This window comes from Eleginops maclovinus, chromosome 23 (genome assembly GCF_036324505.1).
Source record: "Eleginops maclovinus isolate JMC-PN-2008 ecotype Puerto Natales chromosome 23, JC_Emac_rtc_rv5, whole genome shotgun sequence".
NCBI classification, from domain to species: domain Eukaryota; kingdom Metazoa; phylum Chordata; class Actinopteri; order Perciformes; family Eleginopidae; genus Eleginops; species Eleginops maclovinus.
In genome coordinates, this window is record NC_086371.1 from 5,608,575 (window position 1) to 5,680,663 (window position 72,089).

The 72,089-nt window shown below is 39.6% G+C and overlaps 3 protein-coding genes across 3 annotated transcripts; 1 reads left to right on the plus strand and 2 right to left on the minus strand.

The window, feature by feature from the left end:
- The first annotated feature begins 247 nt into the window (after window positions 1-247).
- On the plus strand, window positions 248-6,929 carry ppid (peptidylprolyl isomerase D). The gene is made up of 10 exons (XM_063876017.1): window positions 248-386; window positions 1,338-1,478; window positions 1,850-1,956; window positions 2,297-2,485; window positions 2,948-3,070; window positions 3,392-3,498; window positions 4,307-4,448; window positions 4,876-4,962; window positions 5,231-5,273; window positions 6,271-6,929. Exons 1-10 carry the CDS (start codon window positions 302-304, stop codon window positions 6,357-6,359), a joined length of 1,113 nt encoding a protein of 370 aa, XP_063732087.1. The 5' UTR covers window positions 248-301; the 3' UTR covers window positions 6,360-6,929.
- On the minus strand, window positions 6,811-22,154 carry etfdh (electron transfer flavoprotein dehydrogenase). The gene is given in 14 exon segments (XM_063876016.1): window positions 6,811-7,540; window positions 9,472-9,603; window positions 9,606-9,692; window positions 10,430-10,612; window positions 11,950-12,118; window positions 14,793-14,936; window positions 15,934-16,074; window positions 16,787-16,933; window positions 17,512-17,589; window positions 17,982-18,100; window positions 18,511-18,592; window positions 19,577-19,806; window positions 21,050-21,208; window positions 21,934-22,154. Coding segments are annotated over 14 exon segments (1,866 nt in total). The 5' UTR covers window positions 21,965-22,154; the 3' UTR covers window positions 6,811-7,376.
- Window positions 22,155-23,464: 1,310 nt separating this feature from the next.
- Window positions 23,465-58,836, minus strand: rxfp1 (relaxin family peptide receptor 1). Its single transcript, XM_063876955.1, has 16 exons — window positions 58,791-58,836; window positions 45,470-45,575; window positions 41,956-42,027; window positions 41,090-41,161; window positions 39,201-39,272; window positions 38,870-38,941; window positions 38,641-38,709; window positions 38,423-38,494; window positions 38,135-38,206; window positions 35,099-35,170; window positions 34,197-34,268; window positions 33,293-33,364; window positions 31,035-31,264; window positions 26,383-26,793; window positions 25,940-26,158; window positions 23,465-25,226 (listed from the first exon to the last, which is right to left on the minus strand). The coding sequence occupies exons 1-16, from the start codon at window positions 58,834-58,836 to the stop codon at window positions 24,796-24,798; spliced, it is 2,160 nt and encodes a 719-aa protein (XP_063733025.1). The 3' UTR covers window positions 23,465-24,795.
- Between the last annotated feature and the right edge of the window lie 13,253 nt (window positions 58,837-72,089).

Consider the following 72,089-nt stretch of genomic DNA (forward strand, 5'->3'; position numbering starts at 1 on the left):
ATTTTCGAGAACATGTCAGTGAATAATTACGTTTTTGGAATAGATTGGGATACAATCTGTCAAAATGGCATTTAAGGAACCTATCTTTCTACTCTTTTTGTTCTAGTATGTCTGAATTTGGAAGCCAAACAAATGCAGTAAGTTATTTCGTTTCCTTCCAACACTTGAAAATCCTGCAGTGCACGTTTAACGGAACACCTTTATTTTGAAATGTGCTAACCGGAAGTTATTGAGTCAGTTGCGCCGGCCGGGTTTAGCCAAGTTAGCCGAAACAAGTGTCAGAAATCGCCCTGTCTTTAAAATGTCTCACCCAGTACCATCTGACAAGCCTGCAAACCCCGAAAACCCTCGTGTTTTCTTTGATGTAGACATTGACGGAGAAAGAGGTCAGCGCATTTTAATTGCAATGTTATTTAACAGCTTTTTCTAAGGAGCAGTTTCATAATTGTCGTTAGCATTTGTTAGCTTAGCACAACTAGCTGTGGTGACTTGTAGAAACGGTTTTATGCTAGTAGCTGCAAGAACAATAAACGCTACAGTTTACAGATGAACCACTTTGTGAAAACCGACATGACCTGCTCAGGAATATGTGATATGAACTAACATGAGCTTTGAAGTCCGCCGAATTATATGTAGAAAGCGTGATGAACCACGTGTGGTTGTGTGTTGTCTAGAATGACTGGTAAATTTAGCTTTACTCAACCTTAGCTTTCCCTTTCATACCACTTTTTGATGGCGTTAAAGTCATATCAGTAGGTTATTATTTACCATACATGTAGGTAGCTTCATACTGGCTGGTTTTTATTATTTCATGGTTGCAGCTTGCACATTATAAACACAACAAAGAGACCCTTTACTTTAGCAGGACCAGTGGCGGTTCTAGTCCAATGGGGGCCATGATTCATAGATTCTGTCTATCTGCTGGGGCTAGTTCATTTATGAGAGGGGAAGATTAAATGCGGGACAAAAGAGACATTTTTAGGTCAGTATAAAAGAGCACCAACACACATAAAACAACACGAATGGTAATTGTTAACAGAATTTGTGTAAGAATTTCGGCTCAAGTTACAGCACAATGACCACTGCAACACTACCACAAAGAGTATCAACATGACTCCTTTTCCGAGGGGGGGCCACAGGGTGGTCCAAGCTCAGTGTTACAAGGGCACTGGTCCCTGTTGACAAGGCCTTCTCTAATGCTTCCTGAATATTCTGCTCAATGTAGTCGTAAAATAAAGTTAGGTTAGTAAAGTATAAAAAAATGTGTTTAGTCAATTTGAGTTTGTGACTTGGTTTGTATCCTAACCTTACACTGATGTATTTCTTTCTGTCGACAGCTGGCCGAATTGTTCTGGAGCTTTTTGCTGATGTCGTCCCCAAAACTGCTGAAAACTTCCGGGCCCTCTGCACTGGGGAGAAAGGCATCGGCAAATCCACCGAGAAGCCTCTGCACTTCAAAGGATGCCCGTTCCACAGAAGTAAAAATCACTTTCACTTCTGCATATAATGTAACATTTCAGATTGGAAGACAGGGCCCTTTGACACTTTACAACACAAAGGCATGTGTAAAAGTAGCCTTAAGGGACTGTATTTACTTACTTGGTGAATCGAGAACAAGTAAAAGTGCAATCGTGGCTCAATTAGTGGAAAGTTGAACTGACAGGAAGCTGCTGAACACTGTAAAATGAACACTTATTCATGCATATTATGGGACAGTATAGTATTTAAAATGTCAAGTAGCATGTTAGTTAATACTGACTAACATGATACATTTTAGGAAGCTGAATGCTCTACTGACATTCATTTCTGATGTATCTGACTATTTGGCTATACATTTGCTTTTGTACAGTCATCAAGAAATTCATGATCCAGGGAGGTGACTTCTCCAATCATAATGGCACCGGGGGAGAGAGCATCTACGGGGAGAAGTTTGAGGATGAAAACTTCCACTACATGGTAAGTGACTGATGACCAGAATCCCCCTTATCTGGTTCACTGCTATAATACTTAAAGGGGTCTACACTATTACCCATCACTCTCATTGTCACTATATTTAGACGATGAATGCATTTCCTAAATTTAAAAACTATTTTAGATATTGAAGAATGGATGTATGCCTTCAGGTTGGAGAATGTGGGAATCTTTTTCCCTCTAGTATTCCTTCTCTATTGTGAAAAACGGAATACAAATGAAAACTGTTTTAACTAACATAGACATAATTAAACCTCCCTATTGTTTGAGAGTTTGTTGTGCCTACCTTTTTCTTTTCTAATATTTGTTCCCCTTGTCTTTGTAGCATGACAAGGTGGGTCTGCTCAGCATGGCCAACGCCGGGCCGAACACCAACGGCTCTCAGTTCTTCCTCACCACCGTGCCGACTCCACACTTGGATGGGAAGCATGTCGTCTTCGGACAGGTGTTAAAAGGGATGGGAGTAGTAAAACTGCTGGAGTCCATCGACACCGCGGAGGACGCCCCTGTAAAGGTAAATAGTTTCAGTTAAAATATGTAAAGTATTTCCAGAATAATAACTTATTACAAAGCTGGCATTCACAAATATGCACCATGGCCATGCATCCCTTCGAAAACACTTGTTTAAACACCGTGGTTACCTTGGTGTTCCTTCCAACTGTGCTTTTGTTTTTTATTCCATGTAAAGAATAAAAACCTTTACACAGGAAATTCAATCCTGCAGGACACCTGGAATAAATTCAGAATGTGCTTCCTGGAAAATAAGTTTCAGAAATGTCGCTATTTTCACAATTCAACAAGTGTTAATAGGCTGGCCCCTTTTTTAGTAGAAATAACCCCCATAAGCATTCTAAATCCATAAACCCCAGCTCCTAAGCATGCATTGATATTGAAACCGTGTGACCTGACATCACATGGAGCAGTAATTCATTCCCACTTTTCCGTCTAAAACTCCTGCTGATGTGTCCCTTTGCAGCTGTGCGTCATCGCAGACTGCGGCGAGCATAAGGACGGGGACAGCTGGGGCGCGGCATCAGGCGACGGATCAGGAGACTCCCACCCAGACTTCCCAGAGGACTCTGACGTTGACTTTAAAGATGTAAGTATGGTGGGGGTCTTTGATGTTCAAGGATGCGGGTACACTTGGGCAGATAGGATCAGATGGCTGAGGGCCTCCATTACAGGATCACAGGCTTTTTGAGAAAATGTGCCCCATCCAAAATCAGATGGGGAAATCAATATTGAGATCCAAGACGTGTGAGGCTTAACAAATAGATTCAAGGGCTTGTCCCCAAAACGAGGGTTAATGGATCATTGCCTCCTCTTGAGTTTGCTTTCTTTTTTCGATTTTAACTCGAGCTAAAGTGGGCGTTTTGTTTTGCTACCTGTCTCATTCTGTCTTCTTCCCCTATGCTCTCAGGTTGACAAAGTTCTGTCTCTGGCTGAGGACATAAAAAATATTGGAAACAGCCTTTTTAAGAGTCAAGACTGGAAAGCTGCAATCAACAAGTATAGCAAAGCTCTCAGGTACTGTGTGTGTGTGTGTGTGTGTGTGTGTGTGTGTGTGTGTGTGTGTGTGTGTGTGTGTGTGTGTGTGTTTTTATACAGGGGAAACTTTTGAGAAGACAACCTTCCGTCAGCCTTTTAGATGAAGTGATCCTAGAATCTCTACAAACCTTTTTAAATATTATACTGAAATTAATTGTGTCCCTCATGTGGTAGAGGCCATGGAGATACAGGGCTCGAGTCATACTTTAAAGAGCTCAAAAAGTCAAAGATTAAAACCAACATTACTTTTTTCCTTCTAATAATAAATCATATCATCCTGGTCTGTGTGTAACGAAGACTGAATCTCATGTGTTGCTACTGATAACATGACTCTTTAAAAATGGATCACAGGTGCAAACGTTTATTTTTAGAAAGCTCAGTCATTTCCTAATGTTGTTGGTCACTGTAGTTTACAGAAAACGTTTCTCAAATTGGAGTAAAAAGCATTTTTTAGGGACGATTTTGGGCCCCTGATCATCGTAGTGAACCAACCAAACATTAGAATTATAGTTTGCTTTTTCCAGGCTTATGTTTCATTGGATCAATTCATAAAAATAGAACATGACCAGCCTTATCTTGTAACAGAAATGACTAACCGCACATAGCTAGTTCTACTAAAGGAAGTGTGCCTCTTAGTAGGAAGATTAAATACACTATCCACGATAAAGAAGATTCACGAGGAAGACTGAGCAAAATGACTTTGTGACCGATTACAGACTGAAAGTTTGTGAATATGCAACCCTCTGCTGCTGGTACCTAACAATGAGTGTGATCTGTACCTGTGCAGGTACATGGAGGTGAGTGGAGACCTGCTGGAGGAGGCGGCGCAGAAGAAGCTGGAGCCCACCGCCCTCAGCTGCTTCCTGAACACCGCCGCCTGCTACCTGAAGATGCAGCAGTGGCAGGACGCCGTGGACAGCTGCAACGAGGTACGTCAGCGCGGGTTAAGTGTCCTTTGAGCAAACAGGAGAATTATTTGTATTAACTATAGAACATCTATGTTTATAACCTCCACCAAGGAGAGAGCAAGACTACAAAGAAGCGACTCTCTTTTGTTAATTTTGCCTGATAGTTCCTTTAGCCTTGATGGAGATCTGCCTTTTCAGAGTGTTATCGCACATTTATTAGCATCACATTTATTAAGTGCCATCATTTTCTTCTGGCAATGACACTCAACTTCATAGAAATAAGATGTAGTGCTCTTAAAAAAGACCTCGGCTGAACCCGAGCTGCCTAATAAGTGTTGGGAGGAATATAGCGAAGATTTAATTCATAAAATCAAACTTAAATGGCAAAATGTACTAGAACATTCAAAGAGGATCATTTCCGGTGTGTTTTTCCCGTCGTGTCTCACAGGCTATCGAGCTGGACCAGGCGAACACTAAGGCACTTTTCCGGAGGGCTCAGGCCTGGCAGGGGTTGAAGGAGAACAGCCAAGCCATGGTAACATCCACATAAGCACCTCTCTTTAAAGCAGATGTTAACAAATGAAGATATACTGGACTAAAACAGATGAAAATGTAGTTATTTGTCTTGGTTTTATACAGCATTATTAGCAAAGGTCACTCCTGTTCTGTTGTCTGAACCAATGCTTGTGTATTTCAGTATGACATGCCCTAGATAAAAGCAGGAGGCATTGGTTTTGCAGACTATAATTACATGGGGCATTTTGAGGTCAGATTGACTCACCCAATGGTTTTCCTCTTCTCAGGTTGATCTGAAGAAAGCGCACGGTGTAGCTCCAGAAGACAAAGGTGGGGAATCCGTCTTCAGCCTTTTTCTGTCTCTTCACCACATTTTGCATATTAGGTTTATTTGTTTGAACATTTCTTGCATATTCACATGTATTATTCACATTTACTATGCAAGCTCACGAAGAAACATATCAAGTCCTGATTTGATTTTATTGGGGGGGATTAAGTAGCTGTGTTCTGTCTGAGCATCACCGTCACAGGTCTCAGGGTGATTGATCCAGAATAACAAACCTATGATAAGGCCACATTAACTTCAGAGGAAACCAACCTTTTTTTTGAAAGGAACAAACACATTTATTTATCTACTTTGATCCGAGTGTGACTCACGATACAAGTATTTTTAGACGGTAGTTAAATTGAAGTACTCCACATAAGCACAATGGCTGAGTCTTTGTGATTTGCCCTGGGCAGATACACATCTCCCTCAAAAAGGGTTTCAGGTTCAAAAGGAACTGAACATATACATTTTATTTACAGTCTAGCAGCCTGAGTGATGCAACAGAGCAATACGCACTCCTGGTATTTGTTAGAGGCCCATTCTTAGCAAGTCTAAACCTTTTTACAGATGGGGTTTGGTGCTTTTTTTGTTTAGAGATAGTGTTGAAAAGGGAGATAGACGTCATCCACCATCAAGCCATCTTTTATCCTACTGTTAGATATGAGTTACGGGAACAATTTGGAAGTGTAACAACCCTGTAATATCTAAAAGCTGGGTGAAATTGACCTCTTTGCAAATCTGCATCTCTTCTGATATTCAAAGCAGCTGTTTATCGGCTGTTGGAGATCTATAAAAGAGAGCTATGAGTCTTGAGTTACGCCCCCAATGTGCCTTTAGGAGCAGGCTGTCTTACAAAGAAAAAGAGGGTGTGTAAAATGACCCAGCAAAGTTGACACACAGGCATCAAAAACCATCTTGAAATCTCAGCACTCGCGGGGAAACGTAAACGTGATTCTGACTGAGATGTTGAGCTAATCCAAAGTGTTTTTCTTTTGGCAGCTATCAGCAACGAGCTGAAGAGGGTCCAGCTGAAGATCCAGCAGGAGAAGGAGAAAGAGAAGAAAATCTATGCCAAAATGTTTGCGTGAATATTTCGCCCCAATGCAATGAATTCCCCTCAGCAACGTTTATCGATATTTGGATTCCTGTGTGCGTGGGGAGCTGCACTCGGCCTGTCAGCAGGTGAAGGGTTTTCAGTTTGCAGGTCTTTGTTTGTTTTCAAGCTGGCACATCTGTGTCCGTGTTGTTTTAAGGGAATAACTGTTGTAAGCTTCGGCCTGTCTTAATACTGACACGTGTCTTCACTGTAATGAATAGTTTGAGCGTTAGTCTGATGCATGGCCGACTCCACTGCTCTGAAAAACCGGGTTCACACTCATCACTGGCCCTTCTTCCGGGGTGTTTGAAGTAGTTCAGCAAAGCATTACCTGTATATGTTGTATCGTTCGACGCTGAGGATTTTTGATACAGTGCCCTTAGCCACACAGCGTTCATCCACCTGTCTTTATTTATGTTTTTTACAGAGAATAAAACAAGGAGAACAGTAGAGTTCTTTATTCGTTACTGTGATTATCATCTGATGATTTTATGTACAATACTGTGCAGATCGATCAAATGCTGTCCAAATATTCCTGGAATAAATGCTGAATAAACCTGAATCTGAGCTGCGTGTTGATTTACAGTGATTTAGGAGGAAATATATTATGTATTACAGCTTGTTAGGTACCTTTTATAAAACACAAAGATCCACTTTATTTTAAACCTACTTTAAATGCCCATGTTGTAGTTTTATTAGTGATGGAGATTCTGCAAATTGGGATTAAAGCTCAATTTAATGGTCCTGTAGATTGTATGGATATCACAACCCATGTGCCACATTTTAAACTGAATATGCCACCGCGTACATTAAAGATTTCTAGGACAAAAAGGTAGTGATATTACTAATATCCTTGCTTTTTTGCAGATTTTATTCTTTACACCTTTTAAAGCCAGCTATGTATTCACTCTGTTCCATAAGTAGGCACATTTGCCTGAATGCAGCCCTGAATGATACTTTACAGTCATCTATTCTCTAGACAAAAAAAAGGTAAAAAAACACAAGATGTTCACATTCCGTTGTAGGCCGGTCCTCCGCCGCCCTCGGGCACCACCCAGTTGATGTTCTGGCTCGGGTCCTTGATGTCACACGTCTTGCAGTGGACGCAGTTCTGAGCGTTGATCTGCAACCTCATCCCATCTCCAGTTTCCAGGGGAACATACTCGTACACACCTGGGGGGGGGAGTGGGGGGAAGGAGTAATGGGGTTAGATTGACACACACACAGAGGAAGAGTGTGAAGAATTTCTGTTAGTTTTCTGTGATCAGGATTTAAGGGAGTTGTCAAACACTAATGACAATTTGCCAGCTGCTTAAAGGATGTTTTGGGGGTTTTCCCTTTCCTGTAGTGTGTTGTACGTTTTAGTGCATGTACATGGTCTGCAAAGGCTAAAAACCCAAAGTTCCCCCTCTCCCCCTGCCTGAAACTCCTCCATTGGAGTCTTTTGTTTACTTCCGTATCATAATGACATCATGTCACACTCATGCTTCTATTGGCTAGCAATCCAACATATTGTGCGCGATAGGCTAAGAGGCGGGACATCTGCAAGTGGTGGATCAATCACCACAGAGCCAGCTAGCCAATCAGAGCAGGCTGGGCTCTGTTTTCAGACATAGGGTGAAAACAGGAGCTGCAGCACAGGCAGTATGAGAACAATAAAGAGCTTTTTGAACATTAAAGCACGGAAACACGTCACAGTACAGGAACAAAATACAAATATGACCCTGAAAATTAGCAGAATATGTCCTCTTTAATGATTAAAACATTGCCTCAATGCATTTTGTTTTGACAAAGGTTTACAGGAATATAACTTGCTTTGGTTATTGATTGCAGAATTTGGAAACGCAGCAGTAATTAAAACCTGAGTGCTTCATTGCTACAGAGGAGTCTGACGGTGGGTGACGCACAATCTGTGACTCTGAAGGATGTTTATTAAATCAGGGATTGAAAACATTGATCTCATCCTTTAGTCTAAAGGGAAAGTATAATATTGAAGTTTAGTTTTAAAAGGGATCAGCGGTCACAATTTGCTGCTGTGTTTTGCCAGAATGTGTGTGGAAACAACAATGCCACTATTTATAAAAGTTATTAACCTTCCTAACCTGAGTGTTTCTGCAGTAAGCTCTCCCTGCTTTATTCACTCTCCCATCGGCTCTTTGTCATAACGCATCTCTCTGCGGAGGCTTCTTGGCGTTTTGCTGCACATCATTAGGTGTTCACAGCGTTCGGAAAAGAAAGCCAGCTGAAAACGTTTCTTCATCATTATCTGGAGACCTTGAATAAACCCGGTAAAATGTTTTTTAACCTTTAACAATTTGTTTAAACAGATGATCCACCTCAGTAGTTGAGGAAGAAAAGGTGAGGTGTTGAAAGGTTTAATGCTCCTCACTGATCTAATCTGTTGGATGGAGTTTCATACTAATGGGTACACAGATGAACGAGAGGCTGTGCTTTATAGAAGAAGCTCCGTGACCCAGGAGGACTTTCTAATAAAATTCCCACCAGGATCTTTGTTGCTTCCTTGGAGAATAAAAGCTTTGACTCCTTTGATCTGTGCCTCACACTGTGCTTCACTTTGGAGTGACAAGACAATCTCAAAGCACCGGTGTTTAATGAGTGGAGACAGTGACATTTAACAGCTGTTTGTTTTCTGCCTTTCTACTCTACCTGGTTGCACACCTCTCACTTCTTTCACTGAAACATTGAGCTGTAAATTACTTTTTATATTCAATTGAGCTCACATGCCTGACAGCGAGAGATAAGATAGCACAGGCAAAGTTATTTTCTCACCTGTTTTATGAGATTAAACAGTGCTTTATTGTTTGTTTGGTTATGAATATGGCACTTAAATGACGATTACTGTGGATCTATTGTCTTTTTTTTTGCAGAAATTGAGCCGGGTGGTAACACAGTACTTAGAAGACTGCTTAATAGATTCAATTAATTACTATTATTAATTTTAACTTGACTGATTTTTCTCAAAAGATTTTGTTTACAAGCTATTTTACTACTTTTTGACTCAAACCCACAGAATTCCCTATCTTACTTCTGATTTTAGTATATGGAACTGGTCTGCACTCTTATAAACTGTGTGGAGGTGTTACCTGCGGGGCAGAAGCGCTGCTCGGGCCCGTCGTAAATGGCGAGGTTCCTCTCGACCGGGATGCTGTCGTTCTTCAGGGTCAGGTGGGCGGGCTGGTCCCCCTCGTGGTTGGTGCCACTCAGGGCCACAGAGACAGCAGGTCAAAGCTTATCTTCCCGTCGGGCTTGGGGTAGTCAATGGGTGTACACTCCTTAGCTGGTTTCAGCTGGTGGGCGTCGAGGCCTGAGAGAGATGGAGCAGATTAGATTACTGCTAAAGTCACTTCACAGAAAAACACTGGCATTGTGCTGCAGCTCACAGTGTTGGACATCTACATACACTCAAGTAAGGTCACTCCACTGATCTCTCACAAAGCTGTTTTCTTTTTATACTATGTTTACAATCACATAGCTGTTGGGGTTTATATTCTAGTGTAAACAGGTGAAAAGTTGTATAAAATAGACACATTTCAGGACCGAAAAGCTCCTCCATCTTCATTCTACTTTACTGCTGCCTCTGTCTCTTAATGACAGTAACTCTATCAGACAATGTTTGACCACTGATTGAAGACGTCCTGTTTCTAATCACTGCTTATTCATTGTTTGATGTAATTTGCTTTTTTATGCATTGATGCAACACTTGCTACTGCTGTTTCGGCCAGGATCCCCCCTGAATCTAAATAGGAATTGTCCTGAGAAAACAAATGTAAATACATCTGTTAATAATTCAATGGTATTCAACAGCACAGACGTAAACTCCTTCAGGGTTGTGTCTAAACGGGGTGACAGGGGGCGCTGCTTCCTCTTACTGTCGGCGTGCGGCCTCATACCAAAATGCTGATTTTCCCCGTAAAATGTTAAAGTGATGCCAGAAAACTATATTTCTGTTCGTCAGACAAGTATAATTACTCCAAAAATATGCGCTATATTTCTCTAGAAGACCCCCTGGAATATATGATTAAACACCATGTCTACACTCACCAACGTGTTTGAGTGTCCACGGCTCCTTTCCTCTGAAGATCCAGTAGAAAACCCCAGTGTAGACCATGCCTCCGTACAGACCAAAGTAATTGTGGAAGGACGGCCGGATGTTTCTGACTGCGTACAGCTCTTTCCACACCCACGACTTCTTCAAGTTCTCAGCGTACTCCGGGACATGGAGTCCTTGGAGGTTTAAAAAAAGTAATGATTACAAACACATTGAAAGAATGTCATTTCCTTTCTCCCTCGCTGATGCTAACCTTTCCTGCACACTAATAACGCACAGCCTTGAATAACATGGCCTTGCCAAGTAAAGACTTACAGAAGAATGACTGTATTTCAACAGGGATTTGGAGCTTAACATTTTGCATTAGAAGGAATAATTATTTTACATTTAAATAAGTGGACTTTTCCTTATCAACTACCACACCTTTTTGTGGTAAAAACACTCTGCCGTTACGTTTTCAAATGTCATATTTTGAGAATTGCATCAAACTCAGTAAAACTGGAGAGGTAGCAGCGGTTTCAGGGGTGGATAACTTCAAACTCTGGCACACAAAAGGAAAAACTATCCGGACAGGACAATACCAAGCAGGTTAAGTTATTTTGGTTAATCTTACTTTAAAGACACAATTATTCATCAGTTTTTCTCGTCCTGACTGTTGACCATTTGCATTGGAGTCCATTCTCGTTGGTCATGTGCTACAGAGAATAAAAGATACATTATGAAGACATTATTTTAACTACTAAAAATGATAGTTCAGATAGTCAGAAGTGGGGTAATATTAGTTTCTTATCCGTGGTCAGTGATCTGGCTACAGTAGGTGGCGCTCCCAGTTTGGAGAAGCAGATATAAGCAAGGGTAAAACTGTTGTGAGCACTATATAGAATACTTCTCTGCTTTATCTTGCCACACAAATAGCTCTTTCTAAAAGGGAACACGAGCTGCTTACTAAGCTATGTTCAAAGCAACCATACTCCATTGACCAAAAGAGTAATTTTCCAAGTCTTCTGAGCATTGATTGGTTTCTTTGTGTCCCTCGTCCCCTACAGAACATCCCTTTGCTTCCCTGCCAGTCCTCCTATATACCTTTTGAGCGCCCGCTGAAATCTACAGTAAATAATACACTGATTACAGATAAGAACCTCCTAGGAACTATCCCTTTGAGCAAATAAGTCACTGCAGCTCCATGGCTCTGGATGGATCTTTTTGTAATGATTCTTGAAGCTGTTCCCACTATAGCCATTGCAGTTCTTTTTATTGATGGAGCTGCAAGAGTGTGTCCCACGTTAGCCTCTGTTAAGTTCTCAAGTGGCTTGGAAAACTCATAGGAAAAAAGTGATTGCCTGAGCTTTTATGACTGACAAATGCTGTGCTATCTGCCACCCAGCAGTTATGTAACTTCAGACAGCCTGTATAGAACGGTTTCTGGTTTTTAACTCACCTCAGTACTTAGAATGAGATGCACAGGGGTACTGGCGCCTCCATTGTGATTATTAACGGGTCTTAAATTTTGTACCTGCCGTCTCAGAGTCCGGGCTCTCTGCTGTGATTTTGGGGAAGATGGCCTCAGCAGCCAGCATGCCGCTTTTCATGGCCGTGTGGGTGCCTTTGATCTTCGGGACGTTCATGAAGCCGGGGCTGCAGCCCATCAACAGCCCTCCTGGGAAAGTCAACTTTGGGATGGACTGGAGGGAGGAAGAGTAGACGAGTTCATGTCAATTATTCACTTTTTTTGCATTCCTTTTATTACACTACTTTTATTTTTATTGCATGCGTTCATTTATTTTCTTTATAGAGGCCATTTTACACTGACTGCCTCCTTAATTCTATCATTTACTGAGTACTAAAACCACCGGTAGTAACTTTCAGTCACATGAACGTAACGTCTTTAGTGAATGTCCTTTTGAACTTCTTGTACGCTCCTCCTGGTGTGAGCTACAGTGTCACCTTGAACTGGATTATTTTGAAAGCAGGCAATATTTTACAGACAAGACGAAGGACTTTTTGAGCACTGGATGAAAGCTTCTTAATACTTATCTATCCTTAGCCATCATCCAATGTCATTTCTTGCTAGTTTCATGTCTTTTTTAAAATGTTTGATAGTTTTTATGCCGTTAATTCCATTAAGTCCATAAATCTAAATGGAAATAGTCCTGTTAAATGAAAAGTAAACACATTCCCTCCTTATATATTGATTCTTTGCACCAAACATCAAGGCAAATTATTTTAATGTGAACAACTTTTTTTGACATTTTTGCCTTTTAAATGATCCGATCTAACTTCATCAGACTATAAACGTCTAAGTGATTTTCAAAAGTCCTATGGCTGCTCTATGTGAAAACTTGTATGGCAACAATACGTCCATACATGTTCTGGAATTTATTAGCCGCAAAGCAAATATGACCGGTGAACTAAAATGGCATATGATATACGTTTTTTAAATTAAAAACAAATGTGTTAAGCAAACAGATGGTCATTTCTGACACATGATTGATGAATGGTTTTTCAATCAAGTCATCCATTTTCCAGAAAAGTGATTTTAGAGCGTGATCTGAATTTTGAGAATTTTTGCACACCTTATTTTCTCAGTCAGTTTGTTCAAGTTTCATCTTTCAATCCTTTCCTAAATACAAACTTTTACAAAACAGGAGTTTGAAATCAGTCAGGGGTTCGTTCTTTTTCTGTTTCTCTTGCAAAACCTTTTTTTCATAGCTTTTTTATATATCAAAACACACCTGTATGTTAAGTTTTGCTCTGTTATAAAGTGCATTTCGGCTGGTTGGGGTGTTTAATTGCATCAATTAACCTATATCTTCATGGTTGCTGAATTTCGTTGAGTGTAAGGACTCTTTTGAAATAGAGTTTATATTATTTCCTGTGTCTGATGTGATTCCAGGTCGCATGTGGAAGCAAGGTTGTTTAAAGTAGTCCAGACATCCTTCTCCACGTCATGTAGCTCTTGATGGAGGATCCTGAGGAGTCCCAGTACAGAGGGGACAGTAATTCCCTAAAGCCTGCTCTGGGTCAGCTGCAGGGTCTCCTCCCTGTTGGACTCCACTGGAAGGAATCCAGCAGCAGCACCTCAGCTGACCTTCAATGAGCAGCTGCTGAGCTTACTTCTTATATTACTCACACAAATTATATTTCTTTAGCCATTTTTTCCATATTTAAATGATTAGTAAAAGAATGAAACTACTCAAAAACAGATGTGTCCTAAAATAGCCCCACATTCTTCCACGTCTTAATGTATTCACCGTCTATGGCTATGATGTTTTTGTATAAAGCTATTTGTAATCTAATCTATAATCTTTGCGCAGTAATGCTGCATATCTTAGTGATCAGACTGTGTCATCTGCCATTTCCTTAAAAGTTCATTATTAAAACAGAGCAATAATAAAAATGAGGCGGACTGATGAATCCCAGCGGATTAGAGATCTTGAAAATAATGAATTACAAGACCATGATGTTTACATTTATGACCCAATTTCTGCTGTAATCATGCTGTAACAACGATTGGTTTGCAGAGTAAATTAGATTGGTAACGAAGGATCAGCTCATTTGTTATTAAATATGAGAGTAGGAATACATTTAGACAATCCCTAAATAGAAGTGCTTAATCGAGTCATGCACAACAGACCTGCCATCCGTTAAATATAAACGGTATGTTTTTTGGTTTCTTAAGCTATTTGATTGTAAGTCTGAAATCCTTTTAAGTCCATATTCGAAGCCCATATGTTTTTTCCGGCAAACACTGGCCAGGCGCGGGAGATCCTTCATCTCAGTGTTCTTACATTTTTACGAGCAAACATATCGACAACATATCAAGGCTTCGTTGTTCCCTGATGTATAATGGACTAACATTGCCCCCTTAGCTTTTATGATCTTTTTCCGGGCTCCTATCCATTTGTCTGACATCCTTTTTTCCACCGACTGGAGGATACGTGCTCTCATACTTTGTCGGAATGAGACACCACTCAACCTGTCAGCTTTAGGGGGACGAGGGTAGGAAAACGGTTTTGCTATTTGAAGCAATATGTTATCAATGCACAGAGGCTAAGTTTGGACTATTAAATGAATAATTAATAGTGGAAGTACAAAAAGTTTCTCCTTTATAGTCCGCTAGATGGTGCAGAGATTTTATTTGATGAGGTCAGCAGAATTGGGAGGAAATTGTCCAGAACAACGAAAACCGAATCTCATTGGATAAAAAAGATGTTGAAAAGCTACAGATTTTGCTGGGAAAAATGAAATAAGTTGCAGTTTATTTATCCCAAAACTCAGCATATCACACAATGTTTCAACTCGCAAGAATATCTAATCGTGTCTTAAGTATGGTGATAACATTGTGGGGCCTCATACCTGTAACCCTCCCTCGTTTAGAGCCCTGGCTCCGTATGCGATCCTGGTGCCTCCCTCCAGCGTGGGAGCGACAGAGTGGTGATGCTTCCAGCGCTGGAACTCCCTGAAGGGGCTCAGGTAAGGGTTGGTGTAGTCCAGACCAACCTGGAGTAAGAAAAATAAATAAATAGTCAACCTTCTACATTTTTTCCTTTAGCTGAGGCTTTTATCCAAAGCGTCTGACAATAAGCGCAATCAACTTTGAAGATACCAGCTCAGAACCTGCAGGTATATACGCTTCAAAATAATTCATTCCATCGTAAGTGCATTAGTCTCAATAAACCTTTTTCTATATGTACGTTTTGAGGCTTAAATGAAACGAAACAAAGCGTTTTTTCACCCTACAAAGAAAATGTGTGGACTGAGTCGAAATCAATTAATCGAAAACAGGTAACCTGTTACCTATTGTGGCTTTGAAAATATTCAGAAACTCATTTTTCCACATACGCTCGTGTTGCCATTAATCTAGACAAGATTTACACTCTTGGTATTCACACTACAAATCAAGCTTCAATCCCCCTTAATGTCTCCACAGCTTAGAAAGTTACCTACAGAAAATAAAGAGCACTTAAACTGTCTTCATATGCTGTAGCTACTAACATTCACAGAGCAAAAGAAGGTCAACAACCTCTGTCACATTGTGATGTGTTATAAAAAAAGAAGATGTCTTTCAGTGGCAGGATCTGGGAGAATGGTAGGAATATTAAAACGTTGCCGAGTACAAAGGTTAGGGGAATCTGCACAAAAAACATTGGCAGCAACTGTGTGCATGAAGATGTACAGCTGTAATAACTGCCAGTGGTGCCTCTGAATTTACATAATTGAGAATTGTTTGACAACAAAATGTTTACTTTGTTATTAAGCGAACAGGCCCTTTTTCTACTGAGCTATATATAAATATGATAATCTACAGTATATTTGCATCTGGATATCAAAGTGAATGCAAATAAGCAACTCTGCAGGATAAATAATATTCAGTGATAATAGAATTCTACCCACAACTCGAAAATGTATTCAGAATCGGGTTTTCTTTTTAGTGCCTGTATGACATCCAGCTGTCACATGCGTTTGCGTCACTGTCAGGAAGTACAAAGCCTCTCACCACGAAGCCCAGCGCCACCAGCGGCTCTCCTTCGTTCAGGTGATACAGGAAGGACCCTCCGTATGTGTTTCTGTTCAGGGGCCAACCCACAGAGTGCTCCACTCTACCCGGCCTCCACTTCTTCTCATCGATCGTCCACACCTACAGGGACAGAGAGGACGGACGTCATCAACAAGCAGAGGATTCTTCCAACAGACCCAGACTGTGTTCGTCTCTACTAAAAAAAGAGCCTTTTTTACTCCTTTCATTTGTGTTTTCTTGTGCAACAAAGTATGACTTCACGCCAGATTGTGTACACATCATAGAATCTCATTATTGTGATGGAAAACATGGGATGGAAAGCACTGACTGGGAAGGAGGAGGCTGCAGATATCTGCCAGAATGAAGGTTTAGTTGACGTATTCCGCCAGAGAAATGACAACGAAAAGGCGCACACTACACAGAGAAGTGTTCATGCTTCATGCAACTATCGGTTCTGCTGAACTCGTCCCAGGTCTGCATATTTAAAAGATTCAAAACATGGCTACAGTAAAAACAGAGGAGCCTCCTGAACATGAGGATGGATGGCAGCTCTGTTTTTGTCTGCCTGGTGTCACGCCTACTTCAATTATTCCTAATATGGAAATACCTGCTTATACGGTATCTAAATATCCACAAAGTCTAATGTTTGATGTATTATTGTGTTTATATATTAATAGATAGGAAGAAATTCAGAAAGGACTCAACAACAATAAGCACTTTTATCTGGTCAGGATCTACTAATTAGGAATGATCAGTTTGACTGGATAAGGGGAAAGTAAATTCCGGGCCACAAACGGAGTAGATTTATGTGGGTGGTATTTATGTTATTTACCTCTTTCAGGCCGATAGCGTAGGTCTGAGGTTCACAGTTCTCACGCAGGTTGAATTGCTTGTAGAGCTGTTTGGCCAAGTGGCCGTGACAGCCCTCTCCAAACAACGTTACTTTAGCGTGGAGCTCCATTCCTCTCTCAAACACATCCTGAAGCAAAACAGTAGAAGTAATAGTTTGGTTAGTGGGGTGAAAATCAATTCACTGCTTTTTATGTAGAGCAAAATTACATTTTGTATGACCAGACAGAAAGAAAACACATCAGCTGAACAAAATCTCACCTTCTTAGAACCAAATGAGAAGGAAATATGTTTGTAAAGATCAATAAGAACGGAGTTCTGGACTAAAAATGAGGTTAGCAGCATTACTACCTGCATAGGATTGCCCTACATGCTGTGTAATGCACTACATCCAACAACTGACTTTTTCAAAGGAACGGCGCCTCTTTGAAGGGACAAATTATTTCCTTATTTGAAGCAACATACACACTCCGAAATCTATACTGGGGAAGTGCAAATTCTGTATGCTTGATAGATCAAAACAAGTGCTTGTGTTCTTGTTGATGTCTTAGTGTTTCAAATCCTTTCAAAGAGCAGGATGTATCCAAGCGTGATGTTTCAAATTGTAAAGAATGGCCTCCATATAAAGTTTCATTAAACAATTAAGTGGCAACAACGGGGATTAGAATCTAAAACGTTTATTCGATGGAAAGTTTTACGGCACAATACCTTTGGTGAGCCGTCTTTGGCGATGCCCACATCATTGGTGGCGATTCCTTTCACACTTCCATCCTCGTGAAACAAAACCTGGACAAAAAATGTGTACAGATGAAAGGTCAAAGGTTAATCATGTTAAGTAATATATTGACTGAAAAAAAGCACAAACAGGGGCACTGATACTGGGTTGTATACATTGGAAAACATGCCCTTCGAATAGGGAAACCAAGAATCAGCTAATTAAATGGAAACCTGCGTGGGGAAGTTAAACGTCTATAAAAGCAAGATGTCTTGAAGTTTTATTATTGCACCTAAAAATCAGGCAATATGATACAATTTTAGGAAACAGGATAAGCTCTAAAGATTCTCTCCCCAGGTTTTCTTCTATACATGTATTTTCATTTAATTTTGAATCAGTTTTTAAAATGTATAATTCATGCAAATTGCTTTACAGGTCATGAAAGGAAGTCCTGATGTCTCACCTCCGAAGCAGCGTATCCAGGGTAAATCTCCACCCCCAGCTCCTCCGCCTGCTCCCCCAGCCAGCGCACAAAGTTCCCCAGCCTCACAATGTAGTTCCCATGATTCACCATGGGCAGACCTACAGGGGGTTACATAAATCTCCGTCAACAACCCAGAAGAATTCAAAGTGGAAACATTTCCACCTTTGTTGTCGAAATACAAGTTTGAAAAGCAGGCAACCCCCTTTGATTATATTCAGCCCATCGTTGCATCATTCTCTTGTATTTATTCAGGAATACAATGTGTCTGCCCACTACACACACCACCATGCTTGTGCTGAAATGAATGAATAAATCTCCCACCTCTCGGGAGCCTCTTTTCTCCCAGAGGTAAATAATAGATATGTTTACAAATCTCTTTCTGATTTCTCATATTAATAACACACACCCTCTATGGGGCAGAACCTGCTCCCGCCTTGTCAGTGAAGGCTTACAAAGCAAAGGGGCAATGCACCATGTTTTATTCAAAAAGAATCAAATGGTCTTTTACCTGGCAAAATGGGGATAGGGATTCTGTGTTTCTCCGTTAAAATGCTGAACACATCTTCTGTCACTGGAGTGTTCAGCGGTGCCTGAGATAAGAGCACAATGTGTTTTGTTCAAATTTTCACTTCATTGGATTTATTAGCAGTCTTGACAGAGAACCTGGAATTGATGTCAGCTTGTTAGTTTGTGTGTGGGACATTATAGCAGGAGTTTATGTGCATATGGTCACAATTTGTCATTGTGATAGCGATGCAGTCACAGCAATCTACTTATGTGTAGATGAGTTAGAAGACTACAGGGCTTTTCTCCTCCATTATATGAACTATGTGCAGAGCCGCAGAGTGTTTGAGCCTTGCCTAAGTGGTATGAATGTAAAACAAAGTGGAGAGCACATGAAAAAACCAGCCTGGGGGTGAGATGCAAGGGTGGAATAATTTACTAGGAATGCTAATTATTGCAAATGACAACGACTCACTTTCATTCCCACTTTTTTTTTTGTAAATGAATATATTTGAAGAAACATATTGTATATATTATAAAACACATTGAACATTTTGGGGTATATATTAAAATAATTATTTAACTTAAGAACGTTTTGTCTATAAGCATTTCTTGAGTTTATATAAAAAAGGTAACATGTTCAATAATGTTGAAATACCTCCTGATCAGCACCAATCGTCCAAGAACACATGCAGTTGTGAATGTGATTAACGTCAAGTAACGATGGCATTGAAAAAGGGATATTTAATATAAAATGTGGTGTATTGAACTCACATTTAAGTTGTTTATTTAACTTATTATAGTACGTTTTGGGGGGATTATTCTTTACTGAATTTTATTCAATTGCTCACACACCCTGAATTCCTGCATGTACAGTGTATGTAGCTATGTTACATATGGCATTGCAGACAAAGAGTGACATTATTATATATATATATATATATATATATATATATATATGACAATACAAGCAACAAGTTGAAGCACATGATGTTAACATCTCTACAGTGTATTAAGGATGGCGATCTTTGTAGGTACCAACAAAGTAATGTTTCAAATGAGACACTCACCCCTCGTTCCTTCCAATCAGGAATGAGTTCAGTGAGGGCGGAGGGCTCCAGACAGGCTCCTGAGAGGGTGTGTGCCCCGATCTGAGAGGCTTTCTCCACAAGGCACACTCGCAGCTCCTTCTCCTGTTCATTGGCTAGCTGCTTCAGACGAATGGCTGCAGAAAGTCCGGCAGGGCCCCCGCCTACGATCACCACATCAGCCTCGTCTGCAAACCTCTCCATTTCGATCCCTGGGACCATAAGAAACAAATACTGAGAAACAAGAGAGGCACTATATTTTGATCCAGAACACAATGTTTTAAAGGGCTAATGCAGCAATTTTAAAGTTCAGAGTTGTTTTCAATAAGCAAAGATAAGAGTTTATTGAGCTTATTCACATTGATGCTTTACAATGTGAAAAAAACGTGACATATTTCACAAGAAGCATAAATTAGATTAGATTAGATTCAACTTTATTGTCATTGCACAGAGTACAAGTACTAGGACAACGAAATGCAGTTTAGTATCCAACCAGAAGTGCAAGTAAAGCAGTAAAAGTGCAGAGAATGTATATACATATGAAGGTAGTGAAATATAAATAATAAAGGATATGAACAGCTCGAATAAGGTATGTGCAGTAGAATGGTAAAAAGTAAACAGAGATGAGTTTAAGGTATGTATAAGTAAACAGCAGCAAGGTAGTGCAAATGGCATAATGTATGTAAAGTGCAGGTGAATTAAAGTGATGGTAGAGGTAAAAATTGCAGAATGAGGTAGGTAGTGAGGTGCTGAGGTAGGTACAGTGTATAAACGGAATAAATATAAAGTATGTACAGTAACAATAAAGAAATATTGCTCAGGATACACGATACCGTTTTGAATATTGTGCTAACGATATGACTATAAATAAACAGATATGCAAGTGTACTGTTATGTAGTTCGGCCCTTGTGATGCTTTCAGTGCCAAAAATGTACTGCTTAAATGTATAGGAAATTATTTCCAACAGTGCAGTTTTCTGACTAATAATGCTGTCCTTCAACTGACATGATAATACAAATCCAGATTGTAATGTTGCAGTCTTCTGCAATGTGTTTATAATGCAAATTAAAAGTAGCTTGGATCAGCCATATCACTGGAAAACCACTTTTTTTCAAAACATTACTATAGGACGCATTTCAAAGTGTTATAGGAAATTGTGGGATGCAGGTTGAACTTGTAGTTGTCATCCATGTCTAACTGCTTTAATTCAGTTTATTGCAGGAATATCACCGTAATCTTATTTCTGTACAATAAAAGATGAACAACATGATTAATACTCCTGTAGTTACATGAAGACCCGTTACATATATTTTGAGTTAAAATCATATCACAAATATCACTCCTGACACTACAGTGTGCATAGAGATGGTATACGGTGTTGTTAAAGACAGACACAACACAGCTTAAGCCACAAGAAGATCAATCCTCTTTCTTTGAATAGTGCAGTGTCTTACCTTCCCATCTTGAATCCTTGTCCCGAGAATGGATAGTGTAGTGTGTGGTGATGCGGGGTGTTGACACTGAAGAACATGTCCTTTTGTTTAGTGTTGTGTACTGCTGAGGGGCAGCATGCTCTATTTGGACTGTCTTCAATGCCCTGATACACCTGTGGGCTGCAAGAGAGAAAACACAATTCCCAGTCAAGGCCAGCTGAAACTAGTGGTGGGCTTGATGTTTGTATACTATCTAGTGGGCTAACTGGTTGAGTTCAGCCAGATCTGGTTCCCAAAGTGATAAAACACAAATAAAATATATGAGATTAATGACAAATAAGTGCAAGCTTTAGGTAGGTATAGGAGGGGTGCTTCTGAAACGATAACACCTCAACAAAAAAAACACAAGAAAAGCCATCAAGCAGCTGTCACACTAAGGTTGCAACAGGAGCACCATGCTAGCTAGCAGTTAAGTGAGTAACCGAAGCTAAGCTAATTTCTAAGTGTAAGGCTGCAAATAAACAACTTCATTATGGAGAAAAACACTTTCAATTACTTCCAAAACACTAACAGAACAATAGAAATGCCCGTTAGTTTCTGAAAAAGCGTAAATTGGGTTCATAACCCAGGACAAGGACATTGTGACCTAAATATTGATTCAACTTTCACCTATATTTTAGCTTGATGCTAACATTAGAATGCTGGTAAGTATTAACGCTAGCATGTGAGGAAAACAAATGAAAGGTGTGCACAAACGAACTAAGCATCCCATAACACAGGCAGTAGTATGTATATACATCATTTGTAGCATTTTGAAAGGGTGTCTGTTAAAAGTTTCTAGCTTTGCCAATGTCCAGTACAGCAGACTCGCAATGTGTCAGCTAACTAGTCAGTAGCTTACGTACCTTTAGCTGAATACCTGCTAGCTGGAAACATTATGTGACAGCTAGCGTGCGTTGACCAGGCACCAGCAGTTTTTCCTTCTTTATTTAAATAAGTTGAAGTGTCACCTCTGCCAGTGAACAGCTTGTGTAACCCGCCCGATTGGCAAACAAATGTTTAGCCTTACAAAACACGTCTCATAACACAGACGTTTGAGAGCGTCAAAAGCTGCGCTGGTGGAATGGTAACTGCGCAATCGTAGATCTGTATATCTCACGCTCTGTCCAGTTGACAGTAAATCTGTGTCGCAAACGTTTAGAGATCAGCTGTTGTTTTCAATCGTCCCAGGCCAATTCATACCAGGTTTAGAAAAGAGCGTAAAAGTACTACTGCACAGTATTATGTTCACTTAGTTACATTCAATCACAGCTGTTCGAAAAGGGTAAACCTCTTTTAATTTAACGTTAGTGCTTCTTCTTTTTCTATATTAATATTTCTATAAAAACATAAGCACTTTTATATTCAAAAGTATTTATGTTTTTAAGTACGTACATGTGTATATATATATATATATATATATATATATATATATATATATATATATATATATATATATATTTATTCTTCTGTACTGTAAGAGACAGCGATTTCTGTGATTGGATTTCAATGATTTGTCTTCTTTTGTATGAATGTTGTTGTGAAAATTCACCAGTTTCTTTATTAAAAACGTTCATTTTTTTAAATAGCTCACATATAATGTGGCAGACCTACAAATCACAAAAGACCATTTTTTAAAATAAATTGTGTTCAGTTCAATGATCAATTAAACATTGATGAAAATAATGTATTTATTTTTAGTTTCTTTGAATTTGACAAGCATTTGTTCTGAATATTGTATACTGAAAGCAGCAGAAAGGTAGAACTAAATGCACATTAATTTCTTTTTTCATCATATGTTTATGTACCTTAAGTTAAATATTTATTACATTTCTTTTTACACAAAAAAAACACTTCATGAAATGTAATTACATAATACATATTTTTCTGATATTGTGCAGCCCTGGTAGTGTCACTTAAACATAATGCCCTATATAAGATTACTTCTTTAACAATTGTGTAGTAGTTTTATGTCAACCTAGTTGAGTAACCAATACAATTCAAATAAATAAGTCAACAAGCAGAAGTAAGTCATGTATATTTACTGTCCACGTCAATAAAAACAAAAGAAATATATATTACATACAAGGACACAAGTCAATACAACAAATTAAATTACAACACATTTAAAAACATGTCTTCCCATCAACATGTAATGCATGCTTGCAGATATTATCAACCTATCTCAACGGTTGGCTCTGTATCTATTCAGCATTATGGGATTTTAACATAAATACAAGTGGCATTTACAACTAATATGTTCTCTAATAGTATTTTTGTTATACATTCATACATTTACAGCATCAATGAAAAGGTACATTTCCACAGGAAACAGTAATTCATTGATCAAGGTGAACAGATTTCATGAACAGTAGGAATGTCTTCACTGTAGAGATCAGTGTAAAAACTGTGCTGTGCAGTGGTTGCTTGAGTTCAAGTTGAAACCCCAGACCAGCTGGGAAATGTCCTTGGACCCCCAAAAAATACATTCTTTGTTGAACATACTTGACATTTGTCATTCAATACATTCAATATTTCCATAAATAAAATGTTTGGTCGCAAAGGCAACACAGAGTATCCATCCTTGCTGAGGGTCTGGATTAAGACAATAACAACTACAATGAACTTGCTGTAGTTTCGAAAACCAGTTGAGGTCAGTTTTATCTCTCATTTAGACTTAGGAAATATTACTGTCCACTACATGACATAAAATAGATGTTTCTTCTCAATACTGTCAACACAGTTTGAAACAGACAATAGCAATACATACAATACAGTATGGGGCAGGCAAAATACTCAAAATGTTTAAACAGTAGCAGTGCCTTTGTGATAATGCGTTTGTGTGAGGGGGAAGATGGGAGTTATTTTAATACATCTCTTTTTAGGCTGGACCGAGCAGAGGGCACAAATGACGTTGTCCCCATTTTCCTGGCCTTAAGCCCCCAGACAGATGACCGCATCTGGCATGATGAGTGAAGGGCACAAAAGCTGTAAAGTCAATCTTGAGTTGACAAGATTGACTTTTCAGATTTGAAATATCAATAATGAACTTAAACACTCAAAGTATTTTGATTTGGAGTAAATCCTCTTTTGGTTACATGTACAGAACACAGCACACACAGTACAATTTAGACGTTGCATTCACTTGGTTCTGGGACTTTAACCAACAGACTGCGCTACTATAGCATTCAACAACATATCTAAGGAGTTTCATCCACAGATGCGCTTTAAACTACTTATTAAGAGTTGTAGTTACTTGATCCTAACTAATTATGTAATTATTTATCACCATTAGAAATTATGATTGTCAGAAATGTACTTGCCAATGTAACAATAGATGTACGTTCAGCTCAGAACATGGACTGGATAACCAGCTTTAAGAAAAAGATGATGAAAGAAGCCGTCTGGGAGAAACTTAACTGAGCAATGAAAGCTAGTGGAACAAAAGCCAAACTAAGTGGGAAATAGCTTCTGTTCTGCAGAGATATATATCTTTTTGAAGCTGATTTCTTTATTACAGGATCTGTACGGCTACATAAGTGATTGCTGCCCTGACTTCATCCATTTCTGTGATGGTTGCTGCTTTGGCAATACATGCATACAGTGGGACTTACAAAGATACTAACAAATACAAATGGTTTTTAATCCCAATTACTGAGATCAATGAACATGATCACGTTTAATCTGTTGAGGTGACTCTTTGATAAATATTCACCAACAGATACATGCTATTCGACACCCACGTTGTTAGTTTTAGTTTGTGTGTGTGTTGGGGTTGATGTGAGTGGCATTTTCTCGTCCTTTGAACATACTGACAGCACTGTATGCGTTTTCTGTGTTTGCTGTGTGCATGTGGTGATGACATTGTATCCATCGTTGGTATTTTCCACAGGGGTGAGCTTGGCTATCGTTCCGGTAGTTTCATGCGGGTGACCCGTGGTGGGGCCATTGCTGTTCTCCTGCAGGGGCCACATTTCCTGCCATGTTAGAGATGGATGATGAGCTGGGTGCCCGCTGAGAAGAGGTCTCCTCTGCCTGTAGTTTGCCCATACCTGCAGAATAGTCTCTTTGAAAGGCCGTGTGGTCAGTGTGTAAAGGATGGGGTTTAGAGCGCTGTTTATGGGCAGAATAAATATGACCACCCAGGAACTGATGGTACCTTCAGAGACAGAAAAGAAAAGTACAGAGCTGTAAAAAAGTCTGTTTAAAGATGATTTGGTCGACACTGTTATGAGTACATTAACACAAGACCTTTTATCAAATCCATTTCAATATTAAATACAAATCCACTTTATCCCTACAGGGGACCTTATTAGGCAGACACAGCTCAGCAGGCTATTTATATAATGGATTATGCACACCACTAATGGGGCTTTTGGGTATAAAAACAGTTAAGCACTGTTTACGAAGTCATTAAAAAACCTTCCTAACAATCCACAACTTAGTGGGAATACCTGCTTGATCACTTTGAAGTGTAAATACAGACAAATACATTTACTTAAGAGACAAACTCAACCAAATGTCTCTCTTCTGATCTACCTGTAAACTTGAAAGGAGGCTCTTAAAAGTGTGTACTTTATTTCTGTGTCATAGCAAAACAGTTTCGGGGACTTATTTGCACAGGAGTACAGGAAGGAACAGCTGATAAGTGGATTATGCTGAAGCGGTTTGATAAATTGTTATGGCCTTTTCAAAGCTTTTTCAAATGCAATCTTTGGATTTAAATCACACTACGGCTGGTTTCCTGCACAACAGATGCAAGATACACACTTTTCAGAGCCACTTTTCTAGCCTACTGAGGGGCTGTTTTTGAAACTCAAAATGTAAACATTCATTGGAGCATTCCTATAAGAGTTTAATGTTTTACTGTACCGGGAATCTCCACCTGCAGCAGTGACAGGATCTTGAGGATGAAGATGGGGATCCAGCAAAGGGAGTCAGTGATGACGATAGAGAAGAACCTCTTGGCGATGGTCACCTCTTTCTTGATGTGGTTGCTGTATTTGGTGGTCTGAGTCCCTGTTCTCTGGATGTTATAAAACATGCTTGCATAGGATAAGACAATGATAAGGAATGCCACCAAGTTGAGACCTGTGGAGAGATTTTCAATTAGTTTCTTTGCATTTGAAAAAGCTCACATTTCCACTGTGGCTGAAAAATAACAACAAAAAAGCCATTCATCTGCATGCAAATTAATACAAATACAGCCACTGGATAATGAGACAGTTGGTACAAAAAGCTTCAGTGAGTAAAGGAGTGAAGAACTCAACAAGCAAACAAGGGGGAAAAAACTAATTGAAAGAATAAATCCTTACCCAGGAAAATGACGATGGAGTAAACATGAGCCCAAACTGTCTCCGGCTGCTCAGAGTGCAGCGGGAAGCAAACTCCATTGGTCCCATAGAAATTGCGAAACAGCCCCTTGCAGACCAGTGGCAGGAGGGCAACGATAAAGCCGAACACCCATATCCCGAGAAGGATGGTGACAGTCCGTCTCCAGCCAGGCGTCAGGTACTGGAAAGGGTAGACGATGCAGATGTATTTCTCCAGGGTGAGGTAAGTAAGGAGGAGTACGGATACCTCAGTGGACAGCATAGCCAAAGATCCGATGACCTGGCACTGATTGCTGTCCATCCAGGCCTGAGCGTGCCTGTTGTATTCGCCGCGGTACTTCAGATCATACGCGCCAATCATGAAGAGGTAGATGCCCATCAGCCCGTCTGCGCCTGTGGAAAGGAAAGCTATTTACTATTCAGAAAAACAGTAAAGCTGAATCTTATTAGAGGTTAAAAAAAAACAATGCCACTGATTACCCCTTGAGCCTTCTTAATCAGAAATGTGAGCATAATGCCAGCTGAATTTATTTGAGCATGCAACATACACACCCCGACTGATAAAGCAAGACTTCTCAAAGCAGTTCTCTTCAAAGGGAACCACACTGCCATGTCTTAGAAGTGAGAAAATGTTTAAACATGCCCTACATGAAAGGCTTCCAGACTACTTTGGTAGGGGTATCCAGCCTTTTCGAGACCCCTGACAATAAATGTGTAGGTGCGCCAATGTCCTTATGGAAAAGACCTATATACTGTAGGTCAAATTAAATTCCCTATAGCTGTCCACAGAGAGAAGGAAAAAGGCTGGGACGTGATTCAGCATGAGAAAGAGACGCCGTGATGGCTGTGAATGCTCCAAAAAATACATGACTATGTGTAGACTATGAATGCTTTTTTTGAACAGCTCTCAACAATGTGTTTTCCAATGTGCACTATGGATTTAAGATGCATTATATGATGTATTATCTCCCCATGATCTGCTAGAAGCACCACATGTACAGGCACACTTTGATTCTTATGCTATTACATCTAATCAAAGGCAAATGATATCACTAGTACAAGGACTGCTTAAAGAAATAACCATTATTACTTCCACTAACATTCAGTCATGACTTCATATGTTCTGAAATTATACAAATGAGGTAATTGTATTGCAGAGAGCATCCTGCTTTGTTATCAAGACACAAAAACAAGGAGAAAACAAACATAATGCCTGTTTTACATGCTGAATATATAGAAAATCAGTACTCCGTGTCACTCTGCACTGTTTGACAAGTGGCATTTAAATGTAATCCTGAAAAACACCAAACCACAATAATTCAAACATATAAATATAGCAGTAGTGGTATCATTATCATGGTAATGTATTCCTGATTTCACAAGGGTCCAATTTATAAGTGAAGACAGGATGATTGCATGCGAGGTTCACAAAAAAAATACACCCTGTACTTATCATAATAAACACAATGTTGTGAATAAACTTACCTCTACAAATGCTTCATTACAGGCGTAAACATCTTAAACAAATAGCAATGTGACAAAAAGACCCAGTACGTTTTTTGTCCCGAATGTATATTTTTTTACTTTCTTTTTAAATGCTATTTATTTTATTGTATAAATTGGCTTGTTTTTATGCTGCTCGAATGAAAAAATGTCCCAGATTGGGATCAATAAAGTATATCTATCTATATAAGAAGAAGGTGCTATTTATTATTTATTATCCGTCTTTTTTTAGCACAGCAAAGTCTCAAAAGTATTTGCATTTGTAGAGTTGGGCACTAAAAATGGATTGAAATGAAGGGAAATGTGTTTACATCATCATCTGTACTGGAAATATTTACGTGGCTAAAGCCAGTAACTTAGATCGAAAATGAGGGGTGAAATAGCTAACCTCGACCTGTACTAAGGTAACAAAATCTTTCTACCAGCAGCTCTGAAGTTCACTGTGGTGTTTGTTTGAGAATAAAAATGATGATTTGTAAGCTGAATAACCTTGCATTTTGAACATATTATGTCATAGCGAGTCTTCCTAGAGTCTCCACTATTAAAATTTGCCCTACGAAGGCGAATTTTAAACTCTTCCAGATGAAGCTGTTTCCAGTCTTTATGTTTATCTCCACACCACAAAGCAAATAAGCTGATTACCATAACTGATGCTGTGAGTAAATATTTGAATGTATGACCATGTATCATACGGTAACATTGGATAGTATTTGTTTACACATCTCACTATATGTTGATATTTTCAGTATGGGTAATTATTACTGTTGGTGCATGACATGTTTTAAACTGGGGTTTTTATGGTACATCTCAGTGAAAAACGTGTGTTTCATTGACTGTTAGCACAACTCAACAAAGCACACGTAAATCCTGATCTCACTTTTATCATTTTTCTCTGTCCTCCTCGGTAAATTCATCACAATAGTTTGATGACATTTTTTAAAACCGTAGTTGGACTTATGACTTAAATCCTTTAAGGAATTGGCCAAAAGTTCATCAGTCACTCTTTGATCCAATAATAATTTAATTTCTTAAACCCGCTGAGAGCTAGTCATTTGATATGGAAACACACCATCAAAGTGAGTTTTTTATTTTACACACATTGAATATATATTTTTTGACATTAAAGACTCACTGAATGTTTTTTATTTTAATATTGCTCACGTGAAGATTAAAGGGCACAGCAGGGAGGAAGCTTTGTTGTGCTTAACATGAATGTGGCAGCTGAGAAATGCCCTCCAACACGTTACGTTCAGCCCCTGTGGCTGCAATTATGATTGTTACTTAATTAAGAGATAGAAATGTAAATAAAGTTGCCTCCTTGCCGACTCAATTGGGTCCTCTATGGGATTTAGTTTCTAAGACAAATACTAAAAAAGCCATCTGAATGAAAAGAAAAGGTGACATTGGCAGGGAACAATGTGGAAAAATGTGTGAAAGGGTAAAGAAAACTCAAGATAGCATAAAGTGACAAGTTCATTTCAAGTTAATTGTAGCTCTGACTTTTAAACAACATTACCTTCTGACATTTACATTATCTGTTTGTCCTTTCTTTATAATTTCTTAGTTTGCAGACTCAATTTATTCCACTCCATTGTATTTAAAAAGATGCAAATAATTAAATTCTGAGAAATATTTAGATTGTGTTATTGACCTTAAGCTATGTTTTTGTCTGGATTTCAGCTATCAGCATCACTGAAAACAGTCCCCACTGACATTTTAACAATAAACTTTGGAAAGGTTGATGGAAGAGAGACCCACAATGACAATGAATAACAACAGTCTTCCTCTGCTTGGCTTTGGTAGAAGAAAGAAAGAGAGATCAGCTACAACATGGAACTTCTGCTTTGCATATTCGGAGCTCTTTGATCTCAGCAGCTTTGAGACTCATGGTTGTCCATTTATCCTTTATATTTGACTTGAAAATGAGAAACGGCAGCATAGGCATACAGTAAAATATTGTTACGGACATTAATTTCCCATACATCTTGGTGTTTTTTCTCTTTGATGAAGTTCTCATAGGAATAATAACCATAAAGGCATTGTACACTTGCTTTTTCTCCCCCTGCATAAAGCCATTGAGTGAATCCTCATACCAGCCCATTCCATAAAGATGGATTTGTTTGCTCTATATTCTCTTCTCCAACATGCTGTCATGATTTCAATTTCCCCCTGCTGTAAGGAAATAAAGAGCTAACCAACAGCGTGAAGGACAATGCATTAGATGATTGTTGCAGGAGTTATTGCAGCTTATATCAAACCACTACCTGTGCAGTGTCCATGCTAATTCTCATCTTCACATAATTTCCTGTCTTTATGCAAGTGCACACATCAAATGTGAGATAGGAGAAATTGTACAACTGTGCATTTTAAACCAATCATCTCCAGAATCTCCTTTTTTTAAAAGACATTTCTAACAGAACTCTGCAGGAGAAGAAGCCTCATCCCTTATCTGAATGCCATCACATTTCTAAGAAGAAGACAGGGTTTGCATACCTAAATATCACACTAACACATTTATAATAATCCAATGCGTTCATGGTTTTTGCAAGTTTGTTGGGAGTTTGTGCCATAAAAAAAGTAATCAACAAACAAGCTATATTTCAAAACTATCTACAAACTTGGTGCTTATACTACATTACTGTTTATTATCTGGTATAGAGTCAGTGAATGTGTAATTATTTATCAACCGCTGAAACTCGTTGAGCAGTTTGTGTCAATTTTGTGCATAAATCAGTTCTTGGAGTATTTAAAGATTTGTATTGAGATGGAAAATATAGTATATTTTGGACTGAGATTTTATTATTTTTGCATTTAGTCTTATTCATGAGGGTGTCTAACTGTGTGTGTAATATTTAAACTGTGCTGGGGAAACACACCGATAACCACATTTCAACTCATTTCCATTTCTAAAAGTTTTTAACTTAGCTTTTAACTTCCCAAGAAGAAATGTTGATGTGCAGGATTTGTCACTTCTACACCACGTCTACAAACATAAAGAGGTGCTTCATATTAACGTGGCTTTAATGCACAGTGCGAAGAGTTATCTATCGTATAAAATATGTATTCCTGAGCAGGGAAAACTTTATGTTCTTTCCCCTAATGTTGTCAGTTCATGATGAAGCGTGACTTACAGCAGAGAGAAATGATGCACATGGCATGGAGTTTGTTCTCAGATCGGATGTAGGAGCGCATGCAGATGACGAAGATGTTGCCGAAGCATGTGGTGGCGGAGACGACCCAAACGAAGACCCTCAGCACGATGTTGGCCAGCAGGTCCTCGAAGGACGAGATGCCGTCAGTGTTGGGTTTGCAGCTCCGCACGTGAGGAGCATAGCCGCAGTACTGGAATTTCTTAAAGTAGCTGTGAAAGCAGATCAAAGAAGTGAATCAAGTTAGGCAGAACATGAGGGAGTCTATTTATCTACAGCTTCAAGGTTTGCTTTTTGTTTTGTTTTACCACCAAGCGTGCATTCTTACAGGATTATTGTTTTTATACATTGAGACAGTAGGAAAGCGTCTGATTGTTAAAAAAATATTTAGGATTTGATTTGATTTTAAGTGAAGGGAGCATCTGTTCTTGGGGTTTTGAGGTAGTGAACTTCAAAAAACCTGTTTGGATTAAGATGCTTCTCTTTGATTTGTATGGTAGTGTATTTTGCAATTGCTTTTGGATATCTAATATTAATACCTTCACCACCACTTGAACAACAAAGCAGAATAAAATGATACCTATGGTTCTAACAGAAACCATGCTTGTTGCTCACAATGGCAATATTAACATGCTAATGCTAAGTAGGATATGATAACCATGGTCACCATTTTAGTTTGCAGTTTAGCATGCTAACATTTACTATTAGCTCTACAAAAAACATAGCAGAAGTTAATATGAATGCCTTACATGTTGCAAGGATTTGGTGAAAAATCAGACTTTCTAAATCCATGAAAATGGCGCTGGATGAAATGTCAGGTAATCACTAAAGTCATTACACTTTATCCTGAGAGAAACATGAATGTCTGTGGAAAACTTCACAGCAATCCATCCAATTGTTGATGAGACATTTTACAATAATGGACACACTTTACCTTGTGGTGGCACTAGAGGGAAATTATAAGAATAGTAAAGGTCATTGGAGTTCATCCTCTGGGGACCATGAATGCGGTGATCCATCCAAAATCTGAATAAAATACTCTGCCCGGACAAAAAAAAGGTCACAAGCCTGTGGGGGCAGTGCTACGATCTGGGGTTGCTGCAGTTGGTCTGGTCTAAGTTCAGCAACGTGCCCAAAGAATGAGGTCAGCTGACTACCTGAATATACTGAAGGACCAGGTTATTCCATCAATGAATTTTTCTTCCCTGATGGCACGGGCATGTTCCAACATGACAATGCCAGGACCCATCGGGCTCAGATTGTGAAAGAGTGGTTCAGGGAGCATGAGACATCATTTTCACACATGGATTGGCCCCCACAGAGTCCAGACCTGAACCTGAATGAGAATTCTTTGGGATGTGCTGGAGAAGACTTTGTGCAGTCATCCGAATCTCCCGTCATCAATACAAGATCTTGGCAAAAAGTGAATGCAAGACAGAAACAAATGCTGTGACATTGCAGAAGCTTGTGGAGACGATGCCAGAGTGAATGTGTGCGGTAATCAAAGCTAAAAGGCGGTCCAATGAATATTAGAGTGTGTGACCTTTTTTGTAGCCGGGCAGTGTATTTCAGTCTTAAGCAAAGTGGGGGACCAACCGGTTGAGTCATGCCTGACTAACACCACCAGAAATGTGTCTGCTTCAATAACTCTGGTAAATCAATGCACCACAGAGTGAAAAGCTTTTCCACAACTGCTTACTGCCAAATAAGTAGTCCCTTTGAAAATGATTTAATCCGTGGATTATCCTCCCTTCATGGACACTGAAACTGTAAAGAGAAAATGCTTTTGGAAAAGATAAAATGATCCTGCTTTGAGCAGCACACATTTATTTTCATTACCTTCCATTGTGGTGGTGAAAATAGATAAAAGCTAAATACCTAAATGAGTCGATTTTATTTGAACAAACTATCCTCCTGAAACATGAATGAAACTCTACGGAATAAACAGCCCTGAGGAGGTTCAGTGATTGTTTACAATGTGAAAGGGCATTGATTTTTACTCTATATCATCCCTGGCCAGAAGTCCATGGTTGCACGTTGAGCTGTTATACACACAGAGATGAGGGAATTCACTAAGCCTTTCTTAATCATCTCCCAGTTGGAAGAGAAGCCTGACCGTCTCGATAAGGCTTGTTTTTGGACTCTCCACAAGGAATATGGTGTGAAAGGCATACGGTCAACATGACACTCCAGACCAAAATGAGGTATAAACAGTACCAAAATGACATTGGACTACTTACATATGAGTCAAGTGTTTGAGGGGTTCGAACATCCTCCGTTGTATGTTTCCAATTTCGATCCCTTCTATGCTCCTGGAGAGTATATATAAATAGATATCTATTAAGTCTTAGTCCGAATCCACTCACAAAGACACATTTTGCTATATTGATTTATAACTGCTATAAAAGTCTTCAGAAACACAAAAGCAGTTTACCTCAAAGGTCTCCAGCAAATAGCTTTTCAAGAATACATGTGATCATTTTGTATAAGCCAAAATACATCTTTCATTTATTTACAAAGATTTGGACGAGTGTCAATCCTTAAAACAAACATCAAAGCAAAACACTTCAATTAAAATTAAATACTTTTCTTTAACGCCTGTTTCCATTGTACAGGTTCATCACCGATGTGTTTCTGTTTGTTGCTCTTCTGCAACTTTAAGCAGAATGCCTCTCAACTAAAATCAAGCTCAAAGTGGTCCTATTATGCTCATTTTCAGGTTCAAATTTGTGTTTTGTGCCTTTATTAATTTAATGTTCAAAAAGCTCTTCATTTTTCTCATACTGCCTGTTCTGCAGCACCTCTTTTCACCCTCTGTCTGAAACCAGAGCCCAGTCTGCTCTGATTGGTTAGCTGGCCGGCTCTGTTGTGATTGGTCAACCACTAAGAGACGTCCCGCCCCTTAGCCTATCAAGTACAATGTGTTGAAGCGCTAGCCAATAGAAGCGCGAGTGTTAAATATCGATGTCACTATGTTATAGGAAACTCCTCCTGGAGGGAACTTTGGGGTTTTAGCCTTTCGAGACCATTGACATGCACACAATTCTATATAGCACACTACAGGGAACGCAAAACCCCCAAAAGGAAAATAGGGGCTTCTTTAATTTCTCTTAAATCAGCAGGAAACATTCGGTGATTACTTACAATGACTTCAGTTTATGCAACTTGTCAAAGTGGTCAACTTGGAGCTCCATGATGGGATTATATGATATATTCCTAGAAGATAAAAGATAAAGAAAACTTTCAATTACATATTGTCGAAATAAATTGCATTCATCATTTACCTAACAAGTGTCTACGTTTTCTATGCATGTGGGTAGTTTCTTTCAACTACCATTATCAGGATCTCAGTTTTGGTTTGTCCATTTCCTGTTTCTGAAGTCTTCTCCCTAGCCCTGCAACCACCATTAATTCTGTTTGTATTTAAGTCCTGGTTTTTGTTCAGTCTTGGTTGGATGCTTGTTTGACTTACATCAGGAAGTTCTGTTCTGTCCTGGTTAGCCCTGTTTTGCCTTGCCTTGGACCAAGCCTCTAAATAAAAGTATTTTTCTGTCATTCATCCTGTCTCCTTTGTTTGGGTCCACATTGCTCCACTACCTGTGACAGCCACAACTGTGTACTATCTGCTGCATGTTCATGGAACTATGTCCTTGCATTATTTATTGTTACTTGACATCTTGTTATTCAACCACCGCATTGTTGACATTCAGTGCATTTACTGCCTAGTGCTTGTAGAATTTCATGTAATAATGCAAAGAGATTCAGGAGGAAAAGGGTAGCAGGTCATCCAATGTTTCTTAATAATAGCAGCTTTGTTATTTACTATCTTGGCGAAAAACAGGAAAATACTGTGTTGTAAAATGAGTTGTAGTTATCTATCGAAGAGTACTTTTTTGTCTAAATATCACATTAAAAAACGTCTTATCGGTAATGATGTAATGGTCATTTCTTGCCAGCATCAAAATATAAACCTTCATAAATATTCATGTTATTGCTAAGGTATACAGAACTGTACGTCCTGGTGTATTTATTTAATTAAAACTCACAGTTGGAGTAAATCCCCGAGTAAAACAAAGAGATTAGGAGGGATCGCCACCAGTCTGTTGTTGGAGAGGTCCCTGAGCGCCGAAACAAATCCACATCGGAAGAAAAGGGAAAATAAATATTGATGAGTGGTTATCTGACAGATCATAATACATCCATTTGACAATGTACAGGGAGAGGATTTCCAAAGAGACATTAAATTACTAAAATCTCAATAACTTTATGATGTAATTCACCATTTTAATGCACTGAACTTGCTTTATTCTGCTGTTGGTTATATACTGTATGTAAAAGGAGCCTGTGTTACTTTTTGTTTCTTGGTTAACACAACAAAAATGGTAAATACTAAAACCCACAATGTGTAAGTCAACCTCAATATACTTTGCAACTAATTCAGCCTGAACGTTACCCTCACTCCCAACTCATTTATTCCTACTGATGAAATAAACCTTTAAATGTGTCACAGACAATTTATAGTGCACGTAACTCACCAAGACGTTACCCTTTGGTTTGTGGACTTTGACTTTGAAACCAGGAGTTGGGCATTTTGGGTGTCACCATCTTGCAAATGTTGTTTTTTACCCAAAATGACCCAAAATAGTGGAACTAAATTCGCCCGAACACTGAACAAGCGCATTAAAGGATACCAAACTGTTACACTAAACTGAAAGGTTTAACACTGCAGAGGTCAATCATATGCTTTGTCTTACCTCTAACTAAGACCAACATTTACAACATAAGAATCATGCTTTATTAGGGAAGAATTGAAACCAGTGATTAAGACTATAAACTCATTTGGTAAATGTTGATTAGGGTAATAAATCAAGTGAGAATTAGAGTCATTTTTACATACACCTCTATACAAATGGAGTTCTCTTTGCAACCAATGGATGCAGGGCCGGCCTTTTCTATAGGCCACCAAGGCACCCGCCTAGGGCGCCAAATTGGTCCCCCCGTAAGCACTCCACCTTACAAATCCTGACTAGGGCAGCACATTGGTCAGGGCCGGGCCTGAATGGGTGAGCAGTCGAATAGAAAGAACGTATGGAATAAGGCACCTGACAAATTGGTCACACGCGTATCTATCGTACTTCTCTAAAAACTTGAGGCCATTTTAGTTCTAAGACATGGTTACTCACGCAGAGTAAATACAAATGTAATTTGACAAATATTTCCTGTTGCAAATCCTGGGGCAAATAGATACACATTTTTACACGACCAAGTGTTATCAGCAGCAGGGCAGTGTGTGCTCAGAGATGTGTTAATGGCACAGAGGAATACAGTCAAAAAATACATACTGATTTTTGGTTTTGTATGGGATTTGTTGGCAATAGCAAATGTTAATTTTGGTATTTGAGATATAGATTATTGTGAATTGCTCCCAAAGCGTGTACCAACACTCATCTGCTACTCTCTATAGGACAAACACTGACGGATGCACATCTTTTATTAGGTACATTTTAAGCATTTGTGAAACTAAAATATTGACTATTGTTTTTGGTAGCAGAAGATCAGGTTTATATTTATCCTTTAAAAATCTCATGTCAAGATCAACAGAGGCAAAGAAAAGTCAAACTCAATAAAGATTTCAGGAGAGCTGTTAAGGCTCATGAGGCTATTAATGACTAAAACAACGATTTGTAAGACTAAAGGATTCTGTCAGCCGACAGCAAATCACATAACATGAAAACAAAGATCACAGAGAGACATATTGCACAATGCCCAAGAGGGTGCAACAACATCAAAGGTAGGAAGTAAAGAGCTGCGACATTTCTAGCAACCTGTGTACCTCTGAGTTCGGGAGAAAATCAAAAAGTACATCACAAAACAACAACAAAAAAAAGTGATGCTCAAGTTTAGAAATAGACATTCCTTACTTCTACTGTAGCAATGGTGTATTTGGACAAGGCTAGCCACACATGGACAATATCCCAAACAAAACAATGAGGGGAAAGTATGTTAAAAAGTCCTTAGATTATGTTCAATTAACTGGGAAAATAATGCTTGTTCTCATTGGTCATCTTGGGCTAAATCCACAGAAATGTGCCTGGACAAAGGTAATTATAGCAACAGCAAACAAACTACGATATTTTGGCTATGAGAATTTACCATTACCTGATGGAAATAACTGTTGGGGGAAAGCTAATGAGTGTTTCACTTGGAAGTGGTTCATCCTCTCGGGAGCGTGAGTGCGCAACATTTATACATTTTCAATATGATTCTTTATGTTAGCTGTACTTCATGGTTTACATTTTGAAGAGTCACAAGTAGAAAAGTGTCAGGTTTGCTGATAAATAGCAACATTCTACTTCTTGAGACCATAGATATTCATAAACAATGAAACGAACACCCAACCTGTAGACCATGAAAAACTTGTCTTGGAGGAAAAAGTTAGGCAAGGAGACATTTTGAAGACTCAGCAAAATAATATTAGGGAACCTAGCACACAAATACATCCACCATCTGCCAAGTTGAAAGAAATGTTGCTGAAACAAAGTTTTGGACAAATCCACACACCCCGACTAAAACACAAAACAAACCCAAGACAGAAATGACCACCCCCAGCCCTCACAGTTAACAGGGCACACAAGAACAAATGGATTTCATTAACAAATCAACATGCGTTTGATCATCAAAGCCTTCGTTCTAAATGTGAGCTCGTTAGATTTGTGTTTCTGAATGGTATCAGTTCTTGCTTGCAGCTTTTTTTAAATTTGAACTGCTTGGACAACAGGGCTCCAATACCTTTTAAAAGCAGTCTATAAATGTTAAAATGGTGCCCTAAAGTACAAATATTAAGCAGAAATCAAATTATTACAAAACGTCTCTACGATGTATTTATTGCTTTTTTTTTCCCGTACTGTTTTTTCATTTCATCATCTTCTGCACCTCTTTCTAAATTCACCAAATGAAGCTCATCTCAAGAACAATCCATATTAAATTGCATAACTTTTTTTCTGGCTGAATCTTCAAAGTCATGTTATTTGTTTTCTTCAAAGTTTGTTTGCTCAATCCAAAAACTAAATAGATGAACTTACAATTCTCCAAGCCTTGGGAGGACTGAGAAAGCTTGCTCGTGTATATGGCTGATCCTGTTCTGCTGTAAAACCCTGGAGAAAGACAACAAATACAAACAAAGGAGAATATGACTACTTTTTAAACTTTTTAATTAGTACTGCCAGCATTGAGACGATACATAAGCCTATCTCTAATGACATGTTGGGAGACGGGGGCTGATTTGTAAGCGTTGCATCAGGCAAAAGTCTAAATACTAAAACTAAATCTTAGCCTGTGCCATGTGTTAAAATATGTAAATATATACTTACAGAACTGTCAACATACTGCATGAGCAGAAAGACACATTTCCAATGGTTTCAATGAGATTTCCCTCCAAATCGCTGCAGCGTGTGATGAAAAGCACACACACAGAGAGGAAATATTTCACACATACCACACACACACACACACAGAAAGGGAAAGAATCATCAAATTACACGTCACTTTTTTGACAAGGCATCTCATGATTTCTTAAGCTCATACTTACAGCCAGTTCAAAATTGGCATTTCCCGACATATGTCATCCAGTTTTGTCAAAGAGTTGTTCAACAAAACCCTGTCGATCAGTGAGACACAATGAAAGAATGTCAAGGACAGGAGGAACAATCACTCAGTCCAAACAGTTCAACAAACGCTGTTAAAACCAGAACATTTGATGGTTCGATAAGATACCACACAAAGGAAAAACTCTGGAGAAGTACAAACTAAGAACTCACAGTAAAACAAGGGAGTTCAGTCCCGAGAAGGTCATGGAGGATATTTGATGGATATTGTTATTTTCCAAGATCCTGAAACAAGGTAAACACAGGATATAGTTTCGGCCTCGTTCGCAGAGTATTGATTCGGATGAAGCGGCATTAATACAGATTTGGGTGAAGTACTACCCAATTGCAATTAAAAGTAAATATTGCAAGGGAAACAAATATGTTTATCTGAAGGAATTATTTTTCACACAACTGGACTTCTCAGCGTATGGCAAAGAAATATTTACATAGAATCCATAAAAACCCTTTTGCAGAACTTTTTTTCAGCAGAGAATAAACATACAACCACTCCAGCTTGTGAAGATCCTGGAACACCCCGGGCATCAGGACAGAGATGTTGTTGTGGCTCAGATACCTGAGAGAAGAGAGATGAGTTTGGAAAATTACCCTGAGGGGATGCTCGATAGGTCACCATACTTTCTTCTTTCATTGCTTGTATCAGAGAGGCATACAGTGTCCATACTTTTAAGAGTGCGCTGAAGACCTTCCTTTTTAATAGTTTCAGATGAATCCCTATGTCTGTCCTCCTGGGTCCTACAATTTATGGTATTTTATTTTATAGTTTTATTGTATTTCTAGACCTTTTATTTGTAGTTTACACAATCGTGTCTTTTAATAATTGTCCTGTCATTCATGTTAATATATAAAGCCCACAGACAGTTTTGTGATGTTGGGTTGTATAAATAAACTTTGATTTATACGATCAAATATTGCAATTTAATGTCATAGTTCATACCCTTTTCTAGCAGGTATACACTTTTAATAATATATGTGCATCAAATCAATCTTTATATATTAGCTTGTCTGTGTATTATCTAGAATCATACTTGATATTATGTGCACTACTACTTTATTTATATCTTTAACATGTTTCATTCTAAACATTTATGCAAAAAAAAAAGAAGATATATAAGCTCAACGAAATGTCAGTTTTGCTCTCCCAAGCACCCACTCGAAATGAAGTATTTCCTGTAGCGGAAATGAAGTGTGATGTGTTTACAATTCCATTGCTACCACCATTTATTTCAATGTAAACAGAGTAAATCACAGCAATTACAGTGCTATATATGGCAATACTAAGGCTAAACTGGCAGTAGAAAGAGAGCCACTTACGCAAAGCCATACTGTTTATATTTTATATTTAGCATTGCATTTTTGTTCCTTAATAACATTTATGCAATACAAACTGAAAAGTTATATATCGTACAGAGGGAAGATTACTGTCGGCTCACCAGAGTGCTGTTCCCATTGTGAGTGCATTTGGAAAATAAGCCTGATCTCTAAAAATGGTTCTGTTTTATCATTATGGAACATCCCGCTGATATGACATTTAACTTGAACTCATCAGCCCTCCTGCTCCCTATGTGGCATCTCATTGTCCTTTCTGTTCTCTGTAATGCTGCATATCATTTCAGCCAGAGACGCATTCACCAATGAATTGACTATTTATAGTAAGTGGTTACGCAGGAAGTAAGAAAAAAGGCTCTGCTCTCTGAAGAAGAAGCTCTCAGAGAATCAGAGAACCAATGAGGGTTGTACTTGAAGTACTAATGTGCCCTTAATAAACAAACCGTACATAGTATACGTCAGTAGCAGTATACTAAAAAAGGAGTGTAATGATGCAACAGCACACCAATTTTCTGTATAATTGTATTTATAAAGCCCTCAGATTACACTTGTGCTTCAGTGGGATTAACAGTGTGTACAGCGTATGAAGTCCTCTGTCCTCAGACCGTGGCAGCATACAAACACACAAGAAACCTGACAATTACTGGGGAAAAAATGCAAGAAACCTTGGGGAGAGCAACCGAGGACGGATCCCTCTCCCTAGACAGAAACAAGGGCAAAATATGTTGTGTGTATGGATTGAAAAGATAAATAATTGTGAAAATATATTTAAAAATATTGAACCAGGAGGATGTCAACGATACAGTGGTGGTGAGGTTATAATGGCCATGTTGCATGCATTTGATTGGATGGTACACGTCAGTTTAGACACAGCAGTGAATAGCTTTCATTACTTCTACACACATGGAATAATGTAGTGTAGTAGTATTAATGTAGTCCTATCCAAGTTTAAATGCAAGCAAGCCAATGAAGTTTAAAAAGCCACGTTACTACATCTTATACAAGGATATCATAACAGAATGTTATAAAGCAGAACAAACTCACAGTCTTGTTAGATTATGCAGCCCTCTGAAAGCATCAGGACTCACATCTTGAATTCTGTTGTATTGAAGATATCTATACACAAACAAAACAGAAATCAGGTTAAGAATTGACAAAAACAACCCTTGAGTCTGTTGGTTTAATACAAAAAAACAACATATACTACATTGGGTTGTTTGAGTGAGAAATAAAACTTTGTTTACATAAGAAATATTCTTAATTGGGAGGTAAGCCAAGGAAAGACTTATGCGTATGTTATTTCAGCTAATCCTGGTTTGTATAGCAGGCATTTTGTTTTATTGTACATACCGAGAGACACCAACAGCTGTGCTTTGTCTCCTCGTGTATTTTGCACACCTGGCGTTTCATTCTGATGTTTATTTATGCATATTTTCAGGGAACTTTTTCAATCAGGGCAAACCTTCAGAGGAATGACAGCCTGGCACCGCCAAATGGTTTCCTGGCGAGGGATCAGACCTATACTCCTGCCGCCTCTGTGTGCAAGGTTGATAAACAACTCAAGTCGGCAATGAATAAATGCGTACAAGCAGAGGAGGAAAATCGTTCCTTTTAGTGTTCACAGCAGTCCCTGTAGCTTTTACTACGCTTTGTGAACTCGTTTGTTGTATTTGTCACTCAAAGGTTATTATCTCCGCTCTTTGGTGTCACGTGAAGGCATTAAGCTGTACTGAATGCGATGTGTAGGCTCCCATGCAAGCTGCAAATGTCCTTTTAATAAAGGGGACTGAAGAAAGGGAATTAAATAAACAAAAGAAAAGGAAAAATTGACAAAATATCGCAATGTAAAAAAAATGGATGAAGCAATATATTGTTATTAATATGCAATCCATAATTCATGTTAAACTCACAGTTTCTGTAGACTTTTGTACTTAAAGAATATGTTTGTTTTCAGCTTCTGGAGCTGATTCCTTTGAAGGGACCTAAAGGAAAGAAAGAGACTCACAATCAGAAAAAAAAAAGGTTTAAACCACGAACGCTTGTCATGATTCAGTTCTGCTCGGTCGAACATCTGACCTGCTCATCCCTCAGATAGTCACGCTATTATTTCACATGTCGGTTTAAATTATGCTGTAACGTTTTTAATTAATGGGGCTTTCAAGAATCAGTAGTCTTATTCAACATTAACATAATCCTCTCAACTTTCATTATGTAAGAAATGATCAGAGCAACGCAGTCCGAAGCGGAAATGTAGAGACGACTTAACATGATCTTTAAATATATTGAAACGTATTTTTTAACACATTTAGGGAATTATTATTTGAATGGTTATGTGCTGATCGTAAGTGGGGCTGTTTTTGTGTATTATTGTTGGAAATAACATAGTATACCATTTTAAATCACCTTGTCGTAAAGAAATGGCCCCATGTTACAAAACAAAGTGTATAAGTAATTAATGTTAGGCAGTAATACACGTTTATCACATCCTAAAAAGCAGAGCGCAGCAAAGACATTCAAATAAAATGATCAATAAAAACAATCAATATCATGAGATTTCAATTCATTAACATGACACAGTACGGCCTCCTGGTCTTTGCAATTCCATTTTATCACCTCGAAGAGACCCGGAGTAACCATTGGATTCAGCTGTCGATTCCAAAGCTTTTAACAGATTAAAGGCTCATCCATAAAGGGTTATGTTTTGGGACTGCATAGATTTTCTTTCTATTAACCCCGTCTCCGAGGGATCGCATTTCTCTAACTCTGTATTTGTTTGCTGATTGATAAATGACCCTAGTCGATTTCTGTCGCAACACTTAATGTACTCTGAGGAGTTTTTGTACACAAACATGTTTTCCTCGCCTCTAGTAAAAACATTTTCAAAATCGATTCCTACATCCCTTATTTTTGTAGATTAACATCACCTGTTCATGAGTAGGTGAGATCTGATCATGGGGATATTCAACGAAACTAAAATTGCAATAAAAGGCTACCGGTAACTATTTTTGGGCAACTTTTATTCCCTAAAATGTTACCAAAGAGTAAAAGGAAAATACCTCAGTAGCTATACATTTGATCTTATTTAGACTAGGGCTGCAAATTGTCAAGAATCCGACAACATGAAACTTATCAAGATACAGGGGGTTACAATTTAAATATATTGAGATGTATAAAGAACACACAATAAATACATTTTTAATTTTGAAACATTTTGGCTAAGGGTGGGACATGTCTAAGCGGTTGACCAATCAGAACATAGCTGGTGAGCTAACCAATCAGAGCAGACTGGGCTCTGGTTTCAGAGGCGCTACAGGCAGTATGATAGAAATGGATCACTTTTTGAACCTTAAAGCATGTAAGCAAAATATGCATTTGAACCTAGAAATATGAGGAATAAGTGGTCTTTAAACCTGCATTCTAACATCAGATACACTTCTTCTTCTTCCCTTCTTTTATTGCATGCATTGCTGCTTTAAAAGGTGCATTTACACACTGATGTCCATCATTAAAGTATGGGGACATCGTACAGCTTGCTCTTTTCATTTCTGGACATTGTTGGTCTCAAACAACCTTAAACACCACTTTTTCTTTCAAACACCTCACACAAATTGATTAGAAGTACTGCAGACAGTAAATCATTAAGCAGCAACATGAAGGCGACAGGAATCTATAGTACAGCACTCTAATGGCAGAGGCTCATTGTGTATCCTTGAAGCAGACACCAGTCAATCAGGACATTGGACATTGGCTTTCACAACATATCCAGACATAATCATCGTCTCATTTTTTGGAACGTTTCAGTGAAGACATTTTCCAGCAAATAAGTTCCTTTTCACGACTGAATACAGACACAATTTAACTCAAAAGGTCAGACAGATCATCTGTAATTTAACTACAGACTGCAGGATAGAAATGGGGAAAATAACAAAAAAAACAACGTCCTTGGAAACAAATACTGAGCCAATAATGTATAAACATACGCAGTGGAGCAGATTCACAGCTGTCTGAGACCTGACTGTCATAACCAAAGTAAATGTTTATCCTTTTTAATTTATATTTACATTGTTTAAACTCATAAAGCACAGAAATCTCATTTATACATTTCACTTTGGCACTTTCTATCACCCACACTCACGAAAGAGGAAGAAATTCCCGGAATAAAAAGACTGCAGTTACAGCGCCATGAATGGAAATATTTAGCTAAAGCTTGGCTAAACTGACAAAAAGAGAGTGCCACTGGCACATAAATAATAGGAATCCAAGGAAATATGACTATGAAATATGGACATAAAGCATGAATAAATGGGGAAAAAATGGAATACGTTTGTGTTGGTTCCATTTATGTCCTTTTTCCCAGATGTAATAATAATTAATGCAATCCTTTCTTCCTTAAGATATTTCTTTATTTCAAATAATGACATCCTAGACTTCCATATAAAATGTGATACAATTTGTAGGCATTTATCTTTCCAAAAGGAAGAATGCTTTTTGATAATGCTGATTGATCTTTTCCTTTGGGACACGATAAGAGCACACTTTTTCATTTCATCTACCGGCCAATAAATCACACTGACAGTACACTCACTTCTCCCAAAAATGTGAGGGATTTCTGATTCTTAAGACCCTATCACCAATCCCACCAGACCACCATCAAGACAGGGCAATGTATCCAGCTGTTTCATTATCTACCCCGAACCATCGTTGCCTGTAAAAGTAACAAGAACTATAACTGTGTGTACCTAACTTGGTGGAAGGGTGCTAAAAGCTATTTTTCTTCTAAATCCAAAATAAAGATGGATAACAAAAGTCTTCCTGGTCAGCTGCACTCACAAATACTGACAGCAACTTTGAACATTTCAAGGCAGGGAAGTTTAAAGGGGAGAAAAAAGTGAGCTGACTACAAAGTATTATATGACTCCATGGGCCATAAATGAAATGATGCAGTGCCGACGACAGAGCTGACACTTTATAAGAGATAATGAGGATGGGCCAACCTGCGAGGTAATGGCTTTAATATTTCAGGACACATAAAATGACACACAACGACTGAAAAACTGCAATGTTCTTTCATTCAAACATTGACAAACGTTGTAATAGCTTCAGATGAAATGTCCTTGTCCGACACATGTTGGAAAATGTGTTGTAAAATCTAAATAATTACATTCCCCAGAGAAAAACGACTCCGCAGATGTAGTGTAGGTATGTGCATAACGCTTGTTCCTCCAACACTTTCAAGGATATAGGTGAGTCATTAACTGAATAAGGGGATTGCAGTAGGGTCTGAGAATAACCTGTAATCCTGGCTTCAAGTGAGTCCAGTTTTTGGCATGCTGTTACGGGACTCACCAGCCAGGGATGGAGGCTGCCTGTGGATTGATTAAGCTTCAAAATAATGAAAAAATAAGTGCCTTATTTTGTACTCACATCATTGTGACATTAACTGCCACCTCCGGGATGTCTTTAAGCTTTGTGCTGTCACAGTCCAGCTCCAGGTCTTGACACTTGCAGAGCTCAGGAACGACTCCCAGCACTGGAGAAAGGAAGGGGAGACATTAGAGGAGATGTCAATCATGCACTGCCAAACTGTCAAGAAAGATGTGTGTGGAGTTATGGCCATGTATCCTGCTGGAAGGGAAAGATTGTCCAGAGATTTTAAAATAATTAAAGCAGAATTCATTACAGTGACTTGGAGGATCAACACATGTTTGTGAATATCAAGGTTTCTCAATATTGCTCATTAAATATTCCTGGGTTAAGCCAGCTTTGATTATATTTCATTTAATCCCAGTAAAGAGATGCAAGATGTGATGAAATGGAGCAGATTGTTTAACCAGGCATCCTGGCTTCAATGAAAGCAAATTAGATTGTTGATGAAAGGCTCCACTTTGATAGGAAAACGTGTCATTTATCAGGAAAACCATACATTTAAAGTCATAATTAATTACCTTCCTAGGTGAGATTGATAGGTTTATTAATAAAATAATCGGATAAGTTGAAATCCTTTGAGCCTGTCGTCACAACAGGAAAGGATCATGTGTTGTTTGATTGTCAAGTATTTGCACAATGAGTAAACTCAGGGGACATTTCCTAACTTTATTGTAATGCAAGACAATGCAAATGTTCAGAATAAGCATTGAATACAATACCACGAAAGTTCCTGGAAACATTAACGGAAAAACGGATGTCCTTGCAAGAATACGATTGCTGTGTTTGAAATATATATAATGCTGGAGTGAATATTTTTCATAGGCTTGTGAAAGTAATCATTACAAATAGAACAAAGAAAAAATAGTACTGCCATGAAAATATGACCCTGCTATATGATGAGTAACCTTTATAGAGGTGGACAAACAGCTAAAGAAAAAAAAACCCAAGTAGTGCAGTGATTATAGGATTTCTCCTAAAAGCGTAGGTTCACAGCTTGTATTCCCACATTGACTAGCTAAGTAATCAGCATGCCTGGAGTGGCAATGTTTTTGTGATAGACTTAATGGTGATCACAGTGAATGTGCTGTGGATCCATCAAGCGTCAACCTGAGCCTTGGTTTGACTTTAAAAAGAACAAAACACTGGCTATCCTGGGGGAATTATTTGTGCTCAAAAGCTGCTATAACACCGACAGTGTGACATTAATCGCCACCACTGGGATGTCTCGAAGCTGTGCTCCGTCACAGTCCAACTCCGGGTCTAAGCACTGGGGAGATGGAGGGGAGAGGGATGGGACATCATATGGACACGTCAATCAACCGCTCAAGCACAAAGTTTCAAGAGAGGAGCTTTGAAACAATCAACACATAGTCCTGCTGGAAGAGAGTGAAACTCCTGAGGTTAAAGCTGGAGAGGAAAGGATTTAGAATTAATAGCGGTATAAACAAAGGTTGGCAATACTTAATAAAAGAAAAAAGTCTCTTAAGATGGCTTATGAGCGTACCTGGGTTAAGACAGCTTTGATTTTGTTTGATCAAAACCCCTTTTAGAGACGCAAGATGTGATAAAACCAAGTCGACAAGATCGCTTAACCAGGCATATCCTGGCTCCAATAAAAGCAAAAGACACATCAAATTAAGCAACAAAAAGCAAGTTAAGGGTCACTTCTAATTGGAAAAGATTTGAGCCGGTCCAACGACAATGAAGGTCCAGGTCTTCTTTGATTTAGGGGTATTGGCTAAAGCACAGTTCCGTATGAACCATTTTCTCAAGGTATGAATAATGATTATTGCACCCAATTTGCACTACATTAAAACAAAGGAGCATCCTCCTGACATTAATGTGGATGCACCATTGGGAAACTGCAGAGCACACAAAGGTAAATAATAAAAAAAACACCTTTTTTGATATAGCACCTATTAGAACAGAGTTTACTACGTGCCTTCAAGGACAAGGCAATTTAAAAGCAGGATACAAGGCGATACAAGAGGTACAACAATAGTGGGAAAGGATAAAAAAACATATGACGAGAAATGAAGCAAAGACATGGCAGAGATACGACAAATGATGGTGATGAAAAGTACAATTTTATGAAGAAATGTCAATGAAAGAAGTACAAAAAAAGGCAAAAGCACAAGTCTGTAAAAGAATGTTTTAGAGGTGCCATAGAATGCATCTATCTAGTTTAAATTGTTCACTGATGTCTACAAAGAAGGTATATAACTTTGGTTGATCCAAAAAATTTCCAGATGTGGTTTTGCAGGCCCATTTATAACCCTATGATTTGGTCCTAGAATGAAACAAGCTGAATTGCCTTATTTGGGGGCTCATTTAAATAATTATGACGAGCTCTGTGCTGATTGGCTGGTTTACAAGGAGCAATCCATGGCTGCCTCAGAACCCACAGAAGTAAGTGAAGTTCGCAAAACTGTGAGAGATGAACCATGGAGGCTATTGGCATCCAACCTTACATGTTTGAGCCTTTATCGGAGGAGGAAACCGATGAATTTGAAGAACAGCCAGTTGGTCGGAGATTGGAGAGCAACGTTACGGAGTGGTGAGTGTTAGTGTTAGTGTTTCCAGCAGCTGGTGTATGCAAATGTTGGGGCTGGACTACCGTGTGTGACGTCACACACAGGGATTGTTGTAATTCGCCCGTTTTACTGCTGTGATATGCATGTTCATGATTTGCATGTGAAGAAGGAAGCAATGGTGTTTGAGGTTCACGGTATGTCAGTTCAATGTACCAAACTCTCCTTATTCAACTATGCCAAGGTAAATACAGTTTTCCATTCTATGGCACCTTTAAGAAGTGGTTCAAAAGAGGTTACTGTTTCTGCCGGCCTTTAGTCCTCAGGCAGGTCGTTCCAACGCATAGGAGACCAAATGGCTGTGGTTAAACTTTATATTGAATCCTCAACTTCAAAACAGCCAAAAGGGCACTAACTAAGGCTCTAATGTTTGGAAGTGGCCCGTAGTGGCCAATAAATCCTGCTATAGCTTCAATTCAGACTGATCCATGCTTTAAAAGGTGGTCGGTTAAATCTCTAAATCAATCCTAAAACGAACATTATCCAACCGTTTCAGAGAGCCGATGTTGTGCTTTGTTTTTAAACTTTGGAGGTGCATCACACACATTCTCATTCATCGGAAGAACACAAGATCACTTTGACAGAAAGGTCATTTACGTTTGAGGTTAAAGATCATTGAGAACAAGACAAAAACAAATCAGCCCGAATCAGAGTCTCTTGAGCTCTGCAGTAACCCAAGCAGACGTAAATGCTTAACCCTGGCTTTCTTATTCTGGTGTGCAGAACATGGCACGTGCTCAAAAATCAGCATACATTGCAACAACATTGAGAGTTCATGGACGTTAGAATGAAAAGAGTAGAGGACGTTGTTGAATAAATCATTCTTCCATATTGTTACACATCTTCATCTACAAAAAAGCTTCTCAACGTTAAACAATAGCAACTCTTGATTGTGTAAATCAAACAAATCTGCCATGAAATGCAGTCTGTTTACGACATTTATTTAGCTTCATTCTGAGAAACTATTTCAAATCACAGCTATATTAACCTAACAACTGAGAGAATGGTTAAACTCATTACCTTTACCTAACATTAACCTCAAACAGAGATCATACCAAATGTGGCCACTGGTTGATTTGTATCTGTAGCCCTCGGCTGTTGACAATATATACATAGAAAGACATTTCAATCATAACAACCAAATATTTCTGAATCATCACTCACCTCCAGCACAGAAACTATGTCCAGCACAGCCTGTACGAGCAGTCATTTATGAATTTGATTATAAATGTGATTGATGACTCCCGACGTAGGGTGATGAACTGCCTTGATGCTATTTCAATTGAAAAGGGGTGGCTGAACTTTTAAGAGAAGGAAGTTGGTTCTGCTTATTTGTTTTATCTGTCAAAGGTTAAAGCTAACCCCCGCCATACCGCATCCATTCTTCATAACGGCAACCAACCAGTCAGGGTCACCGGGTCATGATCCCTCACCTGCTTCCCACCCACAACTGTACTGCACCAGGTTGAATCAGCACCACAGCAGCTGGTAATCAAAATGCTTTTCAGCTACCCTTGAGTTCTGTAAATGCTGTAGCACAGCAGTGAAATAAAGGACAGTTTTATCACAACCAATGCCATAACAGGTTTCATATATTTGTAGTGTGTGTTATTGTGCAGGAACAGAATACTTACAGCACATATGGGACTTTGTTCCAGTTTTGTAGCTGGGCATCCCGAAATACTTGTCAAAAAGATGGGGCCATCCATTATTATCCCCTGAAAAAGAAAAAAAGACATACAAAGACATTGATTACATCCCATAATTTGTCCTATAAAACACAACACCTTTCATGAAGTATACTTCAAAATCATATACATATACAGTGGGGCAAAAAAGTATTTAGTCAGCCACCAATTGTGCATGTTCTCCCATTTAAAAAGATGAGAGAGGCCTGTATTTTTTATCATAGGTACACTTCAACTATGAGAGACAAAATGAGAAAGAAAATCCAGAAAATCACATTGTAGGATTTCTAAAGAATTTATTTTCAAATGCTTGTGGAAAATAAGTATTTGGTCAATAACAAAAGTTCATCTCAATACTTTGTTATATACCCTTTGTTGGCAATGACAGAGGTCAATGGTTTTCTGTAAGTCTTCACAAGGTTTCCACACACTGTTGCTGGTATTTTGGCCCATTCCTCCATGCAGATCTCCTCTACAGCAGTGATGTTTTGGGGCTGTCGCTGGGCAACACGGACTTTCAACTCCCTCCAAAGATTTTCTATGGGGTTGAGATCTGGAGACTGGCTAGGCCACTCCAGGACCTTGAAATGCTTCTTCCGAAGCCACTCCTTCGTTGCCCTGGCGGTGTGTTTGGGATCATTGTCATGCTGAAAGACCCAGCCACGCTTCATCTTCAGTACCCTTGCTGATGGAAGGAGGTTTTCACTCAAAATCTCACGATACATGGCCCCATTCATTCTTTCCTTTACACGGATCAGTCGTCCTGGTCCCTTTGCAGAAAAACAGCCCCAAAGCATGATGTTTCCACCCCCATGCTTCACAGTAGGTATGGTGTTCGTTGGATTCAACTCTGCATTCTTTCTCCTCCAAACACCACGAGTTGAGTTTTTACCAAAAAGTTCGATTTTGGTTTCATCTGACCATATGACATTCTCCCAATCCTCTTCTGGATCATCCAAATGCCCTCTAGCAAACTTCAGACGGGCCTGGACATGTACTGGCTTAAGCAGGGGGACACGTCTGGAACTGCAGGATTTAAGTCCCTGGCGGCGTAGTGTGTTACTGATGGTAGCCTCTGTTACTTTGGTCCCAGCTCTCTGCAGGTCATTCACTAGGTCCCCCCGTGTGGTTCTGGGATTTTTGTTCACCGTTCTTGTGATGATTTTGACCCCACAGGGTGAGATCTTGCGTGGAGCCCCAGATGGAGGGAGATTAGCAGTGGTCTTGTATGTCTTCCATTTTCTAATAATTGCTCCCACAGTTGATTTCTTCACACCAAGCTGCTTACCTATTGCAGATTCACTTTTCCCAGCCTGGTGCAGGTCTACAATGTTGTCTCTGGTCTCCTTTGACAGCTCTTTGGTCTTGGCCATAGTGGAGTTTGGAGTATGGCTGTTTGAGGTTGTGGACAGGTGTCTTTTATACTGATAACGAGTTCAAAAAGGTGCCATTAATACAGGTAACGAGTGGAGGACAGAGGAGCCTCTTAAAGAAGAAGTTACAGGTCTGTGAGAGCCAGAAATCTTGCTTGTTTGTAGGTGACCAAATACTTATTTTACCGAGGAATTTACCAATTAATTCATTACAAATCCTACAATGTGATTTTCTGGATTTTTTTTTCTCATTCTGTCTCTCATAGCTGAGGTGTACCTATGATAAAAATTACAGGCCTCTCTCATCTTTTTAAATGGGAGAACTTGCACAATTGGTGGCTGACTAAATACTTTTTTGCCCCACTGTATGTTCCACTTTGTGAGAACCAGCTCGTCTTGCACCTGGCTCTTTAATGATACACAGTTCCGGCCCACAGCAACAGAAAGGTCTGAGATAAAGGTCACTGTGTTGCTCTATGATGGTTATAGGTAGTAATAACAGTGATATATAAAGAAGTACAGCTTGAACTTAAGTAGCACTCAGGGGTCAGTATGCTTCTTCAGTGCTTCTCTTCGGAGGATTGAATGGCTTCAGAAGCAGATCCCATGACTAACAAGCAGAGGGGAGAAAGCATCAAGCCTTAGAACCACTCTCTCTTTTTTCAATTTTTGAGAACTTTTCATACGAACAACTATGTGGAACATTGTCAATGCCTTTTAAAATAAACATATTTATCATGTTTCATTACTGATCCCCTTCAACTGCTGCATTCAGAACTATAAACTCTTATTAATTTCCAGTCAGGCAACACGTGCGACAACCAACACTTAGTTTGATCAAACTTGAAAGGCTGTGAGTTAAGATTGTTTAAAGATTGTTGTTTGACTCAGCTTTAAATGTCTCAACAATCCAAATCCTAAATACCCTCAGTTTAGATTAATATAATAAGAGAAAAGCAAATCCAAATCAAAACAACGGACTAAATATTTACTCAAATGTTCAGTGAATGACTTATTTCCTGCACATGTCACTATTTGTCACAAACTAGGCTAGCATTAAGGGTACAACAACCTGCAGAGAAATAACTATTTTAAAGCCGGTGTGTTACTCCCAGGACAGTACAGAATGGCTTTCACTTGAATCCTTGTGAGACTTTGATGTAGCGTTTGAGGTAATCGGACCAAACTGCTTGTGAGAACCATTTATCCTGCCCGGGCCGACTCGCCTCACATCCAAGTCCCGATTGCAGAGAACTCTCCTCTAAAGGGATTTTCCAACTATCCGTCACCTTCTTTTCCAAGACCCTGGTGCAACTTAGTCCAGGAAGTAATCTTCAGTCAATGTGCTGCTGCTGTTTCTCTGGCAACTGCTGAGGAAAACAGTGTGATGTTTTTTAAATCTTTTCAATACACCTGGAGTTAATATCCTTTACTGTTTCAAAGGTCAATTATCAAGTCAAAATGTCTTGCTTTGTTCAAACAACAATCAACTCCTGAATATACTAAAGATATAGTCTAACATATAAAGTTTCATTGTATATAAGAGAGAAAAGCAAATCCTCGCATCAGCTGAAATGATGGTGAACAACACTGCCAACATTGTGAGAACAGCTTCCTGCAGGGAAATAACTTGAGGTGTGTTCTCATCGAAGCAACACAGGGCCAGTCTGCTTTCTGTTTATTGTGCGGGGACATCAGGGCTCAGAAGGTCTTTAAATGGTCTTATAAATAAACACGTTTGAGTGATGTATTCGGGGGGGGGGGTCAGTTTGAGGGGCATAGAAGATCATTTAATGGGCCCCTATCATGCTTCTACAGTGACATGTCTCCATGCTTTAATGTTCTAAAATGTCCCCAGTGTAAATGACACATTCTGTATGGAAGCAACTCAATTTAAACTTCAATCCCTGTTTGATTATGAGTGTTTGAGGAAGTCTGTGAGAACTCTGTTTTGTTCCCGAGCAGACTTGCGACACATCGACATCCAAGTCCAGATTCCAGAGAAGACTCCTCACAATTTTCCAACCATCCATCAACTCTAGAACCTGGTGCTGTTAGACACTGTATCTTGCAACCTCAGCCAAGAAATAATGCTTCTGTCTCTGTGCTGCTGCTGCTTCTCAGGCAACTGTTATTTAATATACATGAGCCAGCTATTTCATTCTCTCATTTGTAAGTGATAATGTGCAACGAGTCATTAAAGCGGCCCCATTATGCTTAAAATGATGGCAGCTATGAACGGGGTTTTCTGTAACTGTCCAGGTCTGTTCACATTTTCTTTTCCAGTAACCAGTCTTTAAACACAGCCAGGGGCCATTTCGTGTTTCAGTTAGTGTTCTCCCGTCTGTCTTCTTCTGCTGCTGATTTCTCTGAAGTCCAGCACTTTACACTTGTCCTTCTCTCGGGAAGTTTGGCCATCATGCATCCAAAGTTTTGTGCTCCAAACAATTATAAAAATGAATTTCTAAAAAAAGTATTCCATGTTGTTTTCTGAGTGAAAAAAACTAGTGTTGTCCAAATCCGATCTTAAATTTATCGGACTTCTTTCTGCGGATTGCTATGACTGAACATAGTGTAGTCCACTGATCAGAGCGTCTTAGTAGATTTTGAATTGAGTATTCAACTAAGCCTTGTAATAAGTATCACTAGCACACCCATATAATAGAAATAATGTGTGACCACAAATTATATGGTTTGAAAATCAATCACTAAAGCAAAAAAACCTGCCCCTTGCTCATAATATTTAGGTCTCCTCAGGTTAATAGAACAACCACAGTGATATAATGACTATAATGACCATATAACACCTATTATCAGACCCCGCAGGGAGAGGATCCTTGCCATCATTAACAGCTCTTGGATAATTAAATCATTGGATGAATAGTTTTTTAAAAATCACATCATCATTAGAGTTTCAAATCCTATGCTTAATATATCATAATAGTAATAATTAACTTTATTTGTATATAATAATACATCATAAAATAGGTGCGCTTTATGAATCATTCAGATTCACAACTCATGGTGAAATTCAAAGATATCACACCAAGATTTCTGTGAAATCGCTCACAATGAGTGTTGGATGGGGATAGGTTTCCAACAATGACAGTTGATTGATTCAAAAGGGAGCGGAACACCTTGAAAAAAGCTCTATAGGTGATGGAAATTCCACATGATCTGCATGCCAATCGTGGCCACGTTCTGAAGTTCCAGGTTAATATTCCATAGTGCCTGCTTAAAGTGGATGATATGGGGTGTAGGATGAAATGAAAATCATAAATAGTCAATTGTGTGTCTGTTGAGTGGAAATATTCTCCATACCAATGACGGACTTGGCCTTCAAAACCATTATTGTCTGACTGCCATTGCCTTTTGAGAACAATCTAGCTAAGCTTCCAGCTAATGGAGTTTTTAATGGCATTTTCATAATGGAGCATAGCGCAATCAAAACATTACAATGAATTCATGACATGTCAATTAAAGGATAATATTTCCTAATTTCCAAGGTTTCAGTTCAGTGACCAGGTTAATTTTCTGCAGAGAAATTGTGTCAGTTTAATTTGTATTTGTTGTAAAGAGAATGAGAGTTTTGTTATACTGCCGCACTAATGTCATTGATCTTTAACATAAAAAGTAGTCTTTGCAGACCATTTTACATCCACAAAAAACAGCATAAAACAGTACAGGAAAGGTTAAAACCCCAAAAGCATAATAGGGTCTCTTTAACATGCTGTAAGTGGCAGTAACAAGGATTACAATGTTTACTATATAGTGTATTACTGCTAAGTTCAGCTGAAGTGGAATGCCAATAATGTTGGAGGTCTAGTCAAAAAGCTAAGTATTATATTAACATTTTGAAAACATGTTTGCCTCAGATCACATGAAAGGATCACTCATGTTTCATCATAAGGGGAACATAGATATCTCATAATTTCATGCCGACTCCTCTAATCATTTTACAAAAATACAAACATGCCGTATTCATGACGGCGAAGGATTTCCAAAGTCATTAGCAGTCACCGTCTAAAACATGTGCTGCTCTGTAATAAATAAACCAAATCTGTTTCAGGGAAATCTACCGATGTTATAATAAGAACTTGGAGCTCCTCCAAATTGCTGTGTGGCTGGAAGAGTCTCTTAGAATTGGAGCCAAACCGTGCTTGTGAAGCTTCTAGTCATTTGCACTGTGGCCTGACACAAAATACAATACAGACCCCAAATTAGTGACATGCTGATTATTTATACATGCTTTCTGTGTGTTACCCTCAATTGAATGTCTATTAACAGAGCTGACAAAGGCAGTTTTGTACAGGAACAACATTAAAGATGTGGTAAGAAATCCCGGGAGAATCCAAGCTGATACTTGTCAGGTGATTAGGGTTACCGATCAATGACTTGTCGTGTGGATCCATTTATTGTTTGCATCAGGTCTGAAAGACACACATATTAGGATGCACATGTACGTAACAAGCTACAGTCGAAAATGGAGGTAGCAGACATTGGCAGTAAAGGTAGCATTTAGCTAATCAGGGAGGATAATAAAAAGAAAACCACTGATACAAACTAAATACAGACACACGCTTAATTGGGTACAAAACACATATTGTCTGTTTACTGGTCCTCAAGATACAACCAAAATGCGTGTTAGTGATACATTTTGAATATTCAAAATTATATTTATCATTAGAACAAGTATTTCCCTTAAGTTGACTGCTTTGGGGCATCTACCACCTACCATCACACTCTCAATTGTGTTTGCAAATGCACAAGTTTATTTATATATTTATCAAAATCCTAACTATTCTTCCCTTAGGCATAAATCTGATCCACGCCTCAGCACTTATATAAAAACAAGTAATGACTAGTGTGTGAACTGCAAATGTATCAAAGATTGGCATGCAATTCGACATTTAAAAGGCTGGCATTGTGCTCACTCCACATGAAATGTTCAGATGTCATCATTGGCGGACAGTGTGTTTGTGGCTTCATCTTCTTTTTCAGTGCCTTGCCTTTTGTTCGCATCTCCGAGCTGAAATTGTCATTGCACTTCAGTTGTTTTGTTTCCTATTTATTTTAAAAGCTCACTCTCCTCAATGTGTTCTCGTCTGTACTTGTAACATCCTACTTACTAGCCCAGGTACTTTCCCAACAAATCATTTTGAATCCGACCACATTTTTTTGAAGTTTTCACGACTAGACCTGTTTTATCAGAAATGCTTTGGATGGTCAATGATTTAAAGGGGCCCTATTATGCTTATGTTCATTTTAATTGAATTGTGTGACTCTACTGTGACAGGTTGACATGCTTTATCAACAAACTTGTTTTGTATGCTACACTAACTCACTGCTTTATGGTATGTTTGTGCCAATCAGTAAATGGCACGACTATTAACCAATCACGGCCCGCGGTCAGATTTAATATGGCCCGCAGCTTCTGCCTTATTGGGTATTATTTATGCCCCACTAGCTGGTTTACGTACAGTGAGTACGGGGAATTGCCAAGGGTTCCGATGGCCCTTTAAGCTGATGGTATTTGCATTTAGCTTTTCTTTTAAAGACACTGTAATATTGTTTCTCTTGTTTCGGGTGGATCCGCGGTAAAACCCGGAGCAGACTTTTTTGAGTTGCCTTTGTTTGTGAGTCAACTTTTGTTGGGGTTGTCACCAACTGGACTCTTTGCTAAAGCGGATTGAACAGAATATAGAATTGTGTTTTAGGAGTTGTTCACGCCTGCCTGCCTGAGATATTAAATGTAATTGTGACGGTGAAAATTGTTATATAGCAGTGTATTTGTATGTTAGTTTTAGGTCTAAAAAATGTCAGAAGGGACTATTGGCCCCAGGGCATATTCACATTATCAAATCGGGCCCTTTTTGAAAACAGTTTGGACACCCCTGCTGTAGACCCTTGGTTGATGGATTTGAAGGAAACTGTCATGTAAAGCCCATGTTTATAAAAACAGACGTTGTACACATCTGTGAAACTGTTCATGGAAAATATTCCCTTTAAAATTGCACCGACTACATGTAGCAAGCTAAACAATTCTCTGAGGTTTGTCATCAAAGCCTGAGTAGAAAGTGAGTTGGGGGCATTGAAACCTAGCTCTGTAATTCATCGTCCATTTATTTTTACATTGTACAATTCAGTGAGTAGCCATACTTCAAAAAAGGGGGTAGGCAGCGTCTCGAGCATTTGCCGCAGTGTGGGTATGTAATGCAAATCTCACAAAGCGCAGTTGCCATGAATAATGTACTCCATCAGCTTTGTTAAAAAAGACAGCGCTCATGGCCCCGATTGATAAGCTTCCAATGGGTGTGTATGTGTTCGTATATAGGACACAGAAGTTTCAAACACCGAGGAAAGTGAGAGACATCAAGAGACTCTTTCTAGTTAATCACAATGAGAGTAAAAATGCAGTAATCTAATTTTGTGTTTTCCAGTCTAGGCCGTTACAATGTCTGTTGTCAAAAACAGTATGTCCAAAAGCAAAGTATTGACTGATGAAATATTTACTTTTTGCATATTCCCCCTCAGTTCTCTCTGTGTGCTCTGGCATGAGAAGCTGTGACCTATTTGCAACGGAAAAACCACAAGACTGAAATAAAGTTGGAAGTGAGTTAAATATTGACATGACGATGACATGTTATCTGTCCTTTTCCCCAGGTGGTGCTAGTTTTTGATCATGTAGGTTTTTTACGCTGTCAAAATTAATTAGCCGCTGTCGGGGCTAATTAGTCTCAACCTTCTCCTGATGAATAATGAGGTCTTTGAGCATGTAACCCTTTTAAGACAAGTTCCCATAATGCTGATTTTCATATTCTGTGATGTTGTCATTAACGCCTGTTGATTTATCTCTGCAGCTTTATCATAAAGTAGCATTGATGAAAGCCCTGATGAAAACTGCTATGGATCCCAATGCTACATTAAATCCTGTGTTTAGAATTTGCGGCAATTGTTGATGCCTTTTTGTGAGCAAATGCTGAAGTTAAGAAACCTGCAGGGAATATCATCTGAATCAGCAGGTGTTCATAGCAGTACTGAGATATACAGTGAGTTTCAGCTCAATATTAAGCTGTTCGGTCCACAACTTTATCTTTGTTGGCTCACTCTCACCGTTAGCAGGAAAAGCTGTATGCTTCCTGCTCCAAACAGCAGACAGATTCATTAACTATATGGTGAAATAAATGGAGCATTAGCTGAAGTGCCAGAAATTGCCCTCAGGTGTTGGTGTAGAGCCAAAAAGAGAGTAAACACTAGGCTTATATTTGTCAGGTGGACCAAATCATGACAACAAATGAACCATAATGCTGCTCAGTAACTTGCTGGATCTGTAAGCATGCTTTTTGCCAATGAGTTTGCCATGTCACACTACATGTCATTTAGCACATGTTTATCGAAAGTGACTTACATACAATTTAATTTGTGGACACCTGGGCGAATCATGGCTGTGAGTTGTGGGTTCGATCCCGTCTGTGTGTGTGTGCGCGTGTGTGTGTGTGAAAGTTAGTTCCCTATAGCAAGGTCTACTGCTCTATGTGAATGACTTGTAGATGTAAAAGTGCTTTGAGGGGTCGAAAAGACTGGATAAAGCACAATATAAGTACAGTCCATTTACCATTTAAAGAGCAAATCGGTGATATCTTGGGCACGGGAATGTACCACCAACCCTCTGATTGGTAGACGCCCATTTCTTTCCTGAGCCAGTCGGCCATATCAACTTGAGACTAGTGTTTTTTATATGTTCAGCTGGCAGTTGATGCACTCACATACTGAAAGGGGCATATGACGTTTCAGGGATGACACATTTTAGTAGGCTTAAACGGTTCTTTGTCAAAAAAGCAATGGGATTTTCCTTTTGATTTTGGAATGTTGTCGAAAATAATCTTTGTAGCAAAGAAGATACTTATAAGTGTTGTTCAGCAGGATAATCTCCAAATATTAAAACCACTGTCGTCATTATTGCAAGTAAAATGCAAATCTCCAGCAGTAAAAACGCTAATAGGCTTTAAAGACTCTGTACCACTCTTTTGGAAATGATTAAACGGAAGCATGACTGGTGAGCAGGTCAATCAACTCCCTTTGGAGTGGCTCACCACTAAAATCACATCAGTCAGCATCTTATGTTTTGTCGCAGTTATCCGCTCTCTGGGAAAAGTCAATTAGGATTAAGTGTCAATGAGGATTCTTGGTCATGTCTACAAATACTAAATCAGACAAAAGATGATTGCAAGAGGGTTTCCATTTAATCCTTAGTGGGTTGTTTATACCTTGATGTCTCAAAAGAGTCATTGAGTTCACCTCGCTGAGCCACCTCTGAAAAGTCGATATGATGGTGTTATTAACTCCGATAGTGATGTACTTCATGTTTAAGCAGGAGCCTAAGAAATCTATTTTATGAAAAACTTTGAGCTTGATAATCCAGCCAGCAGTGCGAACAGACATGTTGAAAAGAAATGCGACATATAACACAAGGTTTTTTTTCTTTAGGTTCACACTGAAAGGAAGCCTCATTTTCAAAGTCTTAAGGAATATGTGTCTCAAGCAGAAGGCCGATGGATCCGTTCACCATCACGCTAAGATTATGCACAAACTCACTGTGGCACAATAAGGTCTAAAAGCCAACTGCAGCTCAAAGAGTATCAGTAGATACACATGAAAATAATAAACAGCGGAGAAAAAGCAATGTTCTTGAGGCAATACACAAAGAAAAAGCTCTTCCATCCTAAAGGAAAACACACAGGTCCCCTATAATAGAATTCTCTAATTCAATGAGACTGCATTGGCCTCTAATCCGTCAGGTTTACCCTCTTATGCCTCTGCTACTTAAGATCCAAAGCACTGCACATATTGTCCAAAGGCTGGAACATCTAACAACATGGGGCTTTTCTGCAGGAGGATCATTGTTCTTGTATTGTTGTATGGGGCTACTTGGTACTATGATACTAAAAAAATGAATGACTTATTCAGTCTAACACAGCCTTGTTTGGATGGTTCGCCTACATACAGATCAGATTTCAAAGCTGCATGTTTTAGCATTTGATGTTACAAGAGGGTTTTTAGGACGAGGACTGAAATGTTCGGCAATGAATTCAAACACTCACTTCTTTAACATGTCACCTACACATCTGCAAAGTTTTGTAAATGTATTCTGTATGTTGACACATTTTGTCCACTTAGACACCTGGTAAATTACTGAAACTGACTTTCTGCTACAATAGCCGTCGCCAGAAGCACATGATGTCACACATAAACAATCACAAATGGAAAACAAAACTAGCTTTGCTATCGTGGCTAGCAATAAAAGTGTATTATCTCTGGATATCTGCAGCTGTAAGAGCAGATAAACACATGTATTTGTTACACACTTCAGTGCAATTACTTTCATCTTACGAGTCTGTGTGTGTCATCATGGCAAAATGTGCTCCTGGATATTGTAACTGTAGCAGGAACTGCGACAGAGGAGCTTTTAAACAATTTGCAGATGTTTATACTTCTGTCTGTTTTGCAAGTTGCAGTCACACAACTTCACAGGTTTGTAGTTGAAATTAGGGATGCTGGCAGCTTCAGATTGTATGCCCCTTGCCAGATTTGGAATCCCAGCTGGTGTGATCCCAATCCCAAAGGCATTTTCCAGTTGGTTTTGGAAAGGTTGAAAATATAAACCACCTTCAGCATGTGGAGCAAAACTCGTGGTGCCTAGCAAAGGTTGCTCACAGTTTTGTCCTGGGAGTTCACAAGAGAAAACAAATGACATAATTCCTACAAAGATTTTGTACTTTATATCCATAACTTCTATCCGTCGTTAAATTTTCAAAGTTGTTGGGTGGCAGTGATCTACAAATATGAAAGCCATGCATGGTTAAGAGCCCACACAGAGGAAAGCAATCTTTTTTATAATTAGTCACCGACACCCCATGCATTGCAACATTATATTCAGTTTATATTATCTCCAGTCAAGAGTGTTATTAGAACTGGAAGAAAACCATAGATGAATCCACGGTTTGATAAGCTTTGTGATAATCATTATTTGACAGATTCACTTTGAACTATGGCTTCAAAGAAAGATTCATTTGAGACTAATTTTATCGTGATGATGCACAAAAGTTAGAACAAACAGACTGAGCCTTAATGAATCCAATAATTGAAAAGAAGCTTCAGATTTCAAAAGCTAGATTGAGGAAAGTTGTGGTAACATTATGATTTATCCCGCCGCTATTTGAAGTCAAACTCTAAGAGATACACACAACATTTCTAAAGCCTAACAGACAAAACAAATATATATTTCTGATAGCAACCCCTCCTTCAGCTATTGGCAGTGACTTGGTAGAATTAGGGTTCACACAGTTCTGTGTCCTTGAACACTTGTGAATTTTCATAAAATGGACCCACTTCGGATCTGTCAAAATAAACATAATTTCAGAGAAAGATATGATCGCTCCTGGCAGCATCCTAAACAGATAGTGTTCCTGTGCGTCACACATACCAATTGTAGCTTTCAATATCCAATCCAGGTTCTAACGACCCGTTTGTTTTCATTAAAATAAAACAAAAAAAGCAGATAGCTCAGTGGTTAGAGCTGGATTTCAGGAAATTTCATCCCCTCTATCTCCCCCTCTAACTCTGTATCTCTAATAAAGGCAATCGTATCAGTCACTATCTGGGAAGCCAAGGGGAAGGTAATTAGATAGTTGTTAGGACAGAGTAGCAGCTGTACGAGGACCCAAGGAAATGTTCTGGTATTCTCAAGGGTAAACAGATGATCAATGGGGTATAAAGACAAATATGTCCATTTTAATTAGGCTAGAGAGCTATTTTATTCTCAATGCTTTGCATTATATTTTGGCCATAGAAAATTAAACTAATGGGCCGTGCAATACGGATGATGGTGCATACAACATGAGCCGACAATGTCCCTGAAATTCCCTGATTGTCCGTGGTTTGACTCCTGGCTTGCAGCACCTTTTTGCTGCATATCATTCCTTTCGCCACTGCATTTCTTTTAAATAAAATGGCCAAAACATGATGTTTAAAAAAAGGAAGAATGTAACAGAGTGTGGAGAAATTGAATAACTCCTTTCTGCCAGAGGCGAGTGGGAGCACTTACATCTCCGATAACAAAGACACATCGAATCTTGCCTTTGCACCGCCATACTTTATTTTATTACATGCAAATATTTAGTCCGCAGGAGAAAGCTTTTATGAATGCTACACTGGAACAAAGTAAAGTGGAACAGTTGGATGAATCAATTCTGAGAAAACACATCATCCGCTATAAATCCTTTGATGTTTATTTCAAAATGACCAGCTCTGCAGAATGGGCTTGAAGTGACGCAAATGTGTTTAACAATACGACCTGGAAATGTCAACTCTGTTTGGCTCTCCTGATTCTTCACTGAACCTAATCTTGTCTAGGAGGATTACCTGTGTCACAGCAACAAACTGAAGCAAGCACAGTAACGATTTAACAAAAAAAAAAAGGAAATTCATTCTGGGACAAATAGAGTGGGTGTTTGCAAAGATGGAATCAAAGAGCTGAGGTTTTGCACTCGAGCCATTGTCAACCATTGAGCTTGATCCACAAATGTTCCTGAATTATTACCGACCCGGACCTGGATGTTAACATTGGAGTTCATATGCCATAAAAGGGCAGAGAGGCACATTTGATTTCTGCACAGCATTTTTTTGGAGCCATACTAGACAAAGTGTAAAATGGAAAACAATACCACTCCCTATCATGTGCATGAGGAAGCACACATGCATGTGGATACATGGCACGATACACACATACAGAGACAATCTGCTTTTATTCCTAATAAAATGTTTTTATATCCCCAAGAATGTATTTTCCAACTTATAAATATAGTGATAATAAAGTTCCTGATTACATTAACATCTCATATCAAAACATAAGATCCCCCTCGAGTTTATATTTTAAATGTTGACTGTATAAAGGGTCCCAATAAGAGCAATCACAGGCTGCATGGTCTATTAACATGGGTGAGGCGTACAGAGCAAATGATTGTTTTATGAAAATCAAAAGGACCAAATTCTGAGTCTGTGTTTTGTGTGCATCATTGACTTTTAATTGTTTTGCAAGAATGAAAGCACACTTAATGAAGCAACAAGAGCAGTGACTATGATTCAAATATTATTTTAGAATGGTGCGGGGGGAAAGCAACTCTGGGGCTCTTAAATAAATCAAATAGCAGAGGTCTTAAACCAATCAATGGCCTCACAACTGACGGTAATGTTATTGTAAAGAATACAAACATGCTTTATTCATAGAAACTCAATTTACAGTAATGTCATTAAGCATTAAATCAACACATAGGCCCAAATGCACAACAGGACCTATACATATTAGGTAGGAAGCGGGCTGCCATGGTTTGGCCCCCCCCAGAGCACTTGGGGGTTTGGTGCCTTGTCAAGTATAATTCAGCAGGGCCAAGGAGGTAAATCGGCAACTCTGCAGCGACCAGTCCATATCTATTTTGTCCACTTGAACAGTCCCAACAGACAGAGCTCCCGATGTGAGGACAAACCAGGAGGCGAATTGACAACTTTCCAGTAACCAGTCCATATCTGTACTTGGTCCAATCTGGACCTGAACAGGCGACCCTCTGGTTTCCAATCCAAGTCCCTACAGACTGAGCTCCTGCCACCAAAAACGTGGTATTCAGAGCAAGCCTTTTCCGATATGGACTTTTGTTTACAATCATATCCCCTTGCATTTCTCTGACAGTGACAGCTTTATGATGACACGATGGTGTAAGATGTATTCCTTGACTATTGTATCATCCTCCCAGCGCCTTCTTTCAACAGTGCTTTCTTCTCAACAAACTCCTTTCATCCTCATCACTTTGGGTATGTGTGAAGTATTCTTTTTCCTCAGCAAAATCCCAGGGTAAAAAACTACATTTAATCTTTCATACAATTTTTTGGGCTTTGATATCCCGCAAACTCAGACAAACAGCTGATGTAGACACAGCGTTGAAAACCCTTCAAATCGTGAGCCAAAATCGAGTTTGAGATTTGTGAGCCACAGCTTGAATTGTTTGGTGACAATGCTAAGAAAATATTTATCCTAAGTGAAAGTATAAAACAGTAAAATTAGCAAAGCTATGTTTACACAGCCATGAGATTTTGCACCCAAACGTCTGAGCACAGAAATTAAATTGAAATGTCAAGTAGGGCCGGCCGCCCCGTACAGTCAGTGATTGTCATGGCTTGTATGATTAATCAATGTTTTCTGAACATAATAACCTTTTGCTAAAGCAATTTGTATGGGGCCTACATTGTTATTTTCTATGTTTCCATTACTTTTTGGGGGGCTTGTGCAATATGTCTTGCAGAAACAGATATTTCAATGTATAAATCAAACTAACTCACAGCTAACATAAATCATTCAGCTGTTATTTAAAAAAAAAAAAAAGGCACCATGGTAAACAAAAAACAAATGGCTTACATAATATAGTGACATATAATTAAGCTTACAAGGCCAGGGTTCATACTTATAGGTAGTAAAAAGGGAATATAAATTGGGAATATTGAGAATGCGCCTTAGGCTTATCCTTTGTTTCAGTTAGCTGTTGCACATGTGTTGCAAATGGACGTGGAGCACAATAGGAAAAGAAAAGCAGTCCAACAGCCACTTGTAATGTCTGTAATGCAAGCATGTTGTAAGGCATACAAAAACAAGTTAACTCAATAAAGCAACAACCAATGCTTTGAATTCATTGCGTTGGAAAACCAGCCAAGCATTGAAATAGTGAGTACAATTTTCTACAAGGTCTTTTATCAGATGTGATATTGTCTTCACCATTTGTTTGCTCGATGTGATTGCTTAGCCTCACTGCAACATGGATTGACTCCACTTTTGAATTCAATTGTGTAAAAAGGTGTATGCATGTTCTGCTCATACCATCAGAAGATGTATAACAGGCAGGAGATGCTGAACAGTAGAAAAGCAACTACCCCATTTACATGTAATTGTGTGGGACCAATGTGACAAAAGGGGATGATTAGTGGGTAAAACGCATGAGCTGCATGATGCACCCGCTCCAGCTGATTGTACATATGGGACTTCTACGGGCGGTGGTGGCAAAGTGATTAGGGTCTTGGCCTGGGAACTGGAAGGTCACCAGTTTAAGTCCCCGAAAGACCAAGTGCTACCGTGGTGTCCCCGAACAAGACATCGTTCCCTACACTGCTCCCCGGGTGCTGTACATATGGCAGCCTAACACTAGGATGGGTCAAATGCAGAATTCTCAAATTTCCCCTCGGGGATTAATAAAAGTACATCTTTCTTTCTACCTGTGAAAAAGCAGGTGAGGAATATAAAGATAACTATGGTGGCCGTTTATATCCCTCCGAGCCCCAACAACAAGGACAGAGAGGAGGGACTCAGTGAACTTTACAAAGCCATCAGTGAGCAACAGACAGCACACCCAGACGGCCTTCTCATCGCAGCTGGAGACTTCAACCACGCTAACTTAAAAACTCTTCTGCCTAAAATATACCAGCATGTTGATTTTCCAACCAGGGAAAACAACACATTAGACCTAGTCTACACGACCATCAAGGGAGCATACAAGGTGCCCCTCCTCCCCCACATTGGCCTCTCTGACCACCTCACTGTCCTGCTGAAACCGGCCTACAGAGCAAGGGTAAAGGTTACCAAACCGGTTTCAAAACAGGTACGGGTGTGGACAGAGGACAGTACTGCTGCACTTCAAGACTGCTTTGATACGACAGACTGGGACATGTTCAATCAGGCAGCTACTTACAACCATCACATTAACATACAAGAATACACAGAGACAGTCACAGGCTACATCACCAAGTGCATTGATGAAGTAACCACCACCAGAGCCATCACCATCCGAGCCAACCAGAAGCCATGGCTGACAGGGGAGGTCCGCACGCTTCTCAAGGCCGGCGACACATCCTTCAGAGGTGGAGACCCAGCTGGGCTGAGAGCAGCCAGGGCTGACCTGTGCCGTGGCATCAGGAAAGCTAAACATCTGTACACCAGGAAAATCACAGGACCTTTCAAAGATAGCAGGGACTCACGGAGCCTGTGGCAGGGTATTAGGACCATAACGGTTTACAAACTACCACCGCAGACCTGTGGCAGTCACACCTCCCTGCTCAACAACCTCAACGGCTTCTTTGCACGCTTCTTTGCACAGAGCAACACACCTGCGCAGAAACCCCCCCCCCACCACCGACGACCCGGCTCTGTGTCTGTCCCCAGCCAGTGTGAGGAGCACACTGCTGAGGATTAACACCCGCAAGGCTGCGGGACCTGACAACAGTCCTGGTCGAGTGCTGAGGGACTGTGCAGAGGAGCTCACAGATGTCCTCACAGACATCTTTAACACCTCCCTGAGCCAGGCTGTTGTTCCCACGTGCTTCAAGGAAACCACCATCATTCGTGTGCTGAAGAAGTCATCTCCAGCCTGCTTCAACGACTACCGCCCCGTCGCACTGACTTCAACCATCATGAAGTGCTTCGAAAGGCTGGTCATGAAGCAGATCAAATCCACTCTTCCTCCCTCCCTGGACCCGTTTCAGTTTGCCTACCGAGCTAAACGGTCCACAGAGGATGCAATCACCTCCACTCTACACCCAGCCCTCACACACCTGGACACTAAGAACTCCTATGTCAGAATGCTATTCATAGCCTTCATCTCAGCATTCCACACCATCATCCCCCAGCAGCTTGTGCGTAAACTTACAGACCTGGGCCTCAGCCCCTCTCTCTGCAACTGGTTGCTGGACTTCCTCACAGAGAGACCACAAGCTGTTCGGGTCAACAACAACACATCGAACACACTAACACTGAGCATGGGGGCCCCCCAAGGCTGTGTGCTCAGCCCCCTTCTCTTCACCCTGCTGACCCATGACTGCAAACCCAACTACAGCTCCAACCACATTGTGAAGTTCGCTGACGACACCACCATGGTGGGTCTCATCAGCCACAACGATGAGACTAACTACAGGAAGGAAGTGAACCAGCTGGTCCGTTGGTGCCAAAATAACAATCTCTTCCTCAATGTGGGGAAAACAAAGGAGATTGTTGTTGACTTCAGGAGAACCCACTCCCAACCCCCCCTGAACATCAATGGTGCTGCTGTGGAGCAGGTGAGCAGCACCAAATTCCTAGGTGTGACCATCACAGACGACCTCACCTGGAATAACAACACCACTGCACTGGCAAAGAAGGTCCAGCAACGCCTGTACTTCATCAGGGAGCTCAAGCGAGCAGGAGCCCCCCCCCCCCCCCTCCGTCATGCTTTCATTCTACCGAGGCGCCACTGAGAGCATCCTCAGCAGCTGCATCACGCTGTGGTTTGGAATCTGCATCGCCTCCAACCGCAAGAGCCTGCAGCGCATCGTGAACTCTGCCCAGACGATCATCGGGGTCTCACTCCCTACACTACAGGACATCTACAGCACCCGCCTCACCCGCAAAGCACTCGGCATTGCGGGGGACCCCACCCACCCCTCCAACAGCCTCCTGCCTTCAGGGAGAAGGTTCTGCAGCCTCCGCTCGAGCTCCACCAGGCTGAGGAACAGCTTCTTCCACCAGGTGGTCAGGATGCTGAAGCCTCTCCCTCCCTCCCTCCCTCTCTTGCTCTCTCTCTCTATCCTTGGTTCCTCTATCTCCCTCCCTGTCTCTCTCTCCTCCCTCCATCCCTCTCTCCTCTCCCTACCTCTCTCCCTCCCTGTCTCCTGTCCCTCCCTCTCTCTCCGTCCCTCCCTCTCATCTCCCTCTACCCCCGCTCCCATCTCTCCACCCACCTTTCCCCACAGCCTCAATGGAAATGTACCAGGACATTAATCCCCCTCCCTCACACACCCTTCACTCATCCAGCACCAGTCACTTTCTATTCTCCAGATCCTTCAGGTTTCGGGGCTGTCGCTGGGAAATACGGACTTTCAGCTCCCTCCAAAGATTTTCTATTGGGTTCAGGTCTGGAGACTGGCTAGGCCTCTCCAGGACCTTGAGATGCTTGTTACGGAGCCACTCCTTAGTTGCCCTGGCTGTGTGTTTTGGGTCATTGTCATGCTGGAAGACCGAGCCACGACCCATCTTCAATGCTCTTACAGAGGGAAGGAGGCTGTTGGCCAAGATCTCGCGATACATGGCCCCATCCATCCTCCCCTCAATACGGTGCAGTCGTCCTGTCCCCTTTGCAGAAAAACATCCCCAAAGAATGATGTTTCCACCTCCATGCTTCACGGTTGGGATGGTGTTCTTGGGGTTATACTCATCCTTGTTCTTCCTCCAAACATGGCGAGTGGAGTTTAGACCAAAAAGCTCTATTTTTTTCTCATCAGACCACATGACCTTCTCCCATTCCTCCTCCGGATCATCCAAATGGTCATTGGCAAACTTCAGACGGGCCAGGACATGCGCTGGCTTGAGCAGGGGGACCTTGCGTGCACTGCAGGATTTTAATCCATGACGGCGTAGTGTGTTACTCATGGTTTTCTTTGAGACTGTGGTCCCAGCTCTCTTCAGGTCATTGACCAGGTCCTGCCGTGTGGTTCTGGGCTGATCCCTCACCTTCCTCATGATCATTGATGCCCCACGAGGTGAGATCTTGCATGGAGCCCCAGACCGAGTGAGATTGACCATCATCTCGAACTTCTTCCATTTTCTAATAATTGCGCCAACAGTTGTTGCCTTCTCACCATGCTGCTTGCCTATTGTCCTGTAGCCCATCCCAGCCTTGTGCAGGTCTACAATGTTATCCCTGATGTCCTTACACAGCTCTCTGGTCTTGGCCATTGTGTAAAGGTTGGAGTCTGTTTGATTGAGTGTGTGGACAGGTGTCTTTTATACAGGTAACAAGTTCAAACAGGTGCAGTTAATACAGGTAATGAGTGGAGAACAGGAGGGCTTCTTAAAGAAAAACTAACAGGTCTGTGAGAGCCGGAATTCTTACTGGTTGGTGGGTGATCAAATACTTATGTCATGCAATAAAATACAAATTAATTATTTAAAAATCATACAATGTGATTTTCTGGATTTTCATTTTATATTCTGTCTCTCAGTTGAAGAGTACCTATGATTAAAAATACGTGGGAAAACCTGCAATGTCGGCAGTGTATCAAGTACTTGTTCTCTCGACTGTATGTATATATTGCTAATCATTTTTACTCCCCCTATTTCTTTCTAGGCTCTTATCTTTTTATGTTATATGTTCGTGTTTATATTTGAACTGTGGGACTGCCAGAAACGGTATTTCAATGTTCTGTATGTATAACACATGTGGAAACTTTGACAATAAAGTGGACTTTGACTTTGATATAGGGAATAGTTGCAATATAAAGGACTAACCCATAAGAATATACAGTATGTAGTGATGTGTTGTATACCTCATGAGCTTGATTTTATTTTTCTCCATATATTGAATCTTTGCAATATGCTCACAAAAGGTCTGCTTTCTCAGTACAGCATCAACAATACAATAGGTAATGCAAGGAAGATAGTGGTGCGAGTTTAGCATTCACCACATTCTGTTCAAACCACATCGATATGAATAGCTAGCCAAGCACCTACAGCAATATGTCCAAGATGGGACAGAAAACACTGCATAATGCAGAGCCTTCTTGAGCAGAAAAGGTCTCTTGGAGTCCTTTCAGCATACCAAAGCCTTCCAGTTACACTGACGGTAAACCAGTAGACACCGATGGAGAAGATAGGGGGATTTTAGCTCCCTATGAAGAACTGATGAGGGAGGTAAGCGCTGATGTTTTCTCTGCCAAAACGATCCTCAAACTGTTTCTTTCTTGAAAGCATAGCACTGATACAGGTTTTGAGATGAGGGAAAGTGCTCTACAAAAGGCAGTGAGTGGATATAACCTTCCGCCAGGTTGAGGCAGGCAAAATGTGCCTTTGAATGAAATACTTTTTTGCTTTATAAAGGAATCATATGGCATGTCATAAGTATACATCATATAGGCTTTTTTTTTCAGTGTAGATTTTGTTATATTAATGTTTTTTAGTTTTTTTTAAAGGGGACACTTTACACTCATTTCAGGTTCATAGTAATAATTAGTGTCTCTGCTGTGACATGTCTCTATGCTTTAATGTCCAAAAAGGTCTTTATTTTGCTCATACTGCCTGTGCTGCTGCAGCTTTTTCACCCTCTGTCTGAAACCAGAGCCCAGTCTGCTCTGATTGGTTAGCTGGTCAGCTTTGTTACGATCGGTCATTTGCTAAATATGTCCCGCCCCTTAGCCTATCACGTACAATGTGTTGGAGCGTTAGCCAATAGAAGTGCAATTGTTAAATATTAATGTCTTTATTTTACCGAAGTAAATAAAAGATTCCAAAGGAGGTGTTTCACACAGGAAAACCATATAACACACTAAAGGAAAGGGAGAACCCCCAAAAGCACTAAAGGGCCTCTTTAATTTACTTGCACATTATTTATTTTGATTTCAAATAACTCACACATTTAGACAACCTGCTACCGAGGATCTCACTCAAGAGGTGGAGAAGAGGATCAAAGGCAGTCTGTAAAAAAAGGCACCATGTCAAAACACAGCAAGAGCAGCCTTGGCAGTGTCTTTTATGAGATCTTTAAAGAGAGTTAGACAGAAACAGGGTCTGTAAGCACCAGTTTTTTCAGCTGCAGAGTTACATCACTGAGCAAACACCCCTAAGGTTGGAAAATCCACTGCTGTATTGGAGCACACATGCTGCAATCAATGGTCTCCATGTCCACTTTCAAGGTTTGAAGCTTTAAAGTCTCTGCAGTCTATGGTGCATTTATATACAGTATGTCATTGATGAGAATATATCCGGCTGCCCATTAACACCAGAAATGATTATTTTTCTCCAGAAAAGCCTTCACTTCATAGTAAGAGTAAGAGTATTGATAACTGAATAAGAGGGGGATTTTAATGTAATGCTCCAGTAAGAAAACATAGAACATAGTCTTTTATTTTTCACTGAAGGTCACAGAGAAATTACACCAGGGACAAATGACTCAAACTTTTTCTGACACAATGAAGAATGACAGACTGCTCTCAATGCAGGAGAGTGGGATTGAGTTCAGAAAATAGCCTGGCCTTTGGGAGTGCGATGCTGGTTTACTTTAACTACATTTTCTAAAACTGAAGAACCTTTTGGATTCTGTTTTTCTGAATGTTTCACAACAAATAAAGGATAACATTGATATTTATAGCAAGTATTGACTGTTGTTTCTTTCAGTGCAGTTTAATACAACTTGTGATCTCTTGTGAGGTGATACAGACTGACAGACAGTCCTCATAATCAAAGAGGCAATAAAATATGTGTGTATCTCTATTACTTACCAAATATGTTGTGTGTATTTCCTACTGTTACAGTTTTTTTGCAATAGCATTTGGTTAATATTTTACATTTTGCATTGTTTACATCCATGCATGTTGTAATGTCGTTCAGTGTTAAAAGTTAATGTGTGCACAGCTAACTAAAAAAGGGTCCATTTGTACCAAAAATAACTCCATTAGTGGACAAAATATTTCAAAGGACTCTTTTTACAACCCGTTTTAGCAAATTCAATCAAATAAAATGTCAAAAAATAAAACCAAACCAGACATGTTTCTTAACTTCGTCTCTGAGTCGTTTGCACGTTTTACATTCAAAGAGAACACGTAGATATTTTATTTTCGGTCAACATTGCTTTAGTTTATCTGAAAAAGGCAACTAACTATAATGGCAATGAACACTCAAAGGATGAATTGATGGTATATTTCAACTCTACATAAATCTTGGCACTTGGTGACAGCGCTGAAGGGGGCAGGAGGATTTTTCTGGTTTAAGGAAGTTTAAGCTTTAAGTCTTTTATCCGATTTCCTAGGCTTGTTAAATGTGGGTTCTGCTCTGTATGTTTATGTAAAAACTGTTTTTACACATCCTCAAGTCATTCTACAAAACGCTGTGTTTCTAGGATTTCCGTAA

Bases quoted from the DNA above. Each gene is read 5' to 3' on its own strand.
- ppid (XM_063876017.1), top strand. From the start codon at position 302: ATGTCTCACCCAGTACCATCTGACAAGCCTGCAAACCCCGAAAACCCT. The intron at 1,957-2,296 runs GTAAGTGACTGA...TTGTCTTTGTAG, and splicing joins ATGAAAACTTCCACTACATG to CATGACAAGGTGGGTCTGCT. The intron at 4,963-5,230 runs GTAACATCCACA...TCCTCTTCTCAG, and splicing joins AGGAGAACAGCCAAGCCATG to GTTGATCTGAAGAAAGCGCA.
- rxfp1 (XM_063876955.1), bottom strand. From the start codon at position 58,836: ATGGCCGACTGGCTCAGGAAAGAAATGGGCGTCTACCAATCAGAGG. The intron at 45,576-58,790 runs GTTGGTGGTACA...TCCTTTCTCCAG, and splicing joins GGGCGTCTACCAATCAGAGG to TGCTGGGAGTCGTTCCTGAG. The intron at 38,710-38,869 runs GTGAGTTCTTAG...ACTGATCGACAG, and splicing joins CTGAACTCCCTTGTTTTACT to GGTTTTGTTGAACAACTCTT.